The sequence below is a fragment of the Eucyclogobius newberryi genome, unplaced genomic scaffold, assembly GCF_026437365.1.
Source record: "Eucyclogobius newberryi isolate DKJ021-1_F unplaced genomic scaffold, fEucNew1.0.hap1 SCAF_22, whole genome shotgun sequence".
NCBI classification, from domain to species: Eukaryota; Metazoa; Chordata; class Actinopteri; order Gobiiformes; family Gobiidae; genus Eucyclogobius; species Eucyclogobius newberryi.
Genome location: NW_027315857.1, coordinates 18643121 through 18715209, shown reverse-complemented (window position 1 = coordinate 18715209; position 72089 = coordinate 18643121). Strand labels below are relative to the sequence as shown.

The window sequence follows — 72089 nt, the reverse complement described above, 5'->3', positions numbered from 1 at the left end:
GTGGTGAAAAGTCACAAAGTACAAAAGTAAGTACATTTCTTTTTAGCTAACTGTACTTTACTTGAGTCATTTAAAGTTGATTATTTTACATCAGTACATTTATGGGCAGGTATTTGTATTTTCTACTTGATTTTTGAACTGGACTGAAATGTAGAAAGTACTTTTAATGTAGTTTGAAGGGTTAATTTTTTAGCATATTCATGGTGTTATCTTGCCTAATGTTTTGGAGTTCAAGCTCCAGCTTTAAGCAAACAAAACATACATACAATTCACTACAAATTAGAATCAGAAAAGGTTAATTGTCATTGTCAATGAAGATAATTCTCATTTCTAATTAAGAAATGTATTTAAATTGCTGCTGTTGACCAATGATCAGCACAATCCTTTATAAAACCCTTTAACAGTTCTCAAATTCTGTTTAAATACATCTACTTTTACTCTTAAGGTACATTTTTAGTTTAGAGTACTTCAAAACTTTTACTTAAGAAGATTTTCGTGCCACTTTCACTTGAGTAATGAGCACTAAATTGAGTACTTCTTCGACCACTGAGGATCTGCTCCACAAACTTGACGTATAAATCTTATGTCCACAATCCCAGCACTTTCTGAAGCTAATGTGATAAAACACTGTCACTTTGGTTATTTATTCCCACAGATAATATATCGAACTTTGTGTTTTGGTTTTGATTTCATGCGGATAATCCCAGTAATTACAAAATATGAGCCATAAACCAGCTCAACAAACAATTACAGCAACGTCTCTGAGCTGCCGTTGGTGCAATCACACACGCCCTGTACACAACACTGTGGATTAAAAGACAACAACAACATAACAACACACAACAAACATGAAGCAATGTCTATTTGGAAATGTTCTGATGTCACATGACCACGACTGTTGCCAACATAAAAACAATAGTGACACTGAGGGAGTTGTGTCGTCCTCTCACTCTGTTTTATTCCATTTATTTTCTTTATTTTGTCTATTGTGTTCTTTTGTACACTTTCTATGTGTTTCATTTCAGTTATAATTGATTGTTTTCATTTGTTTTTTTGCCGTAATTGAGTTTATTAGTTCCATTTGTTTGAGAAGTAGCTAAATGATTGCTTTACAGCGCTATTATACAGCACTTTGGAAACAATATGGTTTATATAATGGTCCATAGAAGTAATTGAATTGTATTGCTAACTGCACAACTTGAAAATAGCTGGTTAAGCGCAAGTATATTTGCTCCAAACAATGGCTGGTGTGTTGAAGTTGTAGAAGTATAATGTAGTGGCTGTTTTGTGAGTGTTTTGGTGGCATGTGGGGCTTGGCAATATGGAAAATTAAACTATAATTTGTCTAATTGAAAAACAAATAAACGTGGACTTCTTTACAAATTCCATGTAACACACAACTATAGTCCACTTTACTCCTCCACCGACCGAGCGTAGAATAATGGCAGCACTTTCTGAAGTCATTGTGAAAAAAACGATTGGACTCATTTCATTTATGATGACAGAGACGACATTGAGGTTTGTGCCAGTTTTTGTTTCACGTGAAAAGGCCCAAAAACGACAGAGATATAAACAACACAACTTCAAGCTGATCAATGACAATTTGAAAATATTGGATCTCGAGTTTGGCTAAAATTCCAGCAGTAACAGTAGCTGTAGCAGTAGTAGTAATAGTATTCTGTCCTGTTGGTGGCATGTGACATTTCCCCTCATAACCTGGACGTTCACAGTAAAGACGTGACATGACAGCTGCTGCTGCTGCTGCTGCTGCTGCTGCTGCTGCTGCTGCTGCTGCTAATCCTTGTCATTTGCTTATTACCGTCGTATTTTGAGTTAACGGTGCCAGTTTGAGTTACTTTGTATTGCCCTGAATTGGTTTATGAGTTATTTTGGATCAATATCACAGTTAACAATCAACAAAATCTAAAATAATCATCTTTGTGTGTCACAGATTTTCACAAAAACACAAAAAACAGTACAATTCTTCTATAACTTCACAAAGCTCTATTAACATTTAAAACATTTTCAGATCTGGAGACATGGCCTAGCTTCTTTGCACACTACATTTTCAAAGCTACTTCCCGTTCCGTCCGTCGGGAGGTTCTGACCCCAAAGCAAACTAAAGAGGAGGCGCGCAATTAGACTGAGACACTGTCATGGCAGAAGACGGGGGGGAAAACGCCGCGCACTCTCCCAGCGCCGCAGTCCAATACCAGGGCTTTTCAAACGCTTCTGATCCGCCAGACTTTGTGAGTTCCGCGCGGGAGTGGTCAAAGAACCCATGTGGACGTAGGGAGACGGTGATGGAGGTCGTTTCCATGGCGTTCTGACTGTTTTGACGCCCTGGACGAGACAGGATTTCAGATGGCACCTCCAGCGCTGGTCAATGGAAATACACAGCCTAATATGAAGTACATTATACACAAGACTTTTCTATGGGCCATTGATTGAGAGCGCGTGATAGTACTATCCTGAAAACAGAGCTCACTTCTTTCTCATTCTTAGCATCCTAATAATTGAAGTTATATGAAGTTAAATGAAGTTATTAGCGCTTTTCACAACCTCCAGAGGCCAGAGCAGTCAGCGTCACGATCAAGCTAATATCTACTATCATGCTAACAGCGTACTTCCTGCTTTGTGGTGAATAAAAATGCTCCAGACAGCTGCTTTTACAATATATCTGTACTGGGACCAAACATATTTCACTTCATTACATATTAAAAAAAAATCTGGTACGTCCCCTTTAAGTGTCTTGCTAGTACGACATATTCACGTTTAATACAAGAAGACACATTCTCTGCTATAATCTACGACATCACTGGGTCGTTATTTTATATTTTGGACATCTTTAATCGCAGTATTGATCTAAAATGACTCTTAATGTTATGTTACTGTCGTTGCAACAAAGTGTCGCTCTGGAGAAGACAAGCCGCGGATTTGTTCATTTAATATGATACAGGACGCTGCTGAATTCGAAAAGCATCGTAGACCAAGACTACGGTGATAAAGGAGGACAAAGTATTCAAAGTACAGGCAGTGGGTGTGTATCTGTGGTTGGTGAGGACAGGTGAAGAAAGAGAACTCGAACACGCAGGAATCACCTCTAAATACAACTTCGAGTGGGTAAATGAGAAGGGAAGAAATTGAAGAAATTACTAAAATAATTACTCTTAAAATATGTTTTCATTTTCCTTTGCTAATTATAACATGGCTAAAAGCTCTTGAATGCCGATTTAGCAAAATATGTCACCTTTAATAGCAGCTTTTAAGCCTTAAAGCTGCACTATGTAACTCTACTGCTTGTCTCCATGGAGATGTCATTGTTTTGCATGGACAGCATTAGGTGAACCAGGCCGTGTTTGCCATAAGAATGCGTTTCATCACATATTTTGTGTGATTAAAAACACCTACAGCTGTACAAATGCGAGAAACATAAGTTTAATACTATACTGTGGAACATTCCGGGCGAAGCGGCAACATCTCCACGGAGACACGCCGGCGGCAGACCATTCACCAGAACGTTCAAGCAGTTCGCCTCCGCATGACGCTGTAAAAATAGACTCTTTCATCCTGCGCACGATCGAACTCAGCGCCGCCGTGACCTTTGACCCTTTACGTCCAGGTTACCGCGCGCTCCGTCCTTACACCGAGCTGACTAATGAAGCGGCCGAACCTTCAACAAAAGCAGCAGCGACTCGTCAATACACTTCAGATCAATGAGGCTTGGAAAAAAACCTTTGAGGGCGCCGAAAACACGCCGGCCCGGGCTCTTTTCTCGGCACGAAGCAATTACAGGCAGGTCAGGCCGGCTTAATTGAACGTCTAATTTGTCGATTATTACCGCGGTGGAGAAATTCAGTTCATTTATCACGTCGATGGAGGAGAGGTCTGAGCCAACGCCGTACAGTAATTAGACGGTATTAAACAAGGCGGAGTGCGGGTGTCGAGATTGGGGAGGTCACATGAGGATTTATTACAATTAGAAGTACGTATTAAGGCTTATACTTCCAAGAAATAGGTGTGTGGAGGGAGCACAATTCAAGTGGAGTGAAAAATGAATCCACCAAAAAATCTTCAGAACGTCTTCGTACGCTGAAGTGTCCCAAGTCTTCAGTTTGAATCTGCACTTTCACCACAGGCTTCAGTGCGGACTTCAGGCCAGCACATGCCCCACAATGCATTTCATTGTAAAGTATTCAGCACAGCGCTTCTGCCGTAGCGACTTAGCAGCGAGTGCTAACTGGAGACAATGGAAAGGAATGTCTTAACAATTAAACTGATGGTGGTTTAAATAAAGACACAGACTGTCGCGCAACAACACGGTAAAAGAAAACGTTTGACCTGTTCTCGTTTGTTTGTGGCCAATTCAGCAAATGATCCCAAGGAAACTGAGCTGTGGCGTCATGATTAATTAATCTGCGGTTTAACAACACCACTGACGGCTGTTTTACTTCAGGAAATCAAAAAATCAAAGCTAATTGAGACTGAATTGTAAAAAAAGAAAGCCTTTTTCAACATCAATTTTAAAACAGTACTTTTCTGTGAGATGGTGTTATGCTGCTTGGTTATTGCAGTATATTTAGTTTGTCAATATTGCGCCTTTTTGCGATTTACTGCGATCATACACGTTTAAAAAGAACACGCACACTTGAAAACAACGACAGAAAAACCCTCTATTTCAAATTTACACCCAAAACACAAACAAACTCGACGTCGACTTGCGTTCCTGCGATGCGTTAGCCCGGTTAGCAGTGCACGAGCTATAGCACCAGCGCCGTTTCAATGGAAGATTTAGCGCGATAACCACCATTAGCAAGTAGCATCGAAATTAGCCTGCTTGCTAACAACAACAACGCCATTCTGGACCACAACGCAGCGACAACACAGCACAAAAACACACAAAAGTTTGAACGTTTTAGTTTTGTTTCACGAAGCGCCACAACATCTAGAGTAATAAATGAACCTAAAAAGAAACTTTAGGTTAAAGTTTGATAGCGATAGCTGTTACGCGTTAGCAAGTGTGATGACAAACAACAACCACGTGTCCGCGCAGACTTCAAACGACGATGATAACGAATGGTAAAGAGTGTTTACAGAAGTACCAGCAGCTCTAAACACATCACTCCTGCAAAAGTCATAGAGAAAAGACGCTTTCCCAGTCCATTGACCCTGTAACTGGCGCAAACATCGCTACTCATTAAGTCAAACCATTATCCTGAACTGTTTCTGAACTGCCCACCGCGCCCGCCGACGTGGGAAGCCGCAAATTTGATGAGCTTTGATTTGGCTTGAACCAAATCGACTTAATTCGCTGAGGAGGAAACAGGGAGACTTATGTAAATTAACCGAGCGCGATGCGTCCCCCAAGGCAGAAGATACCGTCCTATTTTTACAACACCTACAGCCCCTCTTTCGGATATGGAAGAAGAAAATTGAAGGCGAAAAACAATCGGCCATTTTAAGAGCAAGGATCCGTTTGTTTGCAGCTAAGTACTGGCCTTGGAGACTAAGTACTAGCTTCTTGATTGTTCGCCGATGTCCAGGGCCTTGAGGTAAATTGAAGTAGCTGTGATTTCAAGCCACTTCTGCGACAAAAGGTTTTCTGTGCATGCTCCAAGATAAAGGTTTAGTCATGTAAAATGTATTTTTTTTTTTATGGTCTGTTTTGTATAATGACAGTGTTTTCAAAGACACATTGGAAAAGCTCAATGTGGAAACTTATTGCAACCGTTGTTAGACATAAGTCAGTCTTTTGAACAGGAAATGTTAGATATGGTTTGGTGAAAGACAAAGTTCAAAACGTGATGTTGTGAAACAAGAAAAAATACAAATGTTGTGTTCAATTGCAAAGTATGTACAGTCAGGCATGAGGTCGTTGTTTATTAGTGGTTTGTAGTATAAAATGTACATGAATTATTGGTAAATGACCACGATAAGTATCCATGGGTTTCAGCCTCCTATACAACATTTTGAGGACTTTTTCTCCATTCAAAATATAAACTATTTTGTTTTAAATTAGGGGTTTTATTGCTTTGCGTTGCATTTTTTTCTTTTCTTTTTGTTCGTTTTTCAATTAAAAAAACAAAACACCTGTAATTGAAAAGTTGCAAGATCAATTAAATATACATTATTTGGAACATTTCAGGCAAAACAATGACATATTTATATCTGCAACATTTTGAGGACTTTTTCTTATAAAAGGTATAATATTTTTGTATAAATTGTTTATCGCTATGGCAACAGTTCTACTATAGCATAATTACATTTGTCTGTTCAGTTGATCAAACACATGGCCTGTAAAAAAGTAAATATCGTATAAATGTGTATTTTTTATTTTTGCAGATAGAAGCACTTGTGGCCAAATGAACCGAGCATTTACCCCTGAACTAGATCGTGGCTGTTGTGCCGTTTGAATCTAATGGAGGTTTTCTGAGGTCCCTGAGCTCTATATGTCTGAATCTGATATAACTTTCTCCACGGCAAATGGGACAGTCCAATTTTGCTGGTCATATTGCATTATTCATCATACTTACTGCATATTGCATGTCGGCCTTATAGGACTTTAATAGCATTGCACAACTGGACTCAATTATTGATGGCAGGACTAACGGCCCACGATGCAACAGCAACAACACAGGACGACGAAAATAAAGACAAACAAAGTGCTTTCGCGCGAAGGTCTCTCCAACACAACACTCCAAACACTTACGCTTGGCCCTGTTCAAAGATGCTGGTGGAGGGTCCGTGTTGGCTTTGGTCTGGAATGTTCCACAGTATGGCATTAAATTCATCCATCCCCGAGGAGACATTACGCTGCAGGTCAGATCTGTGGAGAGGCGACGTCACACACAGTAAAGAATGCGGTTTTGTTTTTTCAAGGATTTTCTTCTCGAGCGATAATAACACCCACAGTTTAATGAATGCGAGATATTTAATGCCCTATTGTGGAACATTATAATCAAAGGAAGAACATGCACCAGAGGTTTTTTTTTAAATATGATGTAATGTCGTATTTTTCCATGCAATAAATGTATGTTCAAACCAAATGATCTAAAATACACTGAACAGAGCGGTCGGATCCACTGGCCCGCAGGTCGGCGGTGCGATTGCAGCTGTGGACGCTGCCGTCGTGTCCTTGGGCAAGACGCGTATCGCCCCCAGTGTCTGCGAACATCTGGTGTGTGATGGTGTGCGTGGATGGGTGACTGGTTCCTTGATGTAAAGCGCTACATAAATGTGACCTTTTTGTGACCCATAACTCTCAAATAGTGCTCACAAATTTGTCACAATCTTTCTTACCGTGCAATAAACATGAATAATAAGGAATAATAATTCACCTTACCTCACAAAATGCTGATGTGACGCCATGAATATTGCACAGCTGTGCCTGAGGCTGGCCAAAGTAACAGGCGAATCTGAAACGTGTTGGTTTTGCTGTATTAAGATAAGATAATAAGCCTTTATTTGTCCACACAATGGGGAATTGGGAGGGTCTGATGGTTTGAATTCCGTTACAAAGACGTCTCTTATGTATTTACACGGTTTTATCATTTACCAGCTGACACATTTAGTTTCTCAATAAGTTCAGCAGTTCATGTTTCAGTCATATCCCAATAGCTCCTGGACAATGGGCTCTGCGATCAAAACCTATTCCCACGTTCACTTTGTGTCCGTTTCTTTGTCTTTTGAAAATATGTCAGAGTCATTCGCTGCACGTATCCGTCAAAAAATCAGCATTCGTCTCGGGCCGGTCTCTTCACGCCTGTATCATTTCTGTCTCTCTCCATCGACTCTCAGACCCAGCTGCTCTCCCCCTTTCTCTCTCCCCTGGGGGTCATTTAGGGCCAGATAAACCCTCGTATCTCCTGGTCCCCGGAAAGTAAAAGCCTGCAGACGCATAACGATCCACAGTCGCTTGGAGACGTTTGCATACGCCCTTGGGTTTCATCTTTTTCCTTTTCTTTTTTTTTCCATCCTCGATAAAAATGTCTAGGAAAATGCTATAGGCTTTGGCGAGAGGGCGGAGCTGTACGCAGCCTTGATTAAAAGTAAAGAAGATTTAGCCATAAGGGAGTGAGCGACAACAAATATGAATGAATTTGTCTTAGCCGTGCAGGATTATCAGGGTGAAATAATAAGGGGGGAAAGGCGCGGTTCACTGGGGTTTGTGATTATTGAGGAAAGTGCCGCGTTTGTTGAGAAAAGTAGAAACGTTTTTATCACAGTGTTTACAAAAAAAGATATGATAAACGTTTTCAGCCAAAGCAATTTAGGAACTCTTTTTTTGTTGTCCTAAATGTTCCTGTTCTAATCTTTTGCCTTTCAAAGCTGCATTGGTCGATATAGATACAGCCGTGGTGGAAGCGGTTCATTCATTATAATGTAGAAGAGCTGCTCTATCACCCACTGTTCAACAACTAAAGAAGCTAACGCCGACTTAAGCGTATGTACTGTGCCAAATACAAACACAAGGACACGTGGAGAAGAATAAAGTGGTCGAAGGTCGTATAGTTGTCCAAGTATAGTTGTATAGTTGTATTGTAATCCAAGTATAGTTGTAAAGTAATCCAAGTATATTTGTATAGTTGTCTAGTTATCCAAGTATAGTTGTATTGTAATCCAAGTATAGTTGTATAGTTGTCTAGTTATCAAAGTATAGTTATATAGTTATCCAAGTATAGTTGTCTAGTTATCCAAGTATAGTTATATAGTTATCCAAGTATAGTTATATAGTTATCCAAGTATAGTTATATAGTTATCCAAGTATAGTTGTATAGTTATCCAAGTATAGTTATATAGTTATCCAAGTATAGTTATATAGTTATCCAAGTATAGTTATATAGTTATCCAAGTATAGTTATATAGTTATCCAAGTATAGTTGTATAGTTGTCTAGTTATCTAAGTATAGTTATATAGTTATCCAAGTATAGTTATATAGTTATCCAAGTATAGTTATATAGTTATCCAAGTATAGTTATATAGTTATCCAAGTATAGTTATATAGTTATCCAAGTATAGTTGTATAGTTGTATAGTTATCCAAGTATAGTTATATAGTTATCCAAGTATAGTTATATAGTTATCCAAGTATAGTTATATAGTTATCCAAGTATAGTTATATAGTTATCCAAGTATAGTTGTATAGTTGTATAGTTATCCAAGTATAGTTATATAGTTATCCAAGTATAGTTATATAGTTATCCAAGTATAGTTATATAGTTATCCAAGTATAGTTATATAGTTATCCAAGTATAGTTATATAGTTATCCAAGTATAGTTGTATAGTTGTCTAGTTATCCAAGTATAGTTATATAGTTATCCAAGTATAGTTATATAGTTATCCAAGTATAGTTATATAGTTATCCAAGTATAGTTGTATAGTTATCCAAGTATAGTTATATAGTTATCCAAGTATAGTTGTATAGTTGTCTAGTTTTCCAAGTATATCGGTGTAATCCCTCATTCGTCCAGGCGTGTTCCATAGTAGAAAAAGCTTCAGTTGTAGTCATCTGGACTCAGTTTGAAAAAATAGACGTTTCGACTCTCATCCAAGAGTCATTGTCAATAAAAGAATTTAGATCGATTCTTTTATTGACAATGACTCTTGGATGAGAGTCGAAACGTCTATTTTTTCAAACTGAGTCCAGATGACTACAACTGAAGCTTTTTCTACTATTATCCAAGTATAGTTATATAGTTATCCAAGTATAGTTGTATAGTTGTATAGTAATCCAAGTATAGTTGTCTAGTTATCCAAGTATAGTTGTATAGTTATCCAAGTATAGTTATATGTTATCCAAGTATAGTTGTATAGTTGTATAGTTATCCAAGTATAGTTATATAGTTATCCAAGTATAGTTATATAGTTATCCAAGTATAGTTATATAGTTATCCAAGTATAGTTATATAGTTGTCTAGTTATCCAAGTATAGTTATATGTTATCCAAGTATAGTTGTATAGTTGTATAGTTATCCAAGTATAGTTATATAGTTATCCAAGTATAGTTATATAGTTATCCAAGTATAGTTATATAGTTATCCAAGTATAGTTATATAGTTGTCTAGTTATCCAAGTATAGTTATATGTTATCCAAGTATAGTTGTATAGTTGTCTAGTTATCCAAGTATAGTTATATAGTTATCCAAGTATAGTTATATGTTATCCAAGTATAGTTGTATAGTTGTCTAGTTATCCAAGTATAGTTATATAGTTATCCAAGTATAGTTATATAATTATCCAAGTATAGTTATCCAAGTATAGTTGTCTAGTTATCCAAGAATGCTAACGTATCTTTGGGCTAAATGCTACCGCGATGCTAGCGCAGCCCGCTGTCTTGTTACATCCACAGAGAACTCTGTTTGCTGAGGTTACGCACGTCAACAACCTCCATTAAGACTCAGTTGTGACTCTAAAATGAGACATAATTCACCAGGAAACATAGAAGAGGGAAAAAGTTGAATTTCTCATCTAATCCAATTTAGAGTTTAGACCTCGCCCCTTGATAAGATGAGTTGCCGATTGTATCTATTGACAACAAAAACTATTCTTACTGAAAAAGGTGGACATTTTTAACTTCAAATTAGTTATTTTAGAACATGAGTCATTAAGTCAACAAACCGAGTCTAGGCTTAATCTATATTCTTTTGTGGCAATAAAAGAGCAAAAATAAATCTGTAAAAACTGGCATTAAACACACCAGTTATTTCATTATAGGGCTGTTTGTGCCTCTCCACAGATCTGACTTTTAACTTGTGGCTTGCGTGTTTAATGCCATCCTGTGGAACATTCTAGACAAAGCAAGAATATCTCCGAGGAGACGGGCAGAGTGATGCCGTGACACCTTCAATGCAGTTTATAAAAGCTTAAATACAGTGTAATCGCTGACATTATGTTGTTAAAAGTAAGTCATTTTTAACTGTCGCATTAGAAACCATCTTTCTTTGAGCAAAAATAGCTTACGATTTTGAATGTGGCAATAATCACACATAAAAAACGCATTACTTTTGCTTGTTATTGTTTCCTCTTCACCAAATGTCTCTGAAACGAGCAGAATTTTCACAGCGGCAGAAGTAGGGGGGAAAAAAAGAAAAAAGGACAAATCATTTCCGTGCCTCGTTTTATCTGAGATTGAGGATTTTGAAGATACGAGCGCTTGACGTCATCGGAGAAAATCTTCTTGGAAATGAGTGTGTTTTTTTGCAGACGCCTTTGAGGGTTTCTTAGAATATCTGCGCTCACAAACCTCCCACTTTCTCTTGTGAGTAACGATGCGTTCACGTGTCCTTGGAAAGTCCGGGAAAGTTCTATCTGAGTTGGAAGTTCACTTTTGACTGATGTTACAGGATTTTGGGTGATTCTGTCATTCATTTGTTTTAATTAAAGTTTAGGTCAGATGCCCTCCCAGTTAGAAGTGGGTAATATATTGAAGATATGCATTTGTATATCAAGTACTGTGTTTTCTGGACTATAAGTCGCACTGGACTATAAGTCGCACCAACCAAAAAATGCATAATAGAGAAGAAAAACATATATAAGTCACACTGGAGTATGAAATGCGGTTGCAAGTGTGAAAATAACAAATAATATCACATATAAGTCGCTCCGGAGTATAAGTATAAGTATATAAGTATAAATATAAGTATAAGTCGCACCCCGGCCAAAACTATGAAAAAAGGTGCCACTTATAGTCCAGAAATATGGTATATTTTGTATAGTAAAAACAAAACAGAAGCTAGATTTTAAAAAATAGATAAAATGTAATGTAAACTTTCAAATAAGGTGATTTTTTTGCATTTGTCGCGTAATTAAAGACATTTTTGACACATTTCTGGAAAGAATCGTGATAAAACTTAAGCATTTTTATAAATTTTCATACACGACATGACTTGATTTCAACATTTCCAAATCGTTTTCCAAAGCATCATTTCAGCATATGTAACGTAACTGTGCTTTACCTTTCCTCATAACTCTTCTGGGGAAGTCCGGCCACCTGCCTGATGTTATTGCTTTGTATGTTGCCCAATATTAAACTTATCCGGCAGTTATTGCCATAATAAAATACTTTGACGCGCTGGCATCACTTCCTCGTCTCCTTGGCGATAGATAAGTTTCATGCCACAGACAAAATTTGACCTCTTCTGGAACAGTTTTAGAACGATCTTGAGCTTCATCAGAACTATTACAGATGCATACAGACTGTGCCATAAGGAAAATATTGGACAATAGACTAAAAAAGTACATTCTAAAATTCGAATGTCTTAAAATCACTGGAACATTCGAGGTAAAATGTCCAAAATCTCAATGAAACACTTTCAAAATGCACCTTTGATATACACTAGACCCAATTTATAAATTAAATAAGGCCGTTTGGAACCATTGAGTGATCTATTCCAAGTTCCAACCAAAATTCCTTTTTCAAGCCATTCCCAAGCCTGTATAAATGGAGTGCAATGAGGGCATCTGTGTCTGTAAAAACAAAACAAATCTACTCTGCCACATCAGTCTCAAAGTCCAGTCTCATTTCCCTCGTACGCGCGATCGCCCCATAAAGCACACATCCTGAACAGCTGCATGGTCCGCCGGCTCCGTGCAGCTGGTTGTTCCTTATCGCTCCTTCTTCCCGCCGCCCGGAGCGGCGGCGCGAGGCGGCACGGCCCCCGGGGGTCACCTTGAGTCTCGCCTTGATAAAACACAGAAATAATCAGATGTGAACACCTTTTTAAACTTGTCACGGCCGTCGCCTTGAAGTCAAAACCGTGGGCGTCAATAGCGTCTAAACCGGTGTCTTCAAGGACTTTTAGTCACATCTTCTTTAATGGGAAACTGTCTAGACGTTTGCCCTTTGTGCCGCCTGATTGGATGAGGATAAAGCCTGCGTTTGAGGATGAAGCTGCTATAAACGCTGCAATCACTGTAGACCATTATATATTTGTTGTGCACGGAAGTCAGGGCTGCTAATTCTACAGTTTTGAAAGCGCACTACGCCTGATGTGTGGAGCGGACTGTGACACATGGGGCAGGGCAAGAAAAGACAGACATTGGTTGGATACATTGTTAGAAATGCAAATAAAGGAGGAGTGAGGCTTTAAAAAGGAGGAGTAAGGCTTAAAAAAGGAGGAGTAAGGCTTAAAAAAGGAGGAGTAAGGCTTAAAAAAGGAGGAGTAAGGCTTAAAAAAGGAGGAGTAAGGCTTAATAAAGGAGGAGCAAGTCTTAATAAAGGAGGAGTAAGGCTTAAAAAAGGAGGAGTAAGGCTTAAAAAAGGAGGAGTAAGGCTTAATAAAGGAGGAGTAAGGCTTAAAAAAGGAGGAGTAAGGCTTAAAAAAGGAGGAGTAAGGCTTAAAAAAGGAGGAGTAAGGCTTAAAAAAGGAGGAGTAAGGCTTAATAAAGGAGGAGTAAGGCTTAAAAAAGGAGGAGTAAGGCTTAAAAAAGGAGGAGTAAGGCTTAAAAAAGGAGGAGTAAGGCTTAATAAAGGAGGAGTAAGGCTTAAAAAAGGAGGAGTAAGGCTTAAAAAAGGAGGAGTAAGGCTTAAAAAAGGAGGAGTAAGGCTTAAAAAAGGAGGAGTAAGGCTTAAGAAAGGAGGAGTAAGGCTTAAAAAAGGAGGAGTAAGGCTTAAAGACTTAAAAGTGGTTGGTCTTTGTGTTGTTGACAGATTTGCGCAAGAAAGACCCAACTATTGTTTCATTATTGTTCATTACCCGGCTAAAGTAGAAAATAGTAGGAGCATGTTCTTCTCATCTCGGAAACCAGAGCATCTGAAGAGTCAAAATAATCCAAATCAGAACTATTGTTGGGTTCGTTTCTTTTGTTTGTGGTATTGAGTTTCAAGCTTTTCTCTTTGTTTTAAAAAATGATGGTTGAAAAGTTGAAACCGTGACACAAATAGTTCACATTTTAGCTCCAAGCCAAATGTGAAAATATAATATCTATCAGAATAACTCAAATCCTCCACGTGTTTGTCTTTACGCTCCATGAAACTTTTGTTTGCCGAGCTAAAGTCACCTTTGGCGCGGCGCTCGGCAGCTGGCGACTCGCCGGCCTCTGCACAGTGAGAATTATTGACCGGATTAGACACTTGTGCCATTCGATACGCGCTTTAATCTCGTCCTGCACAGCTCCGAGCGGCGGACACGCGCGCACACAGGGCCGAGGCTGTTCGGCTGCGGAATGTCGCCGGGTTCAAAGGTCGCGCTCCGCAGGGTTAATACAAAGGACTTGCCTGTGGCTCGGGGCAGCTGCCGGTGACCCCCAGGGAACCCATTTAATGTACAGTATCAAGCGGATCTGATTAACTGTAGTACTACTTCACTGGAACGTGCAGAGTGTAGTGTATTTTACCAGCTCCAGGAAGTAATTTCAACTTGTTTGCGTCAGTTAGTTTGTTGTGAACCACGCTTACAGCTAATTTCACTGTATATAGTCGAAACATCTGATAACTTGTGTGGAAAGTCAGTCATCTATTTCTCCCTGGAGAGACTCAGACGACACAGAAAGGACTGTTTAGCAAGCTTTATTTATTACGTGGGTTATTTGGCGCTCAAACCCCGGCGGAAGACATAGCGATCATGGGCGCTTCATGATCTCTTTGTATTAGATGTCTCCCCCCAGGGCCTGGAGACTGGAGGTGGTAGATATGGTGAGAGGGAAGATGATTAGGATGAGAGGGATGCAGAGGAGGAGGAGGGGAGGTGGTGGGTCGCAGAACGGTCTGAAGCGGCCGAGCAGACTGAGTGAGGGTTAAAATCGGACCGGCTGTGCGCTGATCGGGAGCAGGTGCGAGGGGCGATGTCCTGGGAATCCCCTGTCCTTTGACCCTCCTTCTGTCCTTAGACCCTCCTTCTGTCCTTAGACCCTCCTTCTGTCCTTAGATAGACCCTCCTTCTGTCCTTAGACCCTCCTTCTGTCCTCGGACCCTCCTTCTGTCCTTAGATAGACACTCCTTCTGTCCTTAGACCCTCCTTCTGTCCTTAGATAGACACTCCTTCTGTCCTTAGACCCTCCTTCTGTCCTTAGACCCTCCTTCTGTCCTTAAACCCTCCTTCTGTCCTCGGACCCGCCTTCTGTTCTTAGACCCTCCTTCTGTCCTTAAACCCTCCTTCTGTCCTCGGACTCTACTTCTGTCCTTAAACCCTCCTTCTGTCCTTAGACCCTTCTTCTGTCCTTAGACCCTCCTTCTGTCCTTGGACCCTCCTTCTGTCCTTAAACCCTCCTTCTGTCCTTAGACCCTCCTTCTGCCCTTAAACCCTCCTTCTGTCCTTAAACCCTCCTTCTGTCCTTAAACCCTCCTTCTGTCCTTAGACCCTCCTTCTGCCCTTAAACCCTCCTTCTGTCCTTAAACCCTCCTTCTGCCCTTAAACCCTCCTTCTGTCCTTAAACCCTCCTTCTGTCCTTAGACCCTCCTTCTGTCCTTAGACCCTCCTTCTGCCCTTAAACCCTCCTTCTGTCCTTTAACCCTCCTTCTGTCCTTAGACCCTCCTTCTGTCCTTAGACCCTCCTTCTGCCCTTAAACCCTCCTTCTGTCCTTTAACCCTCCTTCTGTCCTTAGATCCTCCTTCTGTCCTTAGACCCTCCTTCTCGGCCAGGAAAAACTACAAAAACCTCCATGGGAAAAAGTAGAAACCTGGAGGAGTTCCGTGGTGAAGGAGGGATCAGAACTCTCACAGACGGACAGGCCGGACTGGGTGCGTTGGTTGAGCTGGAGCAGGTGCCTTGACATAGATGGTGGAGTTAGGTCTTCCAGGCTGAATTTACGCAGGCTTCATTCGACTCAAGTTTAAATTTGAAATGCTGTTGCGTTTTGCAGTGATTTTACAAAGATTTTGCTTTAAAAAAAATCCAAAATGTGTAATTTTTCTTTACAAACTGCAAATTGACTGGTGATGAATATTCAGCAGAGATATTGTCATGCTAAGTAGTAATTAGGAAAAACTGATGCCGTTTGATGTGGCGTCTGAGCGTGAGGGGAAAACGGGTACAAAAATATGCAATTTGCAAGCTTTCATTTGCTCATTCATGCTCGCACCTTATCTCAAAGTTATTCCTTTAAAGAGAGAAAATGTAATAACCGGTCAATTAAATAATCAAAACACGGCTTGGTAAAAAAGAAAGTGGATTTTGTGTGGCTTTCAAAGTTGTAAAACTGTTCAGAATTGTACCAAAGCTGTTCAAAATGCTCCAAAGTGCATTAAAGTCGCGCACACATTGATTCATTCTGGCAAATCAAACGACTTTTGCGTCTCAAAAGGCTTTTCCTTTTGAACGTCGAATGAAAAAGAGGAAAAAAAGAAGTATATTTCACGTCAGTCTGTCATCCTCCCATCCATTTTGCTATTTCTGTTCATTTCATCTAAAAAGGTGCGCTCTGCAAAATGCGCCGGACAACCTTTTCCCACTGTCATGTTGATTTGCGAGCGGCGGACATTTTGAGATACGGCCCCTGCGCGCCGGGGCTCCGTGACAGCGGCGGAAAGATAGAAATCGAAACGGCAGCGAAAAAGAGAGTTTAAATTTGACCGCGGGGAGAATCGAGCTGCGACAGAGTAAAGCTCGTTAGAGGCCGTCGCGAAGTCGAGAGAAAACGAGAAACTGGACATTTTCTGCCGCTTGAATGTTAGAATAGAGCCTTTAAAAGTGTGACAGGAACTGGAGGCCGGGGGTTAAAAACATTTACAATCATGTTTTACAGTCTTTGTTTATAGAATATGTGATTATTATAGACAATTTAATGCTGATTTTTAGCTTTTACTTGACAAACAATGAAAGAAACGCTGAAACTCGCAATCGTTTGTCAATTTATTTACATTTCTATAATTTACTTGACCACACATTGTACTTTTAGTGAAGCTCAAGTACAAAATGAGACAAGAAACTAGTTGATTTTACACATTTTGTAAAAGAAAAAAGAAAAGAAGATTATGCGCTATTTCTTTCCATTATTATTTATTTCCATGGTTATTTCCATGGAGTCCAGTCCAGTGTTGAAAAGTAACATTGTACAAAAGTTAAAGTACTGTACTTAAGTAAAATATTTAGGTATCTGTGCTTTACATCAGCATATTGTACAGTGGATACTTTTATCTTACGAAATTTGTGAGCAAGATTCTCTACTTTCTACTGCATTTTCTAACTGGACTGAAAAAAGTACTTTAAGGAGTTATTTTAGCACATTCACAACGACATTCTGCCTAAACGCTTAAAGTTCAAGCCCCAACTTTGAGCAATCAAAAATATATGCACAAAATCACCTATAAAATGAAGAAACTGAGTGGAATCGCTCCTGTCGACCGACGATCAGCACAATTAAGGCTTTAAAAGTTCTCACAATCGACGAGTACTTTTACTTCTAACAAAATGGAGTACTTATCCCATCACTGGTCCGGTCTAATGCCACACTGTGAAATATTCCAGGCAAAGCAGCGACATCTGTGTAAAACTTGCAGACAATTCACCTGAAGCGGTACCTTTAAGTGTCACTTATACGGGACGGCCATGACCCATTTTCCCTTATCTCTGCGCTCACTGTAAATTTGCATAAGGAATTGGCCCCGTAAAGGCTGTTTTTGAATTAAGCCATTCTCAAATTAATCCCCAAGGTGCGCTCGGAGAAAGCCGGAGCGGGGGAAGTCGTGAAAAGTGAGCCTCCGTTCTTGGATCGAGAGGCCCGAGTCTGGCAGCCGGCGATAGCGAAACAACCGTATCGAGTAACGCACTTCGGCGGACGAAAAAACGGGACTTTAGTGTGTTTTTTTCACGCAGCTCCTTCATCAAACGTCGCAGATAGACGAGCTTCTTTAATTAAAATTGCCTGATAAGTTTCCGGTATGATCTGAGTATTGTAAAAGCGAAGAAACGGAGAGGAAAGCGGATACTTTTGTTGTAGCGGTAAAGGGCGACGCGCGTGTAACCGGAGAGGCTTGTGCTTGTGTATTGATTTAATGATTGAGTGTAGGGTTAATCCACCGGGGGAAGTGTGTTTGCAAATGATTTCAAAACAAGGCGAGATGTGCTGTTGATAAAGGAGCATTGCATCTGACGGGATTTTGATTTCACAGTTTGCTAATATAGCAAGAGTTTTACGCTACAAACCTAGATGTATTTAACCCAAGAGAGTCAAGTGGCATCTTTTAGACGTTTTATCACAACTTTAGGACCTGTTTATTGCCTTCAACGATAAATAATATACGTAATAAATAAATAATAAGCCATCTGATGCAAGTACTGTATTTTCCGGACTATAAATTGCACCGGAGAATAAGTATAAGCCAAAAAATGCGTAATACAGAAGAAAAAAGCAAGTGTGAAAATAACAAATAATACCTCATATATTATATAATTGCTCCGGAGTATAAGTATAAGTGTGTAAGTATAAATATAAGCATAAGTTGCACCCCGGCCAAAACTATGAAAAAAAAGTGCGACTTATAGTCCAGAAAATACGGTATCTAAGGCTGCAATGATTATTTTAGTAGTCGACAATTATTGTTTTCAATAAATCGACACAGTGAGACTTTTAAAACCATTATCCTCCAAATAAAGGTTGAAATATGGTCACGTGTTCTGAATCAAATGTTTTATTGATAAAAGTCAAGTTCATTCATTTGTGATATTTCGATTTGATAATGACACTATCTTTGTTACAAAAAGTCTGTTTCTGAGTCTGTGTGGTCCAGTTAACAATGCCAATGATCGAATCCAGACTTTGATCATTTTTTATAGTCGACTGGTTACAATTAGTCAGTTAAATTTTTTTTGCCGTCCACGTGATGTTACTGTGACATGTCTGCTCAGCTGAATTAGACAGCGCCATTTACTGTTGCACTTCTTTACAGCCGATACCAGGTGTGAGAGAGCGGGCACGCCCCCTCATCCCCGTTCACAGTCCGCTGAGCGCGTTTACGGATCTCGATCGCTTCCTTGATTCAACAATGGTACTTCCTGCTCTCTTTGCACATGACCGTGGCGTTGTCCCAGTTCATAGAGAGTATTTCCTGCTCGCGGTGTTTAAATCGGCGTCAAAGTAACGTCATGTGACACTTCTGAGGACAGCAGCGGATCCAAAAGTCTCAAAAGGCAGCATGTTACGTAAAATTGACTTTTCTGAGCTTTGTACCGTGTTATAACATTGTTCCATCACAAAAACAAACATAGCCGTAGTAGTAGTCATCTTAATTCCCGCTTGTTTTATTACGGTAATCCTGTAGTACCGTAAGTCCTCTCCCCCATGAGCCTCACAAAAAACCCTCCATTCCAAATCATCCAGTTTCGTGCTCTTCTGTACCGTTTCCAAGTCTATAAATCATCACCATTCTTATTAAACTCATTATTTTAAGCTCTAAAACATTCCAGACAGTTCGCTGTGATTGGTCAGTTTTACCTGTCGCTCGCTCATAGTACGACAGAGACTGATTAATAAGAAGAACGGGAGGGGAAAAGTGCTCCAGCAAACAAAAAACGAGCAAATTTGACACTACAGCGTTACCAAAACCATCGGACCCAACGTAGAAACACAATATTTCACGTTTGTTCTGTTTCCCTGCAGCTGCTTCATCATAGACTCATCTCGCGAGCTCACGTCCACGTCTTGTTGTTGTCTACAAGGGGCTGAATCGCAGCTCGCCACTTTGCAATAATGGATTTTGTCGTAAATATTCCCTTCTCTAAGTGAAATGTTTTAGAGTGGAGGAGTTCTCACTGGTTCCTGCGGGAGTCCCGTGATTGACAGATGAGACACTAATATGCACAGGAATACACTCAGGTCTCCAGACGGCGAAAAGAAATGGAGCTGAAAAGTGTCAGGTGCATTATGGGAACGTGGCTTGATTTGCGGCAGTGGAAAATGTACCGTGTCATTTATTGTTCGATGTCAGATCAATTTGTCCACTTCTTTGTTCAATGTGTAGTCAAAATTCTCGTTAACACAGTTTGGATGCTGTTTAATATGAATTATAACAGCAATTATAAAAACACAACTTGCTTTTATTGTTGAAAACTGTGAATTATTGCTTCCAACATGTCTGTTATACCTTTGCAGAGTCGTTGTGTCTCGCTGCCTTTACACCTAAAACATATGCATTCATTTCAAAACTCTGTAAAGGCGATATTTTTAACGCCTTTTTCAGGAACTCTAAACCGCGTTGGGTCGGATCAGCTGCTGCCTGAAGCTCACGTCTCCATTTCAGCAAATTTATACAATGAATAAGTTATACTCTGCCAGTCTCTCGCAGCTGTCCAGGTTTCCTCAAGACAAACTTTCACTATCTGTGCGCCATACAAAGTCGAGGAAAGATCTAAAATATTGAATCATTACTTACCGTATTTTCGTAGTTTTGGCCGGGGTGCGACTTGTACTTTATACTCATATACTTATACTAATACCGTCAAATTCATGTGCAATTATTGTCGTACTCACAAGCAATTAAGGTCATATTCATGCGCATACAACTGATGTAAATAAGAGTGTTTTGTTTACTTACCATTAGTAGTATTATTTAGTCTTATGCTAGCTATTTTTTTCACTTTATTTTTATTTTATTTATTTATTTTGTTTTTTTCCTCCATTCCCTATTAAGATATGAGAGGAGTTTTGTTGTTTAGTTAATAAGAGTTTTTGTTTTTGTTTCCTATAAGTTATCTGTCCTTTCCCCCTGTATCTACTGCATTATAACAAAGACATTTCCCCATGTTTGGACAATAAAGGAATATCTTATCTTATCTTATACTCCGGAGTGACTTATATGTGATATTATTTGTTATTTTCACACTTGCAACCACATTGCATACTCCAGTGCAACTTATATATCTTTTTTTTCGTCTCTATTATGCATTTTTATGCAAGATTCATTTGTTTTGCTACTTAACAAAAGTATTTGGGTATTCACAAGCCTTGTGCGACTTATACTCCAGTGCGACTTATACTCCGGAAAATACAGTACATATTTATTTCATTATCATTTACCTCAGCCCTTCCCAATGTTGTATTTGCACATTCACACAATCTCTGCACATCTAAGCAGCGCTCTAAATATCTATTATATCTCTCTATCAATATCTTTGTGTCATCTATAACCGAGCTACTATATCCACATCTTTCAGTTTCAGCATCTTTTACCTTTACCATGAAAATATGATTAAAATATTGTGATTGAAGCGAGGGTACGGTTCATTTCGTGCTGACTTTAAGAGACGAGCAGCTCGACATCAAACCCAGTGATTTCTCAGAGCATTAGCGCTTGTCACGGGCCCTTTGTCCATCTGCTTGCGTTTGTGCCTTTGTATTTGAGCTAAAATCATTTCCGCAGCTGGTCGGGCGGAGCTTAGAGCAGCACCCGCCCACATTTGTTCACGTTATTCAAAAGGACAAGCAATTTCGACAGGAGAGATGTTCACAGATTGAGTGAAAGGCTCGCCCCGTTCTTGTTAGCGAAAACATGACGGGGAAAATCACTGCGGCGACCCGGATATGTACTGGTCAAAGCGAAGGTCTGCGGTTCGAATCCCGCTCTGGCCCGTCGGGGGGTCGATGGCGCGTCAGTCGCTCTCCGGGGCAGTAGTGATGGGAAAGAAAATGCACACAATTGTACTGAGTTTGAGTGTCTGGAAAAGCTGAAAAACACTTTTACGACTGTTTCCAAAATCGAATAGAATGATGATTGAATACACGATAATACATGTAATACAATACTATTATATTCTAGCTGTAAATTTTGGTATAAATATTATTGACACCCTACTTTTACTTCTACTTCTTTAATATTTTGTAAATGTTTTTATGATTTGTGTGCTGCTACTTCTCCCCAGGTTGAAAAAGAGGTCTCGGGGTTCTTAAAAAAAAGGGTTAATAAACAAATATCTATTTTATTTATTTTTATGTTTGAGCTAATACTCTTACTTGAGTAAAAGTTTTGTTCCCTCTACACAAAGCTTTGTATGGACAACGTTCAAGTATTCAAATTTCATCAGATTAATTTTGTTTTGGTCATTTTTTTCTGTAAATTAGATTATGTTTTGTTTGTTGCATGCACTCATAATTCATACGTACATCATTTTTGGTCCAAACTGTTACTCCAAATACTCCTTTCCTCTTTTAAAAAAAAATAATAATGTGAGTAGAAAATTCTACTCTATTTGACCTTTTGTCTGTGGGAATTTTCTACTCATACAATTGTTTTCCTGCCACAATTCATACCCACATAGACAACTTTCTAATTTTGCAACGAATCACCCGTCTCCAATTGAGCACCTGTTTAAATTTGACCTTTTTCTGGACTTTCAGTACCCACGCAGCACTCATTTATATTTTTACTCTTTTCCCTCTTACTCGAGTAATAATTTGACTTTAACCTTCTACTTGAGGATTGTAATGTTACTTGATTAAAACATTTGGCTTCTCCACGTCTGAATACAGTACACGTCATATTTGTTTTATACTATGGAACCTGGGTAAGCAGTTGCTCCTCAGCTTGCCTCTTCAGACTGTGCTCTGGAATGGGCCGGACATAACTGGAGTCTATGGTTACCGCGGCTCCCCCTCGGACCACATGTTCAACGTAACGTGAGCCGACTCTCCCCGGGCTGCTGGCGCTGGCCCGGACAGTAACTTAGGCAAATGTAATCACCAAAGCGAGCATTAGACTATTATAATGCAGATTCCGTGCGACGAGGAGACAATTTGGACGTGTTCCCAGGTGTCGGTGCTGCGGGCTCTGGTGGCGGTACACGGTTTTCTGAAATAGAGAAGTTTGTAATTCGATGTGACCATTGAGGTGGGATTAAACTATTATGTGCCATTACAAAAGGGATGAAGCATAAATCCAGCTGAGTACAACCCAGCCTTTTATTAGTCATTAGAGTCGTGACAGATTTATGTGTGTATGAGCTATGCAAACTAAACTGCAACAGTAAATATAGCATACAGCCTATAAACCAATATTAGGGCCGCAAATAACAATTATGTTAGTAGTCTAATAGTAAAACATTGTACACTGAGCTTTTTGCAATACAATTTTAATACAAATTTGGTGACTGAAGTCCTCTAGAAAAAGAATGTTTATGAATAGTGTGTTATAGAACTACAGTAGGTGGCGGTAATGTAACACTTGGATACCAACTGCCATAAAACGAAGAAGAAGAAGAAGAAGAAGAAGAAGAAGAAGAAGAAGAAGGGGAAGAAGAAGAAGAAGAAGAAGAAGAAGAAGAAGAAGAAGAAGAAGAAGAAGAAGAAGAAGAAGAAGAAGGGGAAGAAGAAGAAGAAGAAGAAGAAGAAGAAGAAGAAGAAGAAGAAGAAGAAGAAGAAGAAGAAGAAGAAGAAGAAGAAGAAGAAGAAGAAGAAAGCAACTACAACAACAACAACAACTAGAGAAGAAGAATAAAGTCTGAAGTCTAAGACATAGAACTACAGTAGGTGGCGGTAATGTGACACTTGGATTCCAACAGCCATAAAACACCGAAGAAGAAGAAGAAGAAGAAGAAGAAGAAGAAGAAGAAGAAGAAGAAGAAGAAGAAGAAGAAGAAGAAGAAGAAGAAGAAGAAGAAGAAGAAGAAGAAGAAGAAGAAGAAGAAGAAGAAGAAGAAGAAGAAGAAGAAGATCGGTGGCCGGATGAAGAAGAACCGATTGACCCGTTCAGAGAAGACTCAGAGAGGGAAAGAAGCAATACCTGTGTGTGTGTGTGTGTGTGTGTTGTGTGTGTGTGTGTCTGTGTGTGTGTGTCTGTGTGTGTGTGTGTGTCTGTGTGTGTGTGTGTGTCTGTGTGTGTGTCTGTGTGTGTGTGTGTGTGTGTCTGTGTGTCTGTGTGTGTGTGTGTGTCTGTGTGTGTGTGTGTCTGTGTGTGTGTGTGTGTCTGTGTGTGTGTCTGTGTGTCTGTGTGTGTGTGTGTGTGTGTGTGTGTCTGTGTGTGTGTGTGTGTGTGTCTGTGTGTGTGTGTGTCTGTGTGTGTGTGTGTGTCTGTGTGTCTGTGTGTGTGTGTGTGTCTGTGTGTGTGTGTCTGTGTGTGTGTCTGTGTGTCTGTGTGTGTGTGTGTGTGTCTGTGTGTGTGTGTGTGTGTGTGTGTGTCTGTGTGTGTGTCTGTGTGTGTGTGTGTGTCTGTGTGTGTGTCTGTGTGTGTGTGTGTGTGTGTGTGTGCGTGATTCAATAAAGTTCCTGACCCGTCGCCGTGTCTCCTCATTCTCTTCACTCACCTGAACATATCAATGCTGTCCTGACCCGACACCTGCAGTTGTTGCTGACCAGTATCCAAACATCACATTTTTACAGTCCTCACTACATTTAGATTTACATTGCAGAATGTAAAAATGACAAATCAAAGTTCTCATATATTTAAATATAAAATGCATTGCCATATTCAATCGAGCTTTTTTTTTAAATGCATTTTCTTCTTCTAGGGGCCCCCAACGAAAATGTTCCAAACGCCCCTTGCATTTTTAATATTTTGTTTGTAACCCTTCTTTCTTCTTTTGCAGAGCCAGTGAAAATGTGGCAGAAAAAGATCTTTCTGTTCTTCGTGATCATCAGTACAGTGAGTCTGCTGCTGCACCAGGGAGGACACTTGAACTGGTGAGGTTTGCACCGCTCTATGTTCACTTATTCATTCTTCATTATTATTCATTCGGTCTTATTCAGGGTTAGAGTAGACTTGGTTAGGACTTGGTTTAGAGCCAGTTGACCTTGTCTTGAGTGCTATTAGTGATCCCGTTGGAACACTGTGTACTTAAGAAGAAGAAACCCCAAAATCTCAACAATTGTAATCAAAATGTTGAAAATTTGGTAGCACATGGGGGTCAAATTCGCTTACTTTTGCACTTAAAATCAAGAAGTACTAGTCTCCAAACATTGTGTGAGTAATAGTTTTATCAACAAACAAAACACAATTTTAGAATTTTCTTGAAACTTTCAATTTGTAAAGCCAGTAAACATAAAAACATAAAAACATAATATACTCTCTCTCTCTCTGCAAACAATTTGATCATGATTTGTATAAAATGTGATTCATTGCATAACCTTAGTATCGGGTGGGGCTCGGGTGCTTTTTCTAATTGTTGTCACCTGGTCTCCATGGAGATAGATAGATTTAATGTAGAATATGAAGAAGAAAAGAATAAAATCTTCATCCAGGCTGCGGACCCTCCACCACTGAAGCTATCCCCGTACGTGCAATGACAAGATCCTGTGACTAAACTAACCTTTGTGTATGTTCCAGGAAGAAAAAGTCCTTCCACTTCGGCTGCCCCGCTCTCTCCCGAGGCCCGCGAGCAAAACTCACCAACGTGGTTTTCCTGAAGACCCACAAAACGGCCAGCTCCACCATGCAGAACCTGCTCTTCCGATTCGCCGAGCGCCACAACCTCACCGTAGCTTTACCCGTCCCGGCCTGTGGGCACCAGTTCTGCTACCCGCGCACCTTCACCTCTCACTTCGTCCATCCGCACACTCTGCCGCCGCACGTCATCACCAACCACATGCGTTTCAACAAAGCGGAACTCCAGCGCTTGATGCCCGTCAACACCACGTACATCACCATCATGAGAGAGCCCAGTTCCATGTTTGAGTCTCTGTTCGTCTACTACAGTCAGTATTGCCAGAGCTTCAAAAGAGTCACTAACGTATCGCTCGACGCGTTTCTCGATAATCCCTGGCATTATTATCGAGCCGAAGAAAAGGATTCGATGTACGCGAGAAACACGTTGACGTTTGATTTGGGCGGGGACAAAGATCGTCCCGCGGCAGACGTGGCGTACGCGAAGAGCTTCACCGCACAAGTGGAGAAGACGTTTTCGCTGGTCATGATCTCTGAGTATTTCGACGAATCACTCGTTTTGCTGCGTCACCTCCTCAACTGGGAGTTGGAGGATGTCGTGTATTTCAAGCTTAACATGAGAACCGAAAGCTCGAAGCAGAGTTTGAATCCAAGGCTTTCGGCAAAAATCCGTGCCTGGAATTCAGTGGATGCTTATCTTTTCGACCACTTCAACGCCTCGCTGTGGCGCCAACTGTCCGCTCTAGGCTTGGACTGTGTCGCCCGAGAGGTACAGCTTTTACGGCAAGCTCAGGAAAAGCTCATGAGGACCTGTTTCGCCGGACAGACTCCGCTTCGCGCCGCGACGCAAATCAAGAATAAAGATTTGCGACCCTGGCAACCAAACGGCAAAGTCGACATTGTTGGCTACGAACTGCCGTCTAATATTAGCCTCGGGGCCTGGACTCCGCCCGACGTTTGTCTGAAACTCATCATGCCAGAAATTCAATACACAAAAGTCCTCCTACGTTCCCAGTCCATACGCTATCGGCGATCTTTTCAATATCGGGCCCATCTACCGCAACAACCGGTCCGCACGGTTGTGGTAAGACACGCCCAGATTCACCACATAGAGCCAAAAGCTGCGATCGTACCTGCGCCAGTGACCAGAACGACCTCAAGTCCTAAAACGCCAGGAACCCAAAGCCAGTCTGCGATGCAAGAACCGCATTGACTTGGACGATTAGCACCTCAACGTCCCATTTAACCGCAATGTCCAGGTCTGATGTCCCGCGCGGGCCAACATGGGCAAAACCAGGGAGACATCGCCGAGTCTTGGCGCAAGCGCAAGGGAAAAGAGGAAAGAGGAGAGGAGCCGCAAACCCTGAATTGAACTTTTGGAAAACTTGTGAAACGTAGTGGGCCTGGCCAGCGCCCAGAGCGGTCCGATTGCTCACCTCTGTGACGGTGAAAAGGAAGTCAAAATTAGGAGGGGGGGAAAAGTTCTCTTTGAAGCAAACCACTGTATTGGACTAAAACAGGGATATCTCTACTAATTGTTTGACTCAAAATGGACTCTGTGTCTTGCCGGTCCCTGCGGTGGTGTCGCGTTGCGCCGATTTAATCCATCATGGGGGCCCTCGCTGTCTGCCCTATTATACCACCTTTTCACTCGCTTTTAGACACGAGGAACATAAAGAGACGCTGAAAAGGAACATTACAATCACGTCCATGCATTGTGACATCTGCACAGTCCCACCACTGTGTCCCGTTTCCTTTGACCTCTTTTAAGATGCTAAACACTTGCGACAAAAACGTTATTTTGCGCTTAACCGGCCATGATCTTATCTATGAGACTTTTACTCACAGGAAAAAGCCAGCATCTTCTATCTACACCACAAACATTGCGCCTGTAACCTCTTGGACAGCTCGCATCGAAGGAAAAAAGGTTGGCAAATCATAGGCAACGCAATACAATCTCTCGACCGCTGAAGAGCCAGGATTTTGACCCGCCAGCGCGCAACCCAAGCCGAAAAAAAAAAGGAAAAAGGAAAAACAACTTAGCGGGACAAAGACTTGAGCTTGAATATTTCATTTGGTCCATTCACCGCACCTTATGGGCCCCGTTCTTGGGTTACGCCGCTGTGAGTTGAAGTGGAAGATGAGGCTGTGGTGAGGAGAGACGTTCTGGCGGTTATGTTCATCGACGGTTTAGAACTGTTCCTTTTTCTGTGTGTTCGCTGAAAAAAAGCAAAATCGAATCGTTGACGTCATACAAATGTGTTATGCCATAGGTTTCCATCGCATTTATTGACCTTCATACCATCTGCATCCTCAAAAAGGAAGTTAGCGTGTTCAAAATTAACATCGCTTGTAACTGTAAAGCGTATGTATGTATTCGCAATTTCAAAAGTACTTGTTTACATTGTGTTTTGGGTCTCATTTATCCATTTTGGGTTGCCAGATCCCACAACTAACTCTCAGTATATGATCGCTAAAGGCAACTCAAGTGCATTGATTGTAATGTTCTTTTAAACCCGGTAGGAGGACATATTATTGACGTGGAATTGGGTGGAAAATATGACATAATACACATTTTTGAGCGTTAACATTAAAATGGTGATGAAAAAAATGGTGATGAAACAAAAATACTGCATTTAAGTCTATTCACTTCATTCGGGAAACACTAAAATCTCAACGCGATGACTATTTTCATCCCGCATCTAAAATCTTTGCACCTTACGTCTCCAGTTCTCTGTATTACGGTGCAGGCTGAATAAGATATTGATGTGTGTGTCATAACAAAGGGTCTTTCTCTGCTTTGTTGGCCGGCCAAGTTGGCATTACAGTGTGAATGAGTTTAAACTATACATTATTTATTGCATTTTTCTTTTTTTCATGAATCACTTGTTTTAAAACGGTACCACCGACCGCGTTCTCAGCAGAGCTTCGGGCACCAGCCGGCACGTGGCGAAACGGTATCAAATATTCATGGCTACGCGTTCTGAAAAACCGCACATCAAAACAAGTGTAGTTGCTTTAAGTGCAGTTGTTAAGTGCCCGATCGCCACATAATAACGCCGTAGCGAGGCCTCGGTCAATACGATAATGAAGAGACTTGGTTGTACTGTCTGGCGATGAAGGATTTCGATCAACTGTGAAAAAAAGCGCGCTTTTAAATATTCACGAGCACAAATCGGGGGCCGCACATTAACGAGCGAGTTAGGCGACCTGTGCAAACACCTGTGGGTGGGCGGAGCTTTTGTTAGCTACGATTGTGTTGTCTTTGCAGCATTTAAACGGCTCGGCGACTTGGTGGGTTCATCTTCAAACCTGAAGCTATTTCGGGTCGAAACAGAATCAAAAATCAATTGTTGGGTTTTGTGTGGAAAGGTGAAAGATGGAACAAGTCAAGAAGCATATGCCCAGGGATAGTTAGAAATAGAGGTTTGTGAGACAGTTTTTTCTGACTATAACACTTTATTCCTAAGAAAAAAATCTCCTGGACGAAATGTCATCTTGTTTCAAGCAGTGTGTATCATTACAGACAACTGCAAAATTGTGTCTCCATAGTTAAAATGATGCTACAAAAGAATTTTTTTGTGTGTAAATTAGGCAAATCCATGTGAATCTGAATGTTTTTGATCAAATACCATAAGTAAACAGCACAAAATACATGCTGAACCCGCCTAGCTTCACCCAGCTTGTAGCAAGTTGACATTAAAGGGGACATATAATGCAGAATCCTTTTTAATGAGCTTTTACAACTGTGTTTCCGCATCATTATCTTATTATCTTGATTCCTGCATGTTAAACCCGTATTGTCCCGCAACTGAAGCTCGAGTGCTCAGTCTGTTTTCACCTACCACCTATCTACCCCCGTGTCTCTGTACTTAATTATAACTATTTGAAAAATGAGGATTCTGAGTGATACATGCAGAGTTCTAAAATGTCACATAACCACTGTTCAAAAGTAAAGACACATAAATGACAATCTGCTGCTTGTTACGGTGAAATGCCACTAAGTTTTTAACAGGAAGTCAATGGATATATTTCCTTATTATTGAGCTATTTTAGATAATTTTTTTAGGGTTCACAATGAACAAAATGTAAAAATGATCTTTAAATTATACATTGAGTGCTGCCCGGTGGTCGAGTGGTTCGAATCCCAGCTCTGACAATTTGCTGCATGTCCTCCCTTCTCTCTCTCTCCATTTCACAGTCAGCTGTCCTGTCTAATAAAGCATACAGGCCAAAAAGTCCTTCAAAATAAATACATAAATAGATAAATTGTACATTAAATCTCAGCTTTGTCCCATATTTGATTTACTCCTGAAAATGAAGTCTACTTCCTCAAATCGTGTTCAAAAGCTGCTGCTGTTTCTGACTAAAAGAATTTGCTGTGATAATGTTATCGTGCACATGAAATATGGTTCTTTTTGCGACAGGAGAAAAGACACTAAACCGTGTACTGCTGTAATAGTTAAACTTCTGTCTTCTCCTGTCTGCAAACTCTGCTCATTTTTATTTTTGCTCATTTTGTTTTATGTTTTATTGCTGCATTATTGTGTGATTGTAAGAAAAAACGGTACCTATTTATGATGTTAATGTAATCGTAGGAACGCATTTATTTATTTTTGTGACGCTGTGGCAATTCATTCTAAACTTAAACTGAATTTCAAGCATAATGAGGTGGAAGACTTCAAAAATACTACTACAACGATAACTACGGCTGCAAATAATGATGATTTGAGACGTCGATGGTTATTTTTGTCAAATGATTATTTCTATTGTGCATTGAGATTTTTCACATATGTTACTAATCAAATAAAAGTTGAAATATTGTGATTTGTTCTACTGTATGGGCAAGAACTCTAACTGCCACATGACGGCTATTTATTAAGTTTGATTAAGGTGTTTTTTTCATATTTTATTCCCACAGTCCACTTTGTCCTTTCTGTCCAGTCCAAAGTCACAGTCGCACGTCATAAATATTTCAAAGGCAGTTTTCTTCATGGTAAAAAAAAAAAGGCTTAAAAATATCCCAGCGGTTCATTTGTGATCCATTTACCCACGATGCACTTCTTCTCTGAGTGCTTTTTAAACGGTCCTGTTGAGTGTGGACCTGAGGTGGGTTTACCGCGTTGACCTTTGAAAAGTAGTTTCATCTTAACGTTTTATTTTCAGTCGAGCAATGTATTGAATCAACAACTCTTTTCCTACAGTTTAACTACTGCCATTTACACGTGTGGGATTTGCAGACGCTGAAACAAAACAATGGTTATTTTTTTATGTAATACTTGAGTTGAAGTCGGAGAAAACTGAAATATTTATTAGTATGTTTTGTTTCATGTCTCATTTCTTCCCTGTAACTTATTTACATTGTCGTGATGGATGCAAATCTATGTTCTTTGTTCCTGCTGTCAATAGATGTTACCATAACGACGATTGTTTTGTATGATATTTCACAAAAATGAAGGAATTTCTGGCTTTAAAGGTGAACTATGCATGTTGGTGCTGGTCTTGCTCAACCTGTAATGTCCCACAGCACGGCATTGAAAATATATCTCCATGGAGACAAGCAGGTGACGCTACCAGGGTCAGATCTGTGGAGTGGCGAGCCTGATTTGTAAGAATGCTCGTTCTGCAAGGCATTTTCAGACATAAAAACTAGAAAAAATGCAAGATAGATCTACTATACTTATTGTTGCCTTATTGTGGAACATTCCAGGCAAAGCAATAACATCTCCATAGAGGCGAGCAGGTAGCTACAACCTTCCACCATGCGCAGCCGAACGCATCGTCGTGAGTTCGAATCCCGGCTCTGACAATTCACCGCATGTCCTTCCCGTCTCTCTCATCCCCATTTCGTGCTATGCTAATAAAGAAATGACATAGTGCACCTTTAAATCCGACATAAAATACACATAATTGATTAAAAACACAGTACGGTGAGGCTAGTTTTCATTTTTGGAGTAATGTTCCAAAGACTTTAATAATCAAGACGTGTTTTTTTAATTTATTTGAGGTCAATGTCGAGCGTCGAAGTCAGAAGAGTTAACAGACTTTTTCATCAGTGTGTATTTGTTTGTTTGTTTGTTTGTTTGCTCCCGTTTGTTCTCGGCTCTGTAAATGGATCTCTGTGAAATGTCATTCTGATGAAAGTGCAGACGTTTGTGTGTGTGTGCGCCGTGGAGGAAGGGGCTGGAGACAATCAGAGCTATCGCGGCCCCCAAAAGCTTTTTTTTCGATGTGTGACCGTCAAATGTGAAGAATAAAAGTTTGAATGAATTTGAATTTTGTGCTGCGTTTTTATTTCTTGAGGAATTCAAACAGGATTCTATTACGCAAAAGTACAAACGAATACAAACAGGCACAATCTGAATGAACTGTGTGACAGGGAAAGTAAGCAGACTCTGGTTTATTACTATTAAGTCACTCAGTTGTTATTAATACTGCTTTAGATTAGCATGATCCAGACACATGTAGCTAATCATACTTCCAAAGCAGAGGTGTAGTACTCAGTTACAATACTCAAGTACAATTATTTGATTTACCCCTTAAAATGCATGAAATATGACCTTCAACATGGAGCTGTTTCTGAATACTCTGAAGTACAAACTAATGGCTGGAATCTTTTTAATTTTTGTACTTCAATTTTTAATGTATTATTCATTTAAATTAATAAAATAAACATCAATTAAACATTCAAAAACTAAATAAAGTTTTCCATGCCCAGGTGCTTGACAGTTCCCTTTTATCGGACAGTGGACAAAAAGGAATACATTAATTACGTCCTCATCATTAGAGAATTTGTGTATCAGTTTTTAGACATATGTTACACTTATTTGAGTCGCATAGAATGACAGTACTTGAGTAAAGGTTTTGGTTACTCATCACAAAATGACTAAAGTGATTTGAACTTTTGTCTTTACTGCGCCTTCAGTTTAAAAAATAAAACACTAAAAGAAATTTGGTTCATCGTTGAAACATATCAGAACTTTTCTCCTTCCATTTGGCTTCACAAAGTGTTTCCATATCAACTTCAAAATTAGAACAAACACATCCAGCAACAATAACGGTATCTTTGGCGAATCGCCTCTGGCTACATCGAACTCCTGCTGCTACATCTATCAGCGTGTACAAAAATATCTTGTCTTTTTGAGTTCTTATTACAAATCAAACATATTACCCTTTAATTAAACCTGTACATACAGCATTTCATTCCTAAAATGTCCTTAACAAATTAAAACGGTGAACTGAACCCAGAGTTTGAATATAAATCAGTTATAATATATAAATTATAATATCATGCTTTATTTATTTAATTTATTTAATTTATTTAATTTATTTAATTTATTTAATTTATTTAATTTATTTAATTTATTTAATTTATTTAATTTATTTAATTTATTTAATTTATTTAATTTATTTAATTTATTTATTTGGGTGCCATAAAAATATACAATGCACATTATAATCATAAAAATCCAGTTGACGCCCAAAAGTCAGAGGAAAATGAAGCCGACATTGCACCGGCCGTCTCCGAAACGACAACCACTTGTAGAGATTCCATTTTTCCCCCCGATCGCTTCGGATGTTTTGCATTATGCCACGCGCCGGGGGCCACTTTGATGCGCCGGGGGCCACTTTGATACGCCGGGGGCCACTTTGATACGCCGGGGGCCACTTTGATGCGCCCGGGGCCACTTTGATGCGCCCGGGGCCACTTTGATGCGCTGCCGTTTGATGCGCCGCCACAATCAGACCGCATTCAAATTTAAGCTTTTGATTTCAGGCATTTCCACCGGCGCTGGTTAAGTTCCAATCGGCTCGACCTCTCGCGGCCGCCGGGACAACTGGACAAACGGCTCGGTCTCGGGGCCCGCGCTTTGATTGGCGACTGGTCAGCGAGCCCTGGCGTTTCCATGGCGGCGGACGGCTTGTCAATCGCCCTTCGCTTTCCTCTTTGGCTTTGAGCATGAGTGTGGGTTTTGACACTTAATTGCATGAGTCACTGGTGTGAATTGCTTAGTAATGTGCCAATCATCTCACAGGTATTTAAAAGTGCACCATGTAACGTTCCTTAGACATGTTATTGCTTTGACTGAGATGTTCCGCAGTGTGGCATTAATTTAGCACAATTCTCGCTAAAATGTATCCGCATTTCACCCCAATTTGGCAACGTTTTAGGTGTATAATCTTACGTCCTGGTCATAAATTATGACATCACACTGGGAAATTCCTTGACTGTTGCCTAGCAACCATGTTTTACACTGGGCCAAGAATGTATCATTGATGAAAACATGTTTATTTTGGTGAATTGATGTTTAAAGGGCTGAGAAAATGTGTTTGTTGTTCTCTCCGCTCAATTTCCTGCCGTTTTCTTGTGAATTTATCATTTATATTTACAACAGAGATCATCCCACCAAATAAAGACAAACTGAAAAACTCTTCTAAAGGAGATTTACTGCTTTTAAAAGAAATATCCCAAAATGAAAATCCCCAAATGTTGAACTTTATCATTATTTGTTATATTGGCTCTGCGAAGTTGTCAAATTAATCCTGCGGTTTTCCTTTCAACCGACAAAAATCACGTCTTTAGACTTGACGAATGGCACCATTTTCTGAGACTATTGAGGAAAAAAATAATTACATTTGCTTTTGTCGATTTATGCTGACGGAGAGGACGTTCAACTTTGGGCCCGTTTTAGTTTATTTACAGCGACATTAATCATAAATCAGGTCGACAAATCAGCGATCTGACAGTTGAACAGTGTATTCCACCATCTGAACTAAACAAGAGGGATTCTAGTGTATTTTGTGACTGTCTTGTACCTTGGCCTGGCGACGCCCCATGTCTGTTTCCATGGCGCTGGATCAACCGGGCATTATTTATAAAGCGCCACCCACACAACTGCCTGACCCGGACACAACCGCGCAACCCACCCACAGACAGGTGCGCAGTCTCACCCACACAGATAAACTCTAAAATAATGCTCACGAGTGCAGATGAACCAGTTGGGAAAGCACCATCAGGAGAGAATGGATTCAAATAAATTAAAACTACCGTTATTTTCCAGACACAAGTCACACCGGACTATAAGTTGCACCAGCCAAAGAATGCATAATAGAGAAGAAAAAAACATATATAAGTCGCACTGAAGTATAAGTCACATTTTTGGGGGAAATTGATTCGATGAAATCTAAGAACAGACATTTAATCTTGAAATGCAATTTAGAATAATAACAGATTAGAGAACATGGTAAATAGGTGTACGTATGCTAACGCTAACACCTTCAGCTACATGACGCACAGACAGAACTGTGTTAAGTGTCTGGTATGTTAACGTAACATATTAACAGTTATTCAGATAACTATAGCATAAAGAACATGCTAACAAAGCATCAGTATTACCCCAAATCACTAAATGAATGTGAAATGCGGTTGCCAGTGAGAAATAACAAGCAAAATAATATAAGAATGTGTTAATAATATCACATATAAGTCACACCCCAGCTAAACTAAACTTGTATTCCAGGAAAATACGGTAAATAAATGAGTAAAAGCAAAGAAATAGAATATAAAAATGTAATAAAAATGTGGTGAACATTGAATATAAACTAGAACATAAATAAAGGACACATTTCCCCACAGTGAGACAGTAAAATACCTACAGACGGTGCAAGCCATGGACCAGCTGTCTAACAATAACCACCACAATCCATCAGTAAAAACACTTAAAACGTCATAGATCAGGACTTCTTTTGGACTTCAGGAACATTAAGCTGTGGTTTGTCCAAAGTCTTGGCTCGAAACAAAACATTTGTAAACAGCATGTGAGTGTATGAGTGTCTAAATGAACTTAAATATGTGTTCAATGTAATAATGTTTCCATGTCTTGTGATCTACATGGGACGTAAAGTGGAGACAGAAGTGCAAAATGACGCAGTCCGTCACACACAACATGTTTTGTCAGTGTAACAAATCGTATCGCTTTGTTCCAGCCAGATGAATAAATAAACATGGAAATGGAAGTAGTAAAATGCACTAATTCATAATATGCGATTACAGATAAAAGCCCGTTTAGCTCGTAATGCAAATCCCTTCTGCGATACACAAACATAAGCCGTCGACATCACCCTAAATAGAAGGATTAAATATCAACAGAAGAACTTTACTGAAGCGGACTTCCATTAGTGTTTTGAGCACTTGTTTCGCTCTGATTTGCGAGGTTGTTTTCACGGAACAGGAGGAATTGTGGGTAATAATGATCTGCCAATGTGGGCACTTGACTGGAGAGCTTTGCCTTGATTGCACCGTGATTGGGCCCAAATGTCAAGCCCATAGTTATCATGACAAGCAAATGTGATTTTAAAGAAAGTTCTATGGTTTCAAATATGTACACAGTAGATACAATAAGAGAAGACGTTAAGTTTATCATCAATACAACTGTTTATTTTCTCTATCGCACTAAGAAATGGTCATTTACTGTTGAAAGGATTCATAAATATGTATAGTTTTTCTTGTGAAACACTGAATTTAGAGTATTTTACTGTACTTTCTTTACATTTAGATGATTTTTTGGTCTCTCAATAAGCTTTTACATGAAATAACATAATTGTCCAATCTGCAATCAGGGATGTTTTTATTATTCTATTTAATAATCTTGCATCCATCGATTTATATGGAACAGAACATATCATTTCGAAATCTCTTTTATTCCCTTAACGTTGCACTCACACACCAAACTTTACGGCCTTTAACAATATTTCAATAGTTGGTACCGAGAGATTTCTAGTTATGCAATTCCAAGCATTACATTTTTTACTCAAAATAATACGGCAAAAATTGAATTTGTACACCTACGTCAGGCCATTTTTAAATATGAAATAATCTATACATGAAAACTGTAACTTTACTGAAAACTTTACTGTAAATGTCAAAAGTAATACCGTATTTCCCGGACTATAAGTTGCACTTTTTTTCATAGTTTTGGCTGACTTATACTTATATTTTTACTTCTATACTTATACTTATACTCTGGAGCGAATTATATGTGATATTATTTTTTATTTTCACACTTGCAACTGCATTTCGTACTCCAGTGCAACTTATATATGTTTTTTTCTTCTCTATTATGCATTTTTTGGCTGGTGCGACTTATACTCCAGTGCGAATTCCGGAAAATACGGTAATAATGACAATAGAAGGAGAACACTATGGATTCAGTTCTATAAGAAGAACTCTTTCTTTTTGTCGATGTAACAAGTCTCTCGCTGTTTAATAAAACCAAACAAAAACAGTTCAAATGTTTTACATATTCCGTCGTGTTTTCCGGCGTTAACAGCATTACATAAAACAGAGTCAAACTTTCACAGCTTAAGAGCGTAATCCTGCCGCCTCCCACCCGCTCGCGGCCCTCCGCGCCGAGCGTGGCGGCGGCGTTGGCGGAGGATGTTTTTTGTGAGTCAGAGATCAGACCACCGTTGCATTGTGGGATTTCTCTGTGGGGTTCCTCTGTTCCTGTGCGTTAGCGTGAGTCAGGCAGGATCTCTGGAGGAGGAGGTCGGGCCAGTGGGCTGCTCAGGCGCCGTGTACCTGCAGCTAATGGCCAACGCTTTGATACTAGTACAGGCGCGTATATATATGTACACGTATATGCACTGGCTCTCAGGTGGTTATTGATGATAGACAAATGTTTAACTTCTACTTTCATGACATTGCTTTCATCGCATTTGACTCGTTGTGCTGTTGTTTGGATGTTAAAGTCGCACTGGAGAGAGATGATGGATTAAAGAGCAGCTAAATTATAATGGAAAAATAATATAAAGTGGGTCTGGGTAAGAAATTTGTATCATGTGTTATTTTAATCACAAAAAACAGTTGATAATTTTGCTTTCCAGTGAAAAAGGTGCTGAATTCACCCATATTCTGCAAAGCGATGGAAGCATTTTTCGGCTGGTGCGACTTATAGTCCGGAAAATACGGTAACTGTTTTGTAAATTGCACAAAATTAACATTGAAATGAATGAAACAAACCCCCAATTTGGAAAGAATATTGCGATAAAAGCACGATTTAAGGATGGATTAAAACTGTAACGTCTGATCACGTTTTCAAGACTCCTCTAAGTTTAGATCGAAAGATGGAAATGCCGATCGTATTTACATGTTTCATAAAGCTAAAGTTCTATCCCTATTTCTGCTCGTTCTTAATTAATCTCCCTCGCTCTTGCATTTTGGAGAAGGGCCGGGCCGGGGGGACGAGCCGGGGGGACGAGGCGCAAGATAAATTGGCTTTGAATAAACATGAAATAAACTAATACTTGACGTTCGCTCAGGAAAACGGGAGCGTCGGCACAAAACCCGTGTCCTGACTCACAATGGGACGACGCCTTAATTAAAGCGCACGAGAGGCGGGAGGGTCCGGGGGGTCCGGGGGGAGTGGGGGGAGCGGGTACCTTCTGAAGAACAGGAGGTTTATGCAAATACCGGGCCAGAAATGAGCGAAAGAGAAAGGCGAGTTCTCGAGAGGAGCAGAAGTGTCATAAATAATGTAAATGTTAACCTATAGAGGGAGAACAAATGGAGCTGCTTATGAAGTCTTGAGGTCTGGAAGATGTTTGAGGCGCGGTCGGGACGTTCTTTGTGGCGTTTGCATGTTCTTCCCGCGTCTGATTTGTACCGTATTTTTTCTGGACTATAAGTCGCACTGGAGTATAAGTCGCACCAGGCCAAAAATGCATTATAGAGAAGAAAAAAACAAATATAAGTCGCACTGGAGTATAAGTCGCACCAGCCAATAAATGCATAGTGGAGAAGAAAAAAACATATGTAAGTCGTACTGGAGTATAAGTCGCACCAGCCAATAAATGCATAGTGGAGAAGATAGTAGAAAAAGCTTCAGTTGTAGTCATCTGGACTCAGTTTGAAAAAATAGACGTTTCGACTCTCATCCAAGAGTCATTGTCAATAAAAGACTTTAGATCGAGAACTCCGATATTAATACTGTTCTGTGGTAAGACCCACCCATTGGGCGGAGCCTTCCTGAAGTAGAAAGAGTTGTTTGTTTCAACAGAAACTCCCCCCTTGTATCTACCGAGCCTATTCAGAATCCTCTTTGTCTTTGTGAGACCCTGGCTCAACCACCCTGAGTACCTGATTAGCATCTACATGTCCTGGTCCTGGTCCTCTACCTTTCCCGGGGTTCAGTATCCCATTATAAATAACAGGAAGATGAAACCTTAGCCCTCCATTTCTGTTTAAAGAAGGTCTTTCTTTTTTAACAAAAATAGCTTCCTTGACTCCTCTTTCAAACCATCTTTTCTCCCTGCTTAAAACCTTCACATCACCGTCTTCAAACGAGTGATTAGAGGCTTCAAGATGGAGATGCACGGCACTCTGAGGTCCTGAACTTGTATTTCTTCTGTGCTGATAAAGCCTCTTGTGTAGAGGCTGTTTTGTCTCACCTATGTACCGTTCTTTACAACTTTCTTCACTGCATTGGATCGAATAAACTACATTGCTCTGTTTTTGAGTCGGCAACTTGTCCTTAGGGTGAACCAGTTTTTGTCTTAAAGTGTTTCCTGGTTTAAAATAAACAGGGACTTTGTGTTGTCTACAAATTCTCTGCAGTTTTTCCGACAGGCCAGACACATAAGGGATAGAAACACCCTTCCTTCTCTGTTCAGTTTCCCTTTTGTCCTGCTTCTTGGTTCTCTTCACTCTGTTGAGAGCCCAAGCGGGGTAACCACAGGCTGAGAGGGCATTTCGGACATGTTTTTCCATTTTCTTCTTGCCCTCTGAGCTGGTGGGCACACCTTGAGCTCTGTGTTGTAAGGTTCTGATCACACCCAGCTTGTGCTGTAGTGGGTGGTTGGAACCAAAGAGCAGATACTGGTCCGTGTGTGTAGGTTTCCTATATACTTCTATTTGGAGTTTCCCGTCCTCTCCTCTGATCGTGGAACAATCAAGAAAGGCCAAGCGATTCTCCTTAGCGTCTTCTCTTGTAAACCTGATATGTGGGTCCACAGCATTGATGTGATCAGAGAAGGTTTCCAGCTCTTGTTTCTTAATTGTTACAAAAGTATCATCGACATAGCGGAGCCACAGTTTTGGGGCTATGCCTGAGAATGAGGACAGTGCCTTCTTCTCAAAGTGCTCCATGTACAGGTTGGCCACTATGGGAGAGACGCTTGGGCTCTCAACAGAGTGAAGAGAACCAAAAAGCATGACAAAAGGGAAACTGAACAGAGAAGGAAGGGTGTTTCTATCCCTTATGTGTCTGGCCTGTCGGAAAAACTGCAGAGAATTTTTAGACAACACGAAGTCCCTGTTTATTTTAAACCAGGAAACACTTTAAGACAAAAACTGGTTCACCCTAAGGACAAGTTGCAGACTCAAAAACAGAGCAATGTAGTTTATTCGATCCAATGCAGTGAAGAAAGCTGTAAAGAACGGTACATAGGTGAGACAAAACAGCCTCTACACAAGAGGCTTTATCAGCACAGAAGAAATACAAGTTCAGGACCTCAGAGTGCCGTGCATCTCCATCTTGAAGCCTCTAATCACTCGTTTGAAGACGGTGAGGTGAAGGTTTTAAGCAGGAGAAAAGATGGTTTGAAAGAGGAGTCAAGGAAGCTATTTTTGTTAAAAAAGAAAGACCTTCTTTAAACAGAAATGGAGGGCTTAGGTTTAATCTTCCTGTTATTTATAATGGGATACTGAACCCCGGGAAAGGTAGAGGACCAGGACCAGGACATGTAGATGCTAATCAGGTACTCAGGGTGGTTGAGCCAGGGTCTCACAAAGACAAAGAGGTTTCTAATAGCCCATTAAGATTGTGAATAGGCTAGCTCGGTAGATACAAGGGGGGAGTTTCTGTTGAAACAAACAACTCTTTCTACTTCAGGAAGGCTCCGCCCAATGGGCGGGTCTTACCACAGAACAGTATTAATATCGGAGTTCTCGATCTAAATTCTTTTATTGACAATGACTCTTGGATGAGAGTCGAAACGTCTATTTTTTCAAACTGAGTCCAGATGACTACAACTGAAGCTTTTTCTACTATGGAACACGCCTGGACGAATGAGGGATTACACCGACATAGTGGAGAAGAAAAAAACATATGTAAGTCGCACTGGAGTATGAAATGTGGTTTTAAGTGTGAAAATAACAAATCATATCACATATAAGTCGCTCTGGAGTATAAGTATATAAATATAAGTATAAGTCGCACCCCGGCCAAAACTATGAAAAAATAGGGTAGATGGATAGAGCTCGAGATCGAATGTCAAAAATCGAGTCCACAGAGACGTATCGACAGAAACGGTATTAAAAAGTCCTCAAAAGAGCCGTGGAATAATGGAATGACAACGATAGTATTTGTCAAATGCTGTATGTCGCAGCAGACAGAGCGCTCATAAGATATCCATATTTTACACTGATAACAGCTGTAAAACATAAGTAACGGTGAACTGACTGTTTTATATCATATTGTACACTGTCATGAAATAGACCTGGAAAAAAAGACTCATATTCACCTCTGTTCTGATGTGAAATGTGCCGCTCAGAGCCCAAAAAACCACCAAGCCACTGTCAGAATGTCAAACCATTCTCCAAGAAAAGAAGCCACTATAGTAGAAGCCGCCTTTAGTGTAAACCATGATAATCTCTTAAGCTAAAGAGCCTTAAGTAGTTCAACAATGGCTCAATAGTGTAGCATGTGGGTAAATGAGAATATCTGTGTGTTACAAGGAAATCTCATTAGCAAACAGAGGACTTCAAGTCTTTAGCCCACGCTCAGTCTCACTCTCTGTCTCACTCTCTGTCTCACTCTCTGTCTCACTCTCTGTCTCACTCTCTGTCTCACGCTCTGTCTCACTCTCTGTCTCACTCTCTGTCTCACTCTCTGTCTCACTCTCTGTCTCACGCTCAGTCTCACTCTCTGTCTCACTCTCTGTCTCACTCTCTGTCTCACTCTCTGTCTCACGCTCTGTCTCACTCTCTGTCTCACTCTCTGTCTCACGCTCTGTCTCACTCTCTGTCTCACTCTCTGTCTCACTCTCTGTCTCACGCTCTGTCTCACTCTCTGTCTCACTCTCTGTCTCACGCTCTGTCTCACTCTCTGTCTCACTCTCTGTCTCACTCTCTGTCTCACTCTCTGTCTCACGCTCTGTCTCACTCTCTGTCTCACTCTCTGTCTCACTCTCTGTCTCACGCTCTGTCTCACTCTCTGTCTCACTCTCTGTCTCACTCTCTGTCTCACTCTCTGTCTCACTCGCTGTCTCAGGCTCTGTCTCAGGCTCTGTCTCACGCTCTGTCTCACTCTGTCTCACGCTCTGTCTCACGCTCTGTCTCACTCTCTGTCTCACTCTCTGTCTCAGGCTCTGTCTCAGGCTCTGTCTCACGCTCTGTCTCACTCTCTGTCTCACTCTCTGTCTCACCCTCTGTCTCAGGCTCTGTCTCACTCTCTGTCTATCTCTGTCTCACTCTCTGTCTCAGGCTCTGTCTCACTCTCTGTCTCACGCTCTGTCTCAGGCTCTGTCTCACGCTCTGTCTCACTCTCTGTCTCACTCTCTGTCTCAGGCTCTGTCTCACGCTCTGTCTCACTCTCTGTCTCACTCTCTGTCTCACGCTCTGTCTCACGCTCTGTCTCACTCTCTGTCTCACTCTCTGTCTCACGCTCTGTCTCACGCTATGTCTCACTCTCTGTCTCACTCTCTGTCTCACGCTCTGTCTCACTCTCTGTCTCACTCTCTGTCTCACTCTCTGTCTCACGCTCTGTCTCACTCTCTGTCTCACTCTCTGTCTCAGGCTCTGTCTCACGCTCTGTCTCAGGCTCTGTCTCACGCTCTGTCTCACTCTCTGTCTCACTCTCTGTCTCACGCTCTGTCTCACTCTCTGTCTCACGCTCTGTCTCACGCTCTGTCTCAGGCTCTGTCTCACGCTCTGTCTCACTCTCTGTCTCACTCTCTGTCTCACGCTCTGTCTCACGCTCTGTCTCAGGCTCTGTCTCACTCTCTGTCTCAGGCTCTGTCTCACGCTCTGTCTCAGGCTCTGTCTCACGCTCTGTCTCACTCTCTGTCTCACGCTCTGTCTCAGGCTCTGTCTCACGCTCTGTCTCAGGCTCTGTCTCACTCTCTGTCTCACGCTCTGTCCAACTCACTGACAGTTCAAAGAGCAACCCACAGATGTGCTCGCTCTCTCTCTCTCTCTGTCTCCCTCTCTCTCTCTGTCTCCCTCTGTGTCGCTCTCTGTCTCCCTCTTTCCTCTATGTCTCTGTTCCTCTCTCTTTCTCTCTCCCTCTCTCTCTATGTTTCTCTTTCTCTCTCTCCCTCTGTCTCTCTCTCTCTCTTTCTTTCCTCTCTCTCGGTTTCTCTGTGTGTGTGTGTGTGTGTGTGTGTGTGTCTCTCTCTCACACTCTCTTTTCCCCCTCTCTCTTTCTTTCTCTCTCTCTCTCTCTCTCTCCCTCTTTCCTCTATCTATGTCTCTCTGTCCCTCTCTCTCTCTCCCTCTCTCTCCCCCCCTCTCTCTCTCTCTCTCTCTCTCTCTCCCCCCCTCCCCCCCTCTCTCTCTGTGTTATGATTGTGTTCCTGTAGCGGGTGTTGCAGTGGGCAGGCAGGGGTCAGAGTGAGTCGAGGTGTTCGGGGATGAGAAGTAAACAGCATGAACGTAGGTGGAGGTTGGAACAGTCACGGCAGCGTCAGAGGAGCAGAGCGCGAGCTGGATGTATGAGGCTTCTCAAACAGCGGTGCTGGTTACACCTGTGTGCAAGGGTCCAGGTTTGGTCTCGGCAACTTACATTTCAGTCTTAATTCAGAGTAGACTGGTGCATTTCTGAGGTTCAGCCCTAAATGTGTTTGACCTGGTTAAGTCCATGATTAGATCTCATGAAGACCCACGTATTTTCTGGCGCAGGTTACGCTCGTCTCCATGGGATGTTCCACCATGTGGCATTCAACTAATCTCTCGTCGCTGAAACAAACTAGCTCGAGTTACAGGTCAGAGTGGAGAGGCGGGAATGAGTTTAAATGTATTTTTCTTCGTCATACTTTGTCTACAACCATAATCTACTAAAACAGAAGTCATACTGTGGAGCAGGCAAAACCATGGAGACAAGCGAGTGGTGTACACCCACCAGAAGAGTCGCATAGTGCACCTTTAAATGACTCGAACTAGACTAGTCACTATAATGACTAGAATTATTAAAGACTAAACATGCAGCTATAGTTGTCCTGACCTATACATTATGTGCTGTACTTTCAGTGTTTAGATTGAGTTAAGTCCAGCTTTTTTAAATTAAGAAATAAATCCAAAAAGAAAATGCACTAATGTCTTACACACAAATGCAAAATAGAGACTCTAGAGCGAATTTAGCAATGGAAAAACATTGACCAGTTCGTGTAAAGGAAAAACAAGAGTTGTCATCATTGCATCAGGAAACATGGACACTGTAAAAAACAACAACCTTATGGCATTTTCTCTCAAACGGCTTAAAACATGGGTGGATGCGGAGGCCAAACTTCACTTCTGATAAGCTTGTTGATGGATTTGTTTAAGACGAATAGTTATTTTGTTTTCTTTGAACAGGCCACGCCTCTAAGACAGTAATCACGCTGGGAGGGGCTTTGTATGTCGTTGTGATTTGTACGTGTCTGTTTTGTCTCCCAATCAAACCCCTCCCACATGCACAGACAGACACTACAACGGTGAAAATCTCCTATGTTTCGATTGACAAAAGCTTTATGTTGCGTCATATTAAATGATTTTGTATTTCTTTGCGCCGCTCTTTCAAACATGATTTTTCTTTTCTAGTTTTTGTGCTTGAAAATACCAGATTGTGTTTGCGATTATACATTCACTTCCTTAATTGAGCTTTTTGGAGCACTTCTTTGTACTTCTACTTGAGGACTAATATTTTAACGTAACAGCGCGCTTACCGGAGTAAAATATTTGCCTTTTGCACCCAACTTTGCAGATAAAACATCACATTCACACTGGTATTTGAAAAACTAAAATTTTCAAATATTTGTGTTTTGGCACCTCCCAGACTTTTCACATTTCTTAAATAGTTTCCAGACGTTCGTATTCCTTTTTTCAATTGCAAAAGCTACATACAATGATTTTCTTCGCACACAAAAAAAAATATTTTAAAAAATAAAGAAAGAAAATCATGTATTGCTGCGTTATGTGTCTGATACAGCTGGGAATATATTTTTTTTCTCCTTCAATTAAGTTTTTTCAGCTTTTACAAGTTATTTTTTTTTAATTTTACAACCATTATTTTTTTTAAATGCAGTAGATACATATATAACCGCCATAGCACTGTATCTGTTGTATGTTTGTTGAGTATTTTAAAGCAATGGAGTCTCATCTCAAGCAACAACACAACTGCTATTGTTTTTACTCATGTGCAGTAAAACAAAAGTAGTCCATTGAAATCAGTTAAATCAACGGATATTCACATTATTCGGTTTTATTCGGTCTTATGTGATATAATAATGTGACTGTTGTCGTGTTTGATTGTGTTTCATCACAAAGTGTCAAGCCTGACCTTAAGAAACATTAATTACTTACTTCATTTACTTATTCATTCACTGACAGTACATATTGACAAACAACCGTATAATGTGGCAGACGTCTAGTGTATTTTTTGTACGTGAAGGAAATTCTTGTGCCAAAGAAATAAACAAAAGACATTTTAATCGTACAACTCATTTTACCTATTGACAATTTTGCACATTATTACCCCTTAACTGTAATGTTGAGATTTGCAAACATAAACTGTCTGAAAACCAAACACAAAAAAAACACCATCCATAATCTCAAATCTTTAAAACTCATTAGAAAACAGAGAAACTTGATCCTACTAAAATCCTTTTGGTTTTATTGAGCAGACGGACAGAGAGGCGGAGGTTTAAATGGCGGTTTTGTCAACGCCTGCAGGAGTGGGGGGCTCAGGATCTTAACGGTCCGGTGTCCATTCTTTGGGACGATTTGAAAAACGAATGAGGTCCGATGGGGTGTAATCCGACCCCTCCCCGCGGCGCTCGGCTCACATCGTCCGGCGCACTTTGTGATGCTGGAAAACTCCCCCACAACATGGTCAGCGGAGGCTCCAGATTGTGTTTTGTTAAAGAGAACAACACTTTTCAATAGCTACAATTTTGCTAGCCTTAAAATATCCTGAACCAAGAAGAACACATATTATTAAGAATACTTTCCTAATCCTAACCCAGATTAATTCAAATGCATCCCTGAACTAAAGCTTGATAAACAATGTGTTCATTATGAAGTCTGTTCATGCTTTATTGAGGTGTAGATATCATAAAATTGTACCGAAAAGGTATAAATCAATAAATATTTGGCCTCTTGTATATGTGTTCAATTATATTTACTTTCTCTTCATATACAAAGTAGTATTTTCACTTTTTTTACACATTTTCTTTATAGATCTTGGTATTGCTGCTTCAATTTATAGTTTTTACTCTTGTTTCTAAATCATTTCTCTCATGGATCAATAATGGTTGGCTTAGATCAAGAGATTGTTGCTGCAATTTGAGAATCTTATGATCTTTTTTCCAACATATTTTATTATATACTGTATTTTATTGTTTCATTACCGTTCAAGCATTTATTATCTGATATGTTTAAAGTCATAAACAACAGGGCGACTATATAGTGTCCATTTAAAGGATACTGTAAAGTGTATATTAACAATCACAGGTATGTCAAGATGATTTTGTTTTTTGATGATATATAACAACAAAAAATTTTTTTTTTTAGATTTTAGAAGTTTATTTAGTCATTTCAATTCAATAGTGTCCCAAACAAATGTAGGGCAAACCTAAATGTAAAGTACTTTTAATTCATTCTAGACAAATTGGATATTGCAACATCTCCAAGCCAATAATTAAAACGTGTCTGTGTAAAGGACTATTCGGACAGGGTGAGATTTACCTTGAGACGTTGGGTAAATTGTAATAAATACGACGTCTGTGTTTCGGGCCCAGTGCGAACCGACTATGTTTGTGAAAATGTCTATAAAAATCTACTGGTTTTACAGACAGTGTTTCAACCAACTCAAAGTTACTCAAGCAAATCTAGCCTTGTTTTTAGTGCAATGAAGTAATTAAATCAAAATATCTCTAAGGCACATTTTAGGTCCTGATTTTAACTACCGTATTTTCTGGACTATAAGTTGCACCAGCCAAATAATACATAATAGAGAAGAAAAAAACATATATATGTCGCACTGGAGTATGAAATGCGGTTGCAAGTGTGAAAATGACAAAGAATATCACATATAAGTCGCTCCGGAGTATAAGTATATAAGTATAAATACAAGTATAAGTTGCACCCCGGCCAAAACTATGATTATAGTCCGGAAAATACGGTAAATTAATAATATCAATTCACCATGGACCATTCTCCAATCCAATTATTGTCTTTTTCTACAAATAAAAAGCTGAAAAACACAAAACAAACTGCGGTAAAGACGTGACCCATGTGTTTATCCTTCACAATTTCCATTTCTAGGAATAGAGTCAAGTAGTAGTAGATTTGTGCAAAGCAAAACAAAAAAACAAAGCCGTCGCGGGGTAATTCAAATTTTACAGATATCCTCGCGTGACTAGAGCTTTAGCTAGAATCAACATGGAAAGCGTTATTGCAGGGTAAAACCATTCAAACTTGCTAATATCCCCCACAAAAGTTGCACTGTAGCTGAAAATACTGCGACAAATTGACCCTGCTTCCTTGGAACGACCCTGCTTGCACGTTCCACTTCCTGTATTAACTACCTCACACACGTACCATGTTCGGCTGAAAGACAGCTCTCGGAATTGGATTAGCGTGTCTGAATGGGTCGTTCCCCTCCGCTGGGCGCACTTTTCAATACGCTCCCTGCAGGACACGGCCGTAATGAATGGGAACGGCCCAGAAAATATGCGTGTGCGGCTTTTGTCTCACTCTCCCGATAAGCTCACCCTCTCAATGATGGACAAGAAAGGGCAAAGGTTTTGGACTTTGAAGCGCGAGGAGGTCTAAAGGGTTCCGACAACATGGGGAGACATAGAAACATGTACCGTAATAGGTTTGTGAGAAGGGTTGTCTCTAAATCAAAGCAGAGAATGATGGGCTGAGTACTATGAGCTAGCCATGGAAAATAGCACTGAAAATAAAGAAGAGCCATTTGCTGAATGTCGCTCGACTCGCTCTCCCCATTTCACGCTGCAGCTCTTCTGTCTAATAAAACCATCGGGCCGGACAAAACTTGTAAAAACAGAGCTAGTTTATTTGCAATAGATTGTAACATGCAAAGTTATTCCTCACTTTCCTTTCCTAATTATTAACTGTGATAAGATTATAAGCAACGCAGAACGACTACTTTCTAGTGCTCGGACAATAAAACTGTATAATTTTGATGCAGACAGCACACAGTGGTTTCAATTTTAGCTGTTTTTATATACAGAAAAAACATGCAATCTCTCCATTGAACAGACTTTAGGCCTTAGTTATTTTATTACTTGGTTTACGGATCCGCCGCACTTAGATTATTGATTTCTACAATATAAATAAAATAAATTATCATCATTTTTTTAAATACAAAGTACTGCCAACAACGCAAAATAGCATTAAATGAAACATAAAAAGCGGTATTAAGTCAAAAGATAAGAGCGCGTGAAGCAATTTTTTGTCAATATCCTGCGTGAGTCTGGGCCAAAGCGGCCCCGGGAGAGCATGAGAAGACGCGCGTGCCCGTTTCCTTGTCTGCTAGGCGCAGCGCTAACTCCTTTATATGACAAATCCATCCATTTTCTACCGCTTGTTCCCTTTCGGGGTCGCGGGTGACTGGAGCCTATCCCAGTGACTTCGGGCCTTAGGCGGGGTACACCCTGGACAGTGGCCAACTTGTCGCAGGGCCAACACAGAGACATAGACATTACAAACAGTTCACGCTCACATTCATTCACTAGGGCCAATTTAGAGTCACCAATTTTACCTAACACATGCATGTCTTTGAACTGTGGGAGGAAGCCGGAGAACCCGGAGAGAACCCACGGTAACACGGGGAGAACATGCAGACTCCACCCAGCGAGATCATGTGATGTTGGTCTGGTCCGGGAATCGAACCCATGATCTCCTTCTTGGGAGGCAAGAGCGCTAACCGCCTTTGCCACCGTGCACAAATACACATTTTAAACCCGTTTACCACATTTTCTCCAGCGCATTTTGCTGTGACTAAGGGTGCACACTTAGAAGCGTCTGTTCTACCGATGCAAAACACGCTAAATCTGCTGTTACACGCTCCTGCGCGTCACGTCTCCTCCCCCCTCCTCCCCCCCTCCTCCTCCCGTGGTGCTTTTTGGGTAAACAAGGAAGAAAAAATCTTTTGAAATTGAAATTATATGTATATGTATATTTATATTTCGCCTGTGCAATATATTTCATTTCAAAATCCGTAAACCAAGTAATACAATAACTGCGGCCTTACGTAAAAACATTATTGAATACTCTGATTGATTGAATATAAGACACCAAAAGAGTACATTTCAACATGGAATCGTTCTCACAGATGATAAGTAAAACGTCCTCATTGTGACTCCACAGTCTCGCCTCCGCTGGCTGTCAGTCTGCTCTTCTTTCGCACCTCGCTTTGCTGGAGGATGTGAGGTGCGATGGTCGCGCCTGTCAGCCTCCACTTTACACTTACATCAAACGCCTGGCTCTCATCTCCTCTCAAATAAACCATGTCCAGGATATTCAGATCCATCACATCTGCCGAGCCACATTCACCGTTCGCACTCTCGCACTGTCGCACTCTCCGTCTCCGGGCGATGGATCTGTGTTCTGTGGGTCTGCCATGTGCGCTTTCATGGTCAGAGAAGAGGTTTATTGAATCAGAACCAGAAAAGGGTTTATTGCTGTTGCCAATGAACAAAATTCACAAACAGGAAATTGCTTTGGTGATTCGGTGCAGCACAAAACGATGAGCAATAATAAAACGACATAAATCAAAAAGGGCACGCATTAAAGAAGAACTGTTTTAAATTACTATAGGATAACGATCAAAACAGGTTCAGCTTTTCTCCACACATTGCTACTTGATTGGTGTCAAACATATCATTTACATTTACAACAGATATAAATAAACATAAGTCAATATTAGAAAATCATTAAAAAAAACTGTCAAACATATTTTAAACAGGCAATGAAACCAAACAGCAATCCAAGTATGTGTTTTGATCACAACACGATTAAACGAAAGTATTTTGCTTAATGTAGCTTTGAATTTCTCATTAAAATGTAGTTTCAAATGTAGCCTAATGATGAAAATGTTAATCTAATCTATACTGGAAAACAACTATTTGAAACATCTATCTTATCTATATTTGGAAATGATTTATTTTTCTGTAAGAACGCTGTAAACTAAATGCTATGGATCAAAAGCAGCACGGTAGATTCCCATGCCTGGTTCTCTTTTGTCACCTTTAATAACCGTATCAGTCAGTCATTAGCTTGTAGTTCAGCTCATTTGTAAAACTTGCTGGAGGGCACTCGCTGTCATCGTCTGAGCGAGTACATCTGCTGAGGATCACGAGCTGTTGGCCCTTCGCCTCGCGCAGATGTTGTGTCAAAACATTTACTGGCTGCTTCTCTTATCATCTCTACCCTTTAGGGCTGATAATAATGATAACAATCAAATTATGATATATTAAAGATAAGATAAGATAAGATAAGATATTCCTTTATTGTCCCACATGGGGAAATTTCATTGATGCAACGCAGGTAGATACAGAGGTAGATACAGAGGAAAAGAACAAGGCACGAATAAAAGGATTACATAGGTGGGATGAACAAAAGCTAGCTTGCCTCCGACATATTCATGTAATGGTTGCGATTTGACGGCAGAAAAGCTCAGAACGGATCTCGGAGCTCGACTTGTGACATCAAAATCGGGGATATTCAGAGCGGAGTGTTTTTGATGCTCGGAGGGGAGAGGACCTAACCAACCGGGATTCAAAAAACTAGCGTGAATGAAGCTAAATGCAACTCCAGGTATGTTTTTGATGAGGGAACAATGTTAAAACATGTTTAAAAGGCTCAATCTAAATCAAACAGTTACCAGGATTCACACAATTGGAGATCAGATATTTTGTTCTTTTGACTCTATGTTATCTCATGATTTTGCTAATTATGGCCATCTATGTTGCCATTTTTACTGTATCTTCCCTTCACACCTGTCTGCGAAACGCGGCTCCAGTTATTCAGCCCAATCACGCCGCATAATCCTACCTGTCCCCTTCACCGTGGGATTTCATATTGAGTTTGTGTCATTCTGTTAAATGTCAGTTTGGCAGACAACAGGGACACGCCATCTGGAAGCACACACCTCTCCTGCACGCTCTCTCTCGTGTGTGAAGAACATTAATTAATAACACTTAGTTTGAGTTGATTGTCTTGTAATGGGAGGTGACAGACAAAAACAATTAATTACTATCACTGTCTGTTAGGCGAAGGTAGACCGACTTCAATTAAGAAATCAAACTCGCAGCGGTAATGAACGCTTTCCCGCTGAGAATGGGGCATCGCGTTAACGACACGGAGAAGTGAAACTGTGTACTAAATGTTTTAAGTTAGACCGCAGTTATTTTATTACTTGGTTTACGGATTTTTAAATGAAATATATTGAACAGGCGGGCGTAATATAAATAACCGTCTCTCACTTCCGCAGGATTTTGACGAAAAATTGCTTCACACGCTCTTATCTTTGACTTAATATCGCTATTTATATTTCATTTATAGCTATTTTGCGTTGTTGGCAGTTTTTTTTTTTTTTTTTTAATTGATAATAATTTATTTTATTTATATTGTAGAAATCAATAATCTAAGTGCGGCGGATCCGTGTAAACCAAGTAATAAAATTACTGTGGCCTTAATACAGTTCTTTGTTGTTGACATGATTTCACACTAACAGAGTTTTTCCAGCTAAATAAATGTACACCACAGTGAAATGGACATTATTTATCCGTCAATACATCTCTAGACTGTTGTTGTGTCCTTGGGCAATACTTTTCAACGCATTGCAAACCCCAGTCACGGCTCGATATGAAGGGCCTCTAGTGAAAATGAATAAATGTTATACAGCTGTGAGACCTGGGGGCTCGGGGAAGAGACGCCGCTCCCTCACATTGAGTCGGCAGAAGTGCTTCAAACATCTGTTTTTGTAGATTTGGTTTTCATCAAGAGCTGCAGGAACTCGTCTGGGAGATAGAACCATGAACAAGTCTTTGTCTTTCATTTGCAAGGTGAATATTGGTTAAATTCCTCAAAACAACAGTTTAACCCCCGAGTCAATACTGAGTTCAGCTTCTCTGATTATTAAATCAAGTCTTGAGATGTCAAGTCACTTTGTTAATCGATAATTGCAAACCCTAATTGAAACCTTTGTATTATTAACCCTAACCCTATTATTATTGACCAAACAACAGTCAAATCTTCAATATTCTCTCATTCAATTTGTCAAATAGATCAGCTTCCCTGCTGTATGTGACAAATGATAAAGTAAAGTTAATGTGACATAAACATCCATCTGAAAAGCGATTTACATTCAGTTGACTTTGGTTTGGATTGAGTTGACTTTTGGTTTGAGTATGGATTGAACTTAGCCAACTTAATTTAGCTTCTAAAATGGTCACAAGTATTGTTTTTAACCGAATAATCTTGACCTCGCTAATCGTGAGAATCGCAGAGAGCAACAATGAATGATTCCAGTTCAATCTATTCTCCAAACTAATATCAACTACAACATGATACAAACGTGCAGATACATTGGATAATAATGCCATGGTTAAATCTAGTTTTTTTCACCTTTGGCTTTTATCTAGACTCAAACCGGTTTTATCTTTTAGTGACCTGGAGCGGGTGATCAATGCTTTTATGTCTTGACTACTGTAATGCACTGTGCACTGGGATCAGCCAAGCTAACCTGTCATGCTTGCAGTTAGTTCAAAATTTTGCAGCACGTCTTTTAACTGGCACAGGTCGTTAGGGAACATATTACACCCATTTTATCCTCACTGCACTGGCTCCCCGTTCATTTTAGAGTTGATTTTAATATTGTATTATTTGTTTTTAAAGCGCTTCACGGACTGGCCCCCGCGTATATTTCAGACCTTATTGTTCCGTACACTCCTGCGTGCTCGCTGAGGTCTGAGGGCCCGTTCCAACTAGTCCCCAAAATGAGACTGAAAAGCCGAGGCGACCGGGCCTTTTCTGTAGCTGGAAACGCACTTTTATTCGCTGGCATTTAACCCGGCATGAGAATTGTGTGGTCTTTTATTATTTTATATGTTTTATGTTGTTTTAAATCAGTTTTTATTCTGTTTGTACGTATTTATTTATTTTTTATTATATTTATTTTTTTATTATTTTTTAACCGATTTTACTTGTGCTATACAATGTGCTATACAAATAAAGTTGGATTGGATTGGAATAACTTTTAATATGACCGATTAGATGCCCAAATCATGGTTAAAAAGGTTAAGGTGTTGAGAAAATGTTGCAGAACAATTGAGTGAGGAGAAATTAAGTGGTCAAAACGTTTTATTTGTGGTGGTTTTATTTAAAAAAAAAACAGAAGGTACAGATCCCTATGTAAAAAGAGCCCCCCCTAGTGCTATTTCTGTAGTCACATCATCACACAGATGGAAAAACAAAATGCGAGCCAGGCCCAATCTGAGAAATGTGATTCATATTCCCTGTGAAAAGATAAAGCCCAGTCCCACTGAAACTAGTCTGAAACTTGCTGTGCTAAATGTCAGATCCCTATGTAACAAATCTCTCTTAATTAATAATTTAATTTCTTCTTATAATCTTGATTTTATGTTTTTAACTGAAACATGGCTTGACAAAAACACAGGAAATGTAGTTCTGATAGAATCTGCTCCACCCAACTTTGAGTTTGAATCTGAAACACAAGAAAACAAAAAAGGGGGTGGAGTCTGTGCTGTCTTTAGAGATGAAATAATTACCCGCAGGTTGTCTTTTGGGGTGTTTTCATCATTTGAGTATGTACCCTTTAAAATGGAGCTAAAACGGTCTCCATCCATTCTCTTCATTGTTTTATACAAGCCTCCCCAGCACTGCCAAAGTTTTATTGATGATTTTACTGAGATGCTTTCAGTCGTATGCACAGACTTTGATGGTTTGGTCATTACAGGTAATTTCAATGTGCATGTTGATAATATTTGTGACAGAAACGCTAAAGAGCTTGATGATATCCTTGAAACCTTCAGTCTTACTCAGCATGTGAGAGGCCCCACCCACAGCAAAAGACACACTCTAGATCTCATAATTACAAAAGGGGTAAATATTTCAAATGTTAATGTGATCGATGTTGCTCTGTCTGATCATTTCTGTGTCTTCTTTGACCTGTCTGTTTCTCCAAAACCTCCGGTTGGTCCTGCAGTTGTTCAGAGGAGACACATAAGTGATGGCACAGGTGCACTGTTTATGGAAATGATAAACTTTGAAAATGTCTCATGTTCTAATGTAAATGATTTGTTGAACTCTGTTACATCTAGTGTTTTGAATGTTCTGGACACCATCGCCCCTATAAAGGCTAAAATGGTTAAAAATAAGCAGAAAGCGCCGTGGAGAAATGATGATTCGGTCAGGGCACAGAAAAGGGAGTGCCGCAGGGCCGAATGGAAATGGCGCAAGTCAAAGCTCCAGGTTCAAAAAGAGATTTACAAAGAGAAGCTGAACATGTACAACCTAATCTTATGTAGAACTAGGGAAAGATATTTTTCTGAAATGATTGGAAGCTGTAGTAACAACTCACGTGTCCTGTTTGCCACAGTAAACAGATTAACAAACCCTCCAGCTCAGCTGCCGTTAGAACTCATTTCCACATCCAAGTGTAATGAGTTTGCATTATTCTTTAATGACAAAGTTCAGGGCATTAAAAATGCTATAAATCCCACAATGCAAAAAATTACCCTAAAACCACCAAGACACTTAGAGCTAACTCACTTTGCACCAGTAACTGACAAAACTGTCCATGAGATCATCACCAGTCTGAGTTCATCTACATGCTGCCTCGATGTGTTACCCACCAGATTTCTAAAGTCTGTGCTGAACAGTTTGTTAGCACCATTCACTCACATAGTTAACATGTCGCTTCAATCTGGAACATTCCCAATGTCTTTGAAAACTGCGGTCATAAAGCCTCTCCTAAAGAAGAGCAGTCTTGATGCCGCAGTACTGAGTAATTACCGGCCCATCTCTAATCTGCCATTTTGGGGCAAAGTCCTTGAAAAGGTTGTTTACCAACAGCTCACAGATTTCCTCTTAATAAACAACTCATTTGATGTTTTTTCAGTCAGGTTTTAGACCTCATCACAGCACTGAGACTGCTCTTGTCAAGGTGACAAATGACATCCGCCTGAACACTGACACGGGCAAAGCCTCAGTCTTAATTCTGTTAGATCTGAGTGCTGCTTTTGACACTGTCGATCATGGGATCCTCTTACAGAGACTAGAGGACTGGGTGGGCATCACTGGCACTGCCCTAAACTGGTTAAGGTCCTATCTGGAAGACAGGAAGTACTTTGTTGAAATTGGTAGCTGTGTCTCAGACCACATGACCCTGACCTGTGGAGTGCCCCAAGGGTCAGTCCTGGGTCCCCTTCTGTTCAACCTCTACATGCTGCCGTTAGGTCAGTTGATACGCAGTGAAAATGTGTCCTATCACAATTATGCAGACGACACTCAGATCTATGTTTCACTATCGGCAGGTGACTATGGACCAGTAGATTCACTCTGTCACTGCATCCAACAGATCAGTGTGTGGATGCAAAACAACTTTCTCCAGCTGAACTCAGACAAGACTGAAATAATCGTTTTTGGCCACAGAAACCTCCAGAGTCTCACTCTAAAACCTACAAAACAAATTAGAAATCTGGGGGTAATAATGGACTCAGACTTGAACTTTAATAACCACGTCAAATCAATAACATCAGCAGCTTTTTACCATCTAAAAAACTTTGCCAAAATCAAAAATATAGTGTCAAAACCAGATTTAGAGAGACTTATCCATGCGTTTGTCTCCAGTAGATTAGACTACTGTAACGGCCTGCTCACTGGCCTCTCCAAACCAGCTGTAAAACAGCTGCAGTACATCCAGAACGCTGCTGCTCGGGTCCTGACTAGAACCAGGAAGTATGATCACATTAGTCCTGTTCTCAGGTCTCTGCACTGGCCCCTGTGGCTCAGAGAATAGACTTTAAAGCAGCTCTGCTTGTGTACAAGTCTCTCCATGGCCTAGAACCAAAGTACATCTCAGACATGTTTGTGCCATATGAACCATCTCGGACTCTGAGGACCTCAGGGACCGGCCTCCTGCTGGTGCCCAGAGTCAGGACAAAACATGGGGAATCTGTGTTTCAGTTTTATGCAGCTAAAATCTGGAACAGTCTTCCTGAAGATGTGAGACAGGCTTCTACTCTGACAATGTTCAAATCTAAGCTAAAAACAGTTTTGTTTAGCTGCGCATATGCCTGAAAGGATTTTTTCTTTGCACTCTTCTCTTTTGTTTGTTATTTTATTAGTTTAGACAATCAGTTGGATTGATCATTTTTGATTCAGTTAATTTTATTGTATTTCTGGTTCTGTAATTTCTTTGTGATTTGAATGCATTTTCCTGCTGTGTGAAGCACTTTGAATTGCCTTGTGTATGAAATGTGCTCTACAAATAAATTTGCCTTGCCATCTATACAGAGGAATGCTGTGTAAAGAAGTGCTTGTTATAGAGCAATACAAGATCTGATGTGTCCATTGCAGCGTTATTGAAGGATGGGTCAAATGTAGAGGACAGGATTTCCCCACTGTGACAATAAAGTGTGCATTACCTTACCTTACCTTACCTATCATATCTGCGGAGTAGTGACCCCGCTCACAGTAAGAATGCATGTTTTCAATGTCTGATCCATACAAATACTTCTAATTTGAAAAAGGCAAGATCATAACCTTAATGTTTAACCTCTCCATGAAAACGAGAAGGTGACGTGACATCAGCAGCACAGTCACACAGTACACATTTGTATATCTGTACTTCAAGCGCGGGGAACTGAACTCTGTGCGTGTTTCCTGTTTTGTGGACAGTGACGTTCATAAACACTGGCACAGCTCGAGCTTCCTGGACCTCGGCAAACCCCGTTCCTCACCTCACCACACTGCTCCAACAAATCCTTTTCGTTTTTTCCGTCTGAACTTGCACTCAGCTGTCACATCGAGAGTCCCGAGGATGCGGACGAAGTGTCAACCCAATTTCAAGTGTCCCAGGATGAACCGGAGCTGGACGGACAGGCGGAGGGACCGAAATACCGCGAAATAACACAAAACTTCCAATACGCGCAGAACGGCGAGATGGATACGGCCTTGTCAGCTCTTCTGCCTGCTGTCGTGCTGCCTCCTCACCCCAGGGCATTGTGGGAAATGTGGAAGTCTTGGCATGTGTGTTGGAGCATATTGATGCAAACCCATTTTTGACTCATGCAGAAAGATGCCATTTTCCGGTTTTGAACGGAGACACATTATGCAAGATCGACTTGAACTTTTAATGATATAACAGTGTTCCCGCATCATTTGCTTACTAATATTTTGAGTTATTCATGAGACTTGAATATTTCAGCTTTCTTAATCATTGTATTTTTATTCCGTTTCGTAATGTTCCTCTTTTTTGCTTAGTTTTCACTTTCTTGTTTGCTATTATAATGTCTTTCTGCCTACATACTCACCCAGTTCCCTGTATTTACCATATTTTCAGGGCTCTAAGCCGCACCTGTCATGGTCACCGTCTGGTCTGGTGATGTATGGTTTGTCTTGTTTTATTCACAGGTTTTCTGTCTCTGCTCCTCTTCGTTTCCCCCTCCCATCCTGTTCTCCTCTCTGGTTACCGCCCCCTTGTCTCTCTGGTTACCGCCCCCTTGTCTCTTTGGCTACCGCCCCCTTGTCTCTCAGCTCATCACAGGCTCTCCTCACCTGTGCGTGGGTTCACAGCCGTAGTTTATCACTGGGTGTAGTATTTTAGGTGTTTGTTTCCTCTGCTTCAGTGCGAGATTGTCTGCGTTGCCCTGTTTAGCCCCAGCATTCGAGCGGTTTGATATTTTAATTCCTGTTCTGACTCTGACTTCTGATTTTTGCCGACTCCTCGTGATCCTGTTTGCCGTCATCGACCTTGGACGATCCTGAGTATTCCTTTGGCCTGACCTCTGATATTGCCGTTTGCCCGTGTACCGAACCTGGAACAGATTTATGACTATGACTCTTGCCTGCTCTCTGACACCGCTGTATGCTGGATCTGACCACCCCTGGATCTGTTTTGTTCTATTAAAGACTGTTAAATCATCGCCTGTTTCCAGCTCTGTAATTGGCTCCGTTCTGCCGTTGGTGACAGCACCGTACCAGCCAGAAAATGCATAATAGAGAAGAAAAAAACATAATAAGTCGTACTGGAATTCACATTTTTGGGGGAAATTTATTTGATAAAATCCAGGACCAAGAACAGACATTTAATCTTGAAATGCAGTTTAAAAATAATAACAGATTAGAGAACATGGTGAATAGGTGCACGTATGCTAACGCTAACACCTTCAGCTTCATGACGCATAGACAACGAACTGTGGTAAGTGTCTGGTATGTTAACGTAACATATTAAGAGTTATTCAGATAACTTTAGCATAAAGAACATGCTAACAAGTTTACCAAAGCATCAGTATTACCCCAAATCACTAAATCCATTTAATTCTTCTTCCTCTGTGTCACTTCTAAACAACTCCACAAACTCCAGAGGTAGAGGAAGTGACATGCGGTTGCCAGTGAGAAAATACGAATAATACTACATACAAGTCGCTCTGGAGTATAAGTCGCACCCCGGCCAATACTATATTAAAAGTCCGGAAAATACGGTACTTGCAATTATTCTAAAAATCATACACAGGGGTAAAAAATGTCCATTAGTCAGTTTTCACATAAATGTCACTGTGAAGAGGTGGGACTTCAGTGTTGCAGTTTACAATAAACAAAATGTAAAATAAGAATCTATTCATGTTATCGTTTATTTCTAAGTGCCAGGGGGGAAAAAGCCTAATCCTTTAATGGCTTGTATGGGCATAAAAATCAACTGCCAAAGTGGCTTTATGGTGTTATTGTTATATCACCTGCTGATAAAACCATTTCTCTTGTGGATCTGCAATCTGGTCTTATACTACCATAAAAATATTGCAATGGTTTATCAGTGCACCTGTGTTATGTTTACTCCCTTCTGTGTCCTTTTATGTTTGTCAAGGTGTTACAGGCGGGTTTCCGTTGTAAAAATCAATTTAATATATTGTGCACTGTGCTTCCGAAGAGTGCACACACTTTTTTGCTCGCTCCGCTTGCTATCGCTGTTTTCCTTATTTATTTTGCTTTTTAATCAGTTTTTGTCTTCCAAACATTTTTGCTTTAGACTTTTTCAAGTAAACCAAGGATTTTAAGAACATTTTTCCAGTTTTAACGACATATCTGACGCCAGCGACATGTCCGGGAGAAGAAGGGAGAAAGACTGTGAACGCTGTCGGAAATATCAACAAGAAATTAATGAGCTGAAAACACGGATATTTGTTTTGGAATCTGAAAAAGTTCTTCACGATACCATTCCTGTGTCAACCGACGGTAAGAAGAGCACACTTTTTACAAGAAAAACTGCTACTTTCAACCTAAACCGCAGTGACTCTGTGTCGTTTCCAAAACTGTCTAAAAACCAGAAAGACCAGGCTGTTTCTTGGAACAAACTTGGAGCAAAGCCTAAACGATACAAAGATAACGTGAAGTCGCCTAAAATACAGCTCACCAACAGATTTTTACCACTTTCAGAGATGAAATTAAATGAAAAAAGGAAAGATGACGTGGCCAAAATACAGCGAGGAGGATCTGTGCCAGGAGCCAAGGTCACGAGATTGTTTTAGTTGGGGACGGCGCGATAAGTCACGTGACGCATGAAAAGATAAAAACACATTCTTTTCCAAGCGCCACTGTTTCTGAGATAACGTCACTCCTTCCAAATATTATGGCTAAGCATGGAGGAGCTAAACAGCTGATTGTGCACGTGGGTGCAGTGGACATGCGGCGGGAACAGACTGAAGTTTTGAAAAAAGACTTCTTGAAGTTATTCGACGTGCTTGATAAAATGGAAATCAAAACATTCATAAGTGGACCTCTTCCAAACATCGACAGGAGGATAAACAAGTTTAGCCAGCTTCTTCAGCTGAACACATGGCTGTCCAAAGAGTGTTCCCCGAGAGGACTACACTACATTGAGAACTTCTATCTATTCTGGAAACGAGAGGACCTGTTTAAGAGAAATGGCCCCCACCTATGCAGAGGTGGAGTGAGGGTGCTGACAGAGAACCTGCTCCACGCTCTGAGGCATTGGACTGGGCCTGGACAGGGTCCTGAGCAGATAGTTAGAGAAGAGAGGAATGAGAGAAGAATTCCTGCTCCATCAACCAGAGACCGAGCCAATGTTTCAACATCAAAAGCACCACAACCTCAGCCTCCACCAAAGGATTCATCAGCAGCTGCTCCACCACCACCAGCAAAGGATTCAGCTCCAGCTGCTCCGCATTCACCTCCACCGTCTCCAGCAAAGGAACAATCTTCAAAGACCTTGGACCCATCTGTGACAAGCCCAACAACATCCCTGTCATCGCCCCTGCCTTCACACCAGCCCTGGGTTCCCCCTGCAACATCTACTCCCACTAAAGATTCATCATTCTCCTTCTCATCTCCACTCTCACCCATGGGCCTTCCCAGCCATTTTGAAAGTCTGATCAAATCAGGCATTAAGATGGCTCCACTCACGCCCAATATAGCAAGGGCTATGTCTTCCCTGCACAAGCCGACTACACCAACAAAAGCCCCACCACCCATCCCCCCTCGCCTCTCACCTGGTCCCAAACTCTCCTTGGCTACAAAAGCCCCACCACCCATCCAACCTCGCCTTTCACCTGGTATCTCCCATAGCTAGGATGCACTGGGTCTCAGCGTTGCCGGGACTTATTGTCACATTAAAAATCAAACCAACCCGGGGCCCTATGTAAAAAGAGCCCCCCCTAGTGCTATTTCTGTAGTCACATCATCACAGAGATGGAAAAACAAAATGCGAGTCAGGCCCAATCTGAGAAATGTGATTCATATTCCCTGTGAAAAGATAAAGCCCAGTCTCACTGAAACTAGTCTGAAACTTGCTGTGCTAAATGTCAGATCCTTATGTAACAAATCTCTCTTAATTAATAATTTAATTTCTTCTTATAATCTTGATTTTATGTTTTTAACTGAAACATGGCTTGACAAAAACACAGGACATGTAGTTCTGATAGAATCTGCTCCACCCAACTTTAAGTTTGAATCTGAAACACGAGAAAACAAAAAAGGGGGTGGAGTCTGTGCTGTCTTTAGAGATGAAATAATTACCCGCAGGTTGTCTTTTGGGGTGTTTTCATCATTTGAGTATGTATCCTTTAAAATGGAGCTAAAACGGTCTCCATCCATTCTCTTCATTGTTTTATACAAGCCTCCCCAGCACTGCCAAAGTTTTATTGATGATTTTACTGAGATGCTTTCAGTCATATGCACAGACTTTGATGGTTTGGTCATTACAGGTGATTTCAATGTGCATGTTGATAATATTTGTGACAGAAACGCTAAAGAGCTTGATGATGTCCTTGAAACCTTCAGTCTTACTCAGCATGTGAGAGGCCCCACCCACAGCAAAGGACACACTCTAGATCTCATAATTACAAAGGGGGTAAATATTTCAAATGTTAATGTGATCGATGTTGCTCTGTCTGATCATTTCTGTGTCTTCTTTGACCTGTCTGTTTCTCCCAAACCTCCGGTTGGTCCTGCAGTTGTTCAGAGGAGACACATAAGTGATGGCACAGGTGCACTGTTTATGGAAATGATAAACTTTGAAAATGTCTCATGTTCTAATGTAAATGATTTGTTGAACTCTGTTACATCTAGTGTTTTGAATGTTCTGGACACCATCGCCCCTATAAAGGCTAAAATGGTTAAAAATAAGCAGAAGGCGCCGTGGAGAAATGATGATTCGGTCTGGGCACAGAAAAGGGAGTGCCGCAGGGCCGAACGGAAATGGCGCAAGTCAAAGCTCAAGGTTCAAAAAGAGATTTACAAAGAAAAGCTGAACATGTACAACCTAATCTTATGTAGAACTAGGGAAAGATATTTTTCTGAAATAATTGGAAGCTGCAGTAACAACTCGCGTGTCCTGTTTGCCACAGTAAACAGATTAACAAACCCTCCAGCTCAGCTGCCGTTAGAACTCATTTCCACATCCAAGTGTAATGAGTTTGCATTATTCTTTAATGACAAAGTTCAGGGCATTAAAAATGATATAAATCCCACAATGCAAAAAAATACCCTAAAACCACCAAGACACTTAGAGCTAACTCACTTTGCACCAGTAACTGACAAAACTGTCCATGAGATCATCATCAGTCTGAGTTCATCTACATGCTGCCTTGATGTGTTACCCACCAAATTTCTAAAGTCTGTGCTGAACAGTTTGTTAGCACCATTCACTCACATAGTTAACATGTCGCTTCAATCTGGAACATTCCCAATGTCTTTGAAAACTGCGGTCATAAAGCCTCTCCTAAAGAAGAGCAGTCTTGATGCCGCAGTACTGAGTCATTACCGGCCCATCTCTAATCTACCATTTTGGGGCAAAGTCCTTGAAAAGGTTGTTTACCAACAGCTCACAGATTTCCTCTTAATAAACAACTCATTTGATGTTTTTCAGTCAGGTTTTAGACCTCATCACAGCACTGAGACTGCTCTTGTCAAGGTGACAAATGACATCCGCCTGAACACTGACACGGGCAAAGCCTCAGTCTTAATTCTGTTAGATCTGAGTGCTGCTTTTGACACTGTCGATCATGGGATCCTCTTACAGAGACTAGAGGACTGGGTGGGCATCACTGGCACTGCCCTAAACTGGTTAAGGTCCTATCTGGAAGACAGGAAGTACTTTGTTGAAATTGGTAGCTGTGTCTCAGACCACATGACCCTGACCTGTGGAGTGCCCCAAGCGTCAGTCCTGGGTCCCCTTCTGTTCAACCTCTACATGCTGCCGTTGGGTCAGTTGATACGCAGTGAAAATGTGTCCTATCACAATTATGCAGACGACACTCAGATCTATGTTTCACTATCGGCAGGTGACTATGGACCAGTAGATTCACTCTGTCACTGCATCCAACAGATCAGTGTGTGGATGCAAAACAACTTTCTCCAGCTGAACTCAGACAAGACTGAAATAATCGTTTTTGGCCCACAGAAACAAAGAGAAAGTGTTAGCGGTCACCTCCAGAGTCTTGCTCTAAAACCTACAAACCAAATTAGAAATCTGGGAGTAATAATGGACTCAGACTTGAACTTTAATAGCCACGTCAAATCAATAACATCAGCAGCTTTTTACCATCTAAAAAACATTGCCAAAATCAAAAATATACTGTCAAAACCAGATTTAGAGAGACTTATCCACGCGTTTGTCTCCAGTAGATTAGACTACTGTAACGGCCTGCTCACTGGTCTCTCCAAACGAGTTGTAAAACAGCTGCAGTACATCCAGAACGCTGCTGCTCGGGTCCTGACTAGAACCAGGAAGTATGATCACATTAGTCCTGTTCTCAGGTCTCTGCACTGGCTCCCTGTGGCTCAGAGAATAGACTTTAAAGCAGCTCTGCTTGTGTACAAGTCTCTCCATGGCCTAGCACCAAAGTACATCTTGGATATGTTAGTGCCATATGAACCATCTCGGACTCTGAGGACCTCAGGGACCGGCCTCCTGCTGGTGCCCAGAGTCAGGACAAAACATGGGGAATCTGCGTTTCAGTTTTATGCAGCTAAAATCTGGAACAGTCTTCCTGAAGATGTGAGACAGGCTTCTACTCTGACAATGTTCAAATCTAAGCTAAAAACAGTTTTGTTTAGCTGCGCATATGACTGAAAGGATTTTTTCTTTGCACTCTTCTCTTTTGTTTGTGATTTTATTAGTTTAGAAAATCAGTTGGATTGATAATTCTTAATTTAGTTAATTTTATTGTATTTCTGTAATTTCTTTGTGATTTGAATGCATTTATCCTGCTGTGTGAAGCACTTTGAATTGCCTTGTGTATGAAATGTGCTCTACAAATAAACTTGCCTTGCCTTGCCTTGCCTTTTTAACCTATACAGTGTTTTTACTTCACTTGTTTTAAATATTATACGTTTTAAGATGTTTATATTTTCAAGTTTTTTCTTTTTCTTGGTAGAAAAAGCCATGTGTGTGATTTGAATCTCCTCAAATCATTCAGAACGAAATGTCTTTACCTCAGATTGACTTTGTTTAGCTCTTTGCTCATTGTCTTTTTAAAATGAACATAATAATAGCACTTCTTTAATTGGTTAATCCCCTGTAAATCACGTCTATCAGAAATGTGAAGGCAGGAAAGTTTGATAGTTTGAACAACATGATACTGGCTTAGGTTACATACATTGTTTCATTTCCAACAGTCACCTTTTTTCCCCGCTCACTTCTGACATTATTACAAAAGCCACTTCAGACAGTCGGAGGCGGTGATTGTTCAATATGTGTCCATTTGTTCTGCTCGAATATCAAAACTCATTTACAGATTACATCGCTCTCGTGTCTGCAGTGTGTAAGAGCTCGGATGAGAGGCGGTGGAGAGAGAGAGGGAGAGAGAGAGAGAGAGAGAGAGTGGGGGGAGAGAGAGAGGCGGTGGAGAAAGAGAGAGAGAGAGAGAGAGAGAGAGAGAGAGAGAGTGGGGAGAGAGAGAGAGAGACAGAGCGAGAGGGGGAGAGAGAGAGAGACAGAGAGTGGGGAGAGAGAGAGGCGGTGGAGACAGAGAGAGAGACAGAGCGAGGGGGGAGACAGAGAGAGAGAGAGAGACGGAGAGTGGGGGGAGAGAGAGAGGCGGTGGAGAGAGAGAGAGACAGAGCGAGGGGGGAGGGAGGGAGGGAGGGAGAGAGAGAGAGAGAGTTAGCGAGATGGGAGAGAGAGAGACAACGAGAGGGGGAGAGAGAGACAGAGGGAGACAGAGGCAGTGGAGAGAGAGCGAGAGAGAGAGAGAGAGAGAGAGGGGAGGGAGAGAAAGACAGCGAGAGGGGGGTGAGAGAGACAGAGGGAGACAGGGAGAGAGAGGGGGAGAGTGGGGGCGAGGGAGACAGAGAGTGAGTGAGGAGACGGAGAGGGGGAGAGAGAGAGAAGGGGGGAGAGACGGACAGAGAGTGAGTGAGGAGACAGAGAGACAGGAAGTGAGTGAGGAGACAAAAAGAGAGAGAGGAGGGAGGGAGATAGAGAGACAGACAGACAGAGAGTGAGTGAGGAGACAGGAGACAGAGAGAGGGGAGAGAGGGGGGAGAGGGAGGCTGAGAGAGAGAGACAGCGAGGGAGAGGGGGCAGAGAGTGAGTGAGGAGACAGAGAGAGGGAGGGGGAGAGGGAGACAGAGAGACAAGCGAGTGAGAGCGAGGGAGTGAGTGAGTGAGTGAGTGAGTGAGTGTGAGAGATAAAAAGAAAGAGAGCAGAAGAGGAGAGGAGAGCGAGAGTGAAAGAGAGAGTGAGTAAGGAGACAGAGAGAGAGAAGGTAGAGAGAGGGGGGTGAGCGAGAGATAGAGAGAGTAAGATAGAGAAGGGAGGAGAAACACAGAGCGAGAGGCAGCAGAGAGAGATTGAGGCAGAGAAAGAGAGAGTGATAGAGAGGGTAAGGGAGGACTCTGAGTAATCTGATAATAGCCTGTCCTTAAAAAAAAGGACAGGCTATTATAAATATATCAGATTACTCCGAGTAGGAGAGGAATCCAATCCTACACATAAACATAATGTATTATAGCAGGAGATATATTTATGCACATTCATTATTGCTTTGGGTTTTCTGCAGCTACAAAGAGCCGTCCACTCTCTCCACAGATGAACATGAACTCCAGCCACAGTGGACGCATGTCAGTGATGGTGAGGTATGTGTGATTGGATTATGATTTGTGTTTTCTGCTTATATTAATGATAAAACGTAGAGTGAACCTGAACCTAGAGGGCGAAATGCAAGAGGACCAGACACAACACAAGAGCGTGAGAGCCACATCGATCCATGTGGTCGCTCTGACGACCAGGAACTGGAATGGAAGTTTTGGCAGTGGGAGTGTTTATATTCTCCATGTCTGGATCTACAGCGATGCAGAAGAGAACATCACAGCAGGATTTATTAAACATGTGTACGATATGATGTGAAATCCTTCGATGTATCCTCGGTCAGGCTGGTCTTATTCTCAGCATTCATGTCCCCAATGACTTTGCCTACACAGTATAATTACATGTAATAATAATTATAATTATAACATGCGCACACTGGAGCTTTTCTTCATCGCTTATTTAAAATAATGGGTGATCTACAACTTGATTATTACGAGCGCATCTCTTTGACCGAACTGTTCCATCAATGTGTCAAACTCACTCATTTATACAGTTTGAACGGTGTCCAGATCTCCCAGTCCAGATCTCCCAGTCCAGAGCTCCCAGTCCAGATCTCCCAATCCAGATCTCCCAGTCCAGATCAGATCTCCCAGTCCAGATCTCCCAATCTAAATCTCCCAGTCCAGATCTCCCAATCCAAATCTCCCAGTCCAGTCCAGATCTCCCAGTCCAGATCGGATCTCCCAGTCTAGATCTCCCAGTCCAGATCTCCCAGTCCAGTCCAGATCTCCCAGTCCAGTCTAGATCTCCCAGTCCAGATCTCCCAGTCCAGATCTCCTAGTCCAGATCTCCCCGTCCAGATCAGATCTCCCAGTCTAGTTCTCCCAGTCCAGATCTCCCAGTCCAGATCTTCCAATCCAAATCTCCCAGTCCAGTCCAGATCTCCCAGTCCAGATCTCCCAGTCCAGATCAGATCTCCCAGTCTAAATCTCCCAGTCCAGATCTCCCAGTCCAGTCCAGATCTCCCAGTCCAGATCAGATCTCCCAGTCCAGTCCAGATCCCCCAGTCCAGATCAGATCCCCCAGTCCAGATCAGATCTCCCAGTACAGTCCAGATCCCCCAGTCCAGATCAGATCTCCCAGTCCAGTCCAGATCTCCCTGTCCAGATCTCCCTGTCCAATGGCGGGTCGGGGGAAAAGACTCTTGCTGAACAATATAGATTTATTGTCAAGAGAAAAGGATCAGGTCAAGAAAACAGACTCCAGGTGGTAAAAGAGGAACTGGCCTGGAGCAAAAGAGAGGAGGGGCTTAAATACTAAGGGAGGAACTCTGACTTAACAAATTGATAAATGATTAGGTCTATTTAAAAAGATCGTTCAAAAAGATCAAATGATGAAGCTCTGGTGGAGGCCAAAGGGCTGAACTGTGTGGTCGATGTTGTAAATGTCAGTATCTTCTCACGTTTATGGCCTGTGGTCCAGATCCTGGGCCGGGGCTGTGGACACGGCTGGACATTTCACTGTGGGACACTGTCCCCTTCTTGGTACAATAGAATGTATCTGGTGACACTCCTCCTTCCCGCATACATTAAAACTATGCACAGTAAAGTAGATGGTCTGGTCTCCTTTATTACTGAACACTAAAATACCCTCTATTTTAAACTGAATCATAGCCCAGAATGTGGCTCGAACCACTGTGGATGTGGTAGTACTAAAACATACCATTAGATGTCACTCTGGAGAGGTGTTTCAAACTGTTTAGAAGCTTGCGAAACGTTTGGTTCGAATGCTTTGCTGTTTCATGAGGCTTCACTTTGCCCATCACTACAGTTCTTACTCTAACGCTACAAAGTTTTCCATGAAGTTGCGTTTACCGAAGCGCATCGCCCAGAAATGCTGCAGTGAACTCGCCCGGACTTTTGGACTACAAAAAGGAAGACGTCGTATTTCTGCCACTGCTGTAATCCGGTTTATAATAATTCAATTGTTGTGTTTGAGTAACGTCAGCTTCTCACGTAGCAGAGCCCGTCCTTGGACCCAGAGAGAGAAACGCCCACCTGTCATCTGTATATCATCCTCCACTTTCCCTCAGGACACAGAGTAGAGCTGTGTATGAACAGGTCATGTGACAGCCGATCATGGGGGAGGATATGGGGGGAGGATATGGGGAGGTCATAGGGAGTGTAACAGGATTACAGCACCGACACCTTTTATTCAGTCCGGCCACATCTCTGTTCACATTCACTGCACACACAACGTGACTGAGATGAAATGACTACATACTGTAAAATCACATTTGTAATCATCAATAGTGTTTGAACTGAATTGTAATATGAATATTGCCACAGTCAGATGTCTGTTTTGGACAAATAACTTGTGTGTATTAAACAAAGTACTGTATTTTCCGGACTATAAGTCGCACCAGCCAAAAAAATGCATAATAGAGAAGAAAAAAACATATATAAGTTGCACTGGAGTATGAAATGCGGTTGCAAGTGTGAAAATAACAAACATATAAGTAGAGTATAAGTATAAGTATATAAGTATAAATATAAATGTAAGTATAAGCACCCCGGCCAAAACTATGACAAAAGGTACGACTTATAGTCCGAAATATCAGTCTGTATGTGGCTACAGACTGATATTTAGTAACCTTTATTTACCCGGGTAAAAATCCCATTCAGAGTGTGAAACGTGCAGCGCATAATTATAAAACATTTACACAAGACACATGTAAGAAAGCAAGGACAATTCTCACTATTTGTCTTTTAAATTAGGGAGTGTCTGCGCGGCCATTTGACCGCGCCGCGGCTCTCCAGCCACGGCCTTTAAATTATGAAAACTCCTCAGTAAAACCAGTTCACATCACCTCAGTTAAGAATGCAGAGCGTTCCGAGCTGTGGGAGCAGCATAGCAAAATGCTCGCACAACACCAGCACATGTAAACGCAGAGTTTTGGCGCAAAATTTAGTGCAGAAAGACATTCACTGCACTGCTGACAATGACTAACCGTAAAATCGAACACGCAGATGCAGAAATATGATTCTGTTTCACTGAGCAAATGCTTCTCTTTCACCCGTGACTAAATGTCGCCGTGGTCGTCCCTTTGAGCGATGGAAGACGACGTCCAGCTAATGCCCCGTCTCCTAATTAACTTGCATTAGCGGCCGGTTTGTGATTGGCCGCGGCGAGACCTCCCGTGGCGTGTTAAACGTGTGTTCGGCGAGCGGCAGAAGTCCTGTCGCTCGAAGACGGGCCACACGGCGGGGGGGACGTCCTGACCCTGGCACCGCGAGGCCGCCGCGCAACGCTTCCCATTCCATAAATGTAACGCATTCTTTACATAACACCGACGTGACTGGATAAAGCCGCCGTGTCTCCGCTTACAGATCAGGAGAGCGCGGTAACTACGGGCAACGAGGAGCGACCTGCAGTGGAGATATACTGTCCAGTCCAAACGTCAGATAATGAGGACATAAAAACATACAAACATTTAACTTATTTTTTTTTTATGTCACCCAACCCTCCGTGAACTTGTCCTTCCAGGAAAAGCCACCGTTGACATCGCAGACCCAGAATTTTGACGACAAACCAGTTTTCCCTCTCCGTCTGAACCAGTTTTCCCCCTCCGTCTGAGCCAGTTTTCCCTCTCCGTCTGAACCAGTTTTCCCTCCCCGTCTGAACCAGTTTTCCCCCTCCGTCTGAACCAGTTTTCCCCCTGTGTCTGAACCAGTTTTCCCTCCCTGTCTGAACCAGTTTTCCCTCTCCGTCTGAACCAGTTTTCCCTCTCCGTCTGATCCAGTTTTCCCTCCCCGTCTGAACCAGTTTTCCCCCTCCGTCTGAACCAGTTTTCCCTCTCCGTCTGAACCAGTTTTCCCCCTCCGTCTGAACCAGTTTTCCCCCTCCGTCTGAGCCAGTTTTCCCTCTCCGTCTGAACCAGTTTTCCCTCTCCGTCTGAACCAGTTTTCCCTCTCCGTCTGAACCAGTTTTCCCTCTTCGTCTGAACCAGTTTTCCCCCTCAGTCTGAACCAGTTTTCCCTCTCCGTCTGAACCAGTTTTCCCCCTCCGTCTGAACCAGTTTTCCCTCTCCGTCTGAACCAGTTTTCCCTCCCCGTCTGAACCAGTTTTCCCCCTCCGTCTGAACCAGTTTTCCCCCTCTGTCTGAACCAGTTTTCCCTCCCCGTCTGAACCAGTTTCCCCCCTCCGTCTGAACCAGTTTTCCCCCTCCGTCTGAACCAGTTTTCCCTCCCCGTCTGAACCAGTTTTCCCCCTCCGTCTGAACCAGTTTTCCCTCTCCGTCTGAACCAGTTTTCCCCCTCCGTCTGAACCAGTTTTCCCCCTCCGTCTGAACCAGTTTTCCCCCTCCTTCTGAACCAGTTTTCCCCCTCCGTCTGAACCAGTTTTCCCTCTCCGTCTGAACCAGTTTTCCCTCTCCGTCTGAGCCAGTTTTCCCTCTCCGTCTGAACCAGTTTTCCCTCACCGTCTGAACCAGTTTTCCCTCTCCGTCTGAACCAGTTTTCCCTCCCCGTCTGAACCAGTTTTCCTCCTCCGTCTGAACCAGTTTTCCCCCTCCGTCTGAACCAGTTTTCCCTCCCCGTCTGAACCAGTTTTCCCCCTCCGTCTGAACCAGTTTTCCCTCTCCGTCTGAACCAGTTTTCCCCCTCCGTCTGAACCAGTTTTCCCTCTCCGTCTGAACCAGTTTTCCCTCCCCGTCTGAACCAGTTTTCCCCCTCCGTCTGAACCAGTTTTCCCCCTCCGTCTGAACCAGTTTTCCCTCCCCGTCTGAACCAGTTTTCCCCCTCCGTCTGAACCAGTTTTCCCCCTCCGTCTGAACCAGTTTTCCCTCTCCGTCTGAACCAGTTTTCCCCCTCCGTCTGAACCAGTTTTCCCCCTCCGTCTGAACCAGTTTTCCCTCTCCGTCTGAACCAGTTTTCCCTCTCCGTCTGAACCAGTTTTCCCCCTCCGTCTGAACCAGTTTTCCCTCTCCGTCTGAACCAGTTTTCCCTCACCGTCTGAACCAGGATTTCCCAGCTCCACTCATCATCTCGTCCGCGGTCAGTAGAACAAAAGACCTGCCGAGAAGACGCCTTTGTTTTGCAGATGACGTAAAGCTTTTGGGGAAATTATGTATCGTCCAATAGCACAGGAAGGACGCACTTTTGGATCAACAATGGGTCGACCGGCGTTTGCAAGTCTGTTTAATTCACGAAGATGAAATAGATAAAAGCCGACACAACATCCGGCTGTGATTTCATCCGCAGGAGCAGTGGTTTATTTGAAGGAATGAGCGATACGTGCACGCAACTGGCAGAGGTGTTATGGGACGCGCTGTAGTTCTGCTTTATTCTTAGAGTTAAAGTTGAAACGCAAAAGTTTAAAGTTTGCAAAAAAGGCTGGGGATGAAAAACGAGGGGTTAAACCATCACGCCCACATCGCCCCGTGTTGGCATAATCGCCCCAAACTGATCCGGAACAACGGCACGTCAAGACCTAAAATATCATATTTCCAGTGCATTATGTATCTAACATTGTCCTGTGCGTGACGTAAAGAGACATGTAGAGCCACAGAGGCAGTAAATAAAAAGTACTTTCCGGTGTATTTTAGCCACGTTTCACAGGCACACGGACCTGGAATCAGTCAAGATCTTTTTGGTGAACGATATGTGGACGTTCCTTGTGTTCCGGTGACGTCGGTTGCCGGGACAAGAGCCGGGACAAGAGCCGGGTCGGAACGTGGCTACAGCTCTAACGTCGTTACTGTAACTCGTGTGACACTGTGGAAATGCAAACCACACAGACATTAAGATAAGATAAGATAATCCTTTATTGTTCACACATGGGGAAATTTCGGTGTCGCAACGCAGGTAGATACAGAGGAAAGGACAGATTATAGGAAGTTTAAAAAAAAAACTCTTAACAGAAGAACTCATATAAACAAAACAAAAAACTCTTATTAAACAAAACTCCTCTCATATCTTAATAGGGAATGGAGGGGGGGGAAAAAGAAAAGATAAAGTAAAAAATAAAAATAATAATAAAGTAAATAATAATAAAATAAAGTAAAGTAAAATAGCTAGTATAAGACTAAATAATACTAATGGTAAGTAAACACTCTTATTTACATAAGTTATATGCACATGAATATGGCCTTAATTGCTTGTGAGTATGACAGTAATTGCACATGAATATGACGGTATTGCACATGGTTAATTCAGTATTGTACATGATTAACTCAGTATTGCACATGGTTAAGTCAGTATTGCACATGGTTAAGTCAGTATTGCACATGGTTAATTCAGTATTGTACATGATTAAGTCAGTATTGCACATGGTTAAGTCAGTATTGCACATGGTTAAGTCAGTATTGCACATGAATATGACGGTATTGCACATGGTTAATTCAGTATTGCACATGAATATGACGGTATTGCACATGGTTAAGTCAGTATTGCACATGGTTAAGTCAGTATTGTACATGATTAAGTCAGTATTGCACATGGTTAAGTCAGTTTTGCACATGGTTAAGTCAGTATTGCACATGAATATGACGGTATTGCACATGGTTAATTCAGTATTGCACATGAATATGACGGTATTGCACATGGTTAAGTCAGTATTGCACATGGTTAAGTCAGTAAAGTATTGCACGTGTTTAGGGCGAGCAGTGTTTGTTATTATCAGGAGTCGTCCTAAACTGTGAGTGAACAAAAGCCCATTGAACGTGAAGCGCTTGGTGAGAAATGTCACGCGGTGTGTCCAATAAACACATATTCTTTGTCTTGTGTGTCTCCTGTCTTCCATACGCACAGTGGACTTTCACATAC

General features: G+C 41.3%; 1 protein-coding gene across 1 annotated transcript; it reads left to right on the top strand.

Moving 5' to 3' along the window:
- The first annotated feature begins 24454 nt into the window (after nt 1-24454).
- gal3st3 (galactose-3-O-sulfotransferase 3) lies at nt 24455-31521 on the top strand. The gene is made up of 2 exons (XM_072459165.1): nt 24455-24545; nt 25189-31521. The coding sequence occupies exons 1-2, from the start codon at nt 24463-24465 to the stop codon at nt 26456-26458; spliced, it is 1353 nt and encodes a 450-aa protein (XP_072315266.1). The 5' UTR covers nt 24455-24462; the 3' UTR covers nt 26459-31521.
- The last annotated feature ends 40568 nt before the right edge of the window (nt 31522-72089 follow it).

Coding starts and splice junctions, on each gene's coding strand:
- gal3st3 (XM_072459165.1), top strand. CDS start 24,463: ATGTGGCAGAAAAAGATCTTTCTGTTCTTCGTGATCATCAGTACAGTG. Junction 24,546..25,188: donor CAGGGAGGACACTTGAACTG/GTGAGGTTTGCA, acceptor TGTATGTTCCAG/GAAGAAAAAGTCCTTCCACT.